Here is a 53,921-nt window from a genome sequence, read left to right as displayed (position 1 = left end):
AGGCCCCTTTTCTCAAGCCGAGGAGGGTTAATGCCTTAGAAAAATAGGCTGAGGCACAGCCTCCGCCCGCTGCTCCCTTTTGTGATGCGAAAAGAGGCCAAGGATATTTCTGGGGCCTCCTCTCCAATAGGAAGCAGCACATTGTATCTTCCCTGGGCCAGATAGGAAAGTGTGAGAATCAAAGGCAAGGCCACCATCGCAGAGACAGCGTGGTCCAGCAGTTTCCAAACCCTCCGGCTGCAGAAAACCTTTTTTTTTTTTTAACAAAAAACGGGCTTCCCTGCGGAAGAACCTCCTCTTGCACAGACCATTCTGGGAAACGTTCTGGTGCAGGCAGTTCAGAATAAACTATTCACAGTGGTGACAAGTCCATTTGTCCAATTATGTATAGAAGCACAATGGGGAAGGTGGTTTTTAAAAGCAAAACGACTCCCATCCCTACATGGTGCTTTGCTGTTCTGATGGGCTCCCTTCCCTGAGGCCAGGGCAAAAGGCACTTGCGGATTGGGGCTATGTGGGGGGAAGAAGCCTTCAGAGGGGATTTGACTCTCCTCAGCCATATGCCCCTTTTTCATGCCAAGTTCCGACCATTTCATCTCGATTGGCCCTCAGCTCATACAAGGTGGTGGTTCAGGACTGCTTGGACTCCTTCCTGCTCCATGTAAACTCCCCTCCAGTTCTCCATCTGAAGCATGATCAGCAATAGCAGACCACCTGTGTCCGGCAGTGGAAGCCTGTCAGCCATCTTTGAACGCCACTGGTCCATTCTTGTCTTCCCAGTTCTTTTTACATTAACCTGGCAGCGGTTACTAACAGCTGGATCTCTGCTACTTCCCAGGTCCTGCCCACCCTTTTCTTGAATTGTTATGTGCTCCCGATATTAAACATGTTCTTCCTTTGGGCTACACAGCACCCCTTTCATTCACTCTGAAGCAAAGCCACTTCCGGATTTCTGTGGCTCACGTGCATTAGAATCAAGTGGGGCTCACTAGGAGGCAAGTTGGCAGGAGGGGCATAATTTCAGTGCAGGAAGTGAAAACATGTCAGGAAACCAATGGATTTTTATTCCGACAAATATTCAGGGGGTAGGGAACCTGCAGCCCCCGCCGGTTGCCAGGCTACAGCTACTATTGTACCTCTGGCCATTGGGGGGTCACGATCGCTGGATAGATGGGGGTTGAAATCCAACAGCGTCTGATAGGCCACCCCCCCCCACTCTAGAAGCTTCTGTGTGTTGTCTTTTCTTTTTTAAAAGCAGAATGCAACACTATCTCCTCTTTTGAACTGTTTTTTAGACATCTTGTTTTTCAAGTGGAAATTCCGGCACACAATCTAGCATCCTTCCCATCCCACCTGTAAGGATAATGCGGTCTTTCTCCTACCAACAGCCTCTCTGTATGAGAGCTTATTCATTACCACATCAGAAGAAATGCTCATTTGCAGAATATTTTATCTGACATGGCAACTTCTGAGTTTCTCATACGGAAAGCTTTATCATCACGTGCAGACTTATCATTTCAATTAGAGACATGAGAAATCAGTCAGTTGTCTGTTACACTTAGCACTACCTATATCACTCTTGTGATGAATATATTTGGTCATAGTTATCTGTGTTACGTTAAAGGACTCTGCGTTGTTTAAGACACCTTCCGCGAATCACAGGGAAAAGGAAAAGTTAAATTCCTGGTATCTGAACGTAAGGATGCACATGGAGCATAACATACTTCTCAGAATTCCTGATCTACAGGCCCTTTCCTATAAATTCAAGTCTTTCTATACAGAAGTTAAATAGTGCCACCATTCCTTTTTTCCCCAGCTCCCAGAAGGTATTCGCCAAGGAGACAGAAAGAATGAATGTTCTAATTCAGGTTGCAATTTTTATCTCTACGGTGTTGCCCAGGCTGAGAGCCCATGCCAGGGTGGCATGGCAGCAGACAGAATAGCACACAAGACACAGGGACAAGCGGCGTTGAGTAGAATTTAATGACTCGGGACCCAAGACAAACACCAACTTTATACAAAGACAGAGCAAGACTGAGGCCTCCCTGGGAATGGGCCCAGGACAAGCCTCATTTGGTTACAGCAATTCCAAGCATGGATAAAAGGGAACAGGGAGCCAAACATTTAAATAGGAGATGGTACTGGCAGTGGTTCCTCACCCCAGGGGAAGTGTCACAAGGGGCCAAGAAATCCAAACCGACTCTGGGGCAGGCAGCCAAGTAGTAGGCCAAGCCGCAGTTCCATGCCTTCCACGTAGGAGGAGAAGGCATAGCAGCAGGTGCCTCCCGACAGCCTTCTTTACCCAAACTGCCAGACTAAGCAATGCTGGTGAAAGGGGGGTGGGTGGGTGTGGAAATCAAGGAAACTGGGAGATGCATACGTCTGTCATGAAGGCCCATTTTGCAGCCATGGTGTCCTGAGCTTGGGATACCAAGAAGGAGCAGATGGGAAAGTGAAAGGGCAGGCAAAAAAAAGGGGAGGGCGGGCTGTGGAATATTGTGAAGCAGGCACCCATGGTATGGCAAATCGGGAGAAGGCCCCTTAGGGGCAGACACCAATGACGCCCACCCCCACCCGCCACCCCCAGTAGAACAGGCTGGGTATGCAAGACAAGGAGCGCAGGGCTGGCCACAGCTCCCCTGCCTCTGTGCAAGGCGACCAAACCAGAACCTTTGGGGCAGGAGATGCAGGAGGAACTGCCGCACCGGGGGCACTCAGTGGGTCTCCCCCGGCACAGGGCAGCCTCTAGTAGGGGGACACGAAGGGAAACCTTTCCAGCTTGCAGGGGAGGAGGAAGGGGGTGGAGCAGAAAGTGCTTGTGTGCTTGAGAAAAGGTCACAGCAGCTCCTCCTCCTTCCCACTGCAGGGGGGACGCCGGGGCGGGGTAGGGCGGGAAGCCACAAAACAAAGCCTTCTTATGTACACCCCACCCGCCACCCACCCCCAGTGCAGAACGACTTAGTCAACTTCCTCCATGTTGCTGTAGGATGGAGCGGGGTGCTCTGCGACCCCCTCTGGTGCCAGTGCGGGAGCAACTTCAGGGGCCAGGCTGGTTCCAAAGGGTGGCGAGCTAATTCCCTGCAAACAGAACAAAGCGTTAGAGAGCAGCCGCAAAGGGTGCAAACGTCTCCCTGCCGTGGAAGAAGCTCAATGTCTGTTTCCAATATGAAATCTCTATATACACACACATTGTTTGAAGGTCCGGAAACAGATTTTGGGGAAAGAGTTCATATAAATATAAACTTTATTCACTGACTTCGTTCATGAGTTTTATAACCTGCTTGATTGCAACGAAAACCTCGGAGCAGTTAACAAAAGCAAAATGTTACAATTATGTTAAAAAAAAATGGTTACCAAACAGCTATTTAAAGCATTCAAAAATAAACAAAATATAAAATAAGGTAAAACCCAGATTAAAAAGCATGTCAGATTTCCACATGTCTGGATAGGCTTGCCTAAACAGAAATGTTTTCAGCTGGAACCAGAAAGAGTACGGTGAAGTACTGGCTGATGTCAATAGGCAGAGACTTCCAAGGTGTGGCTGCCACTGCACTACAAGATTGATTTCTTACAAATACGGAATGAGTGTTATGTGGCACCTGTTAACAGTGCCAGATCTGCAGATCAAAGCAGTCAAGTGGACACATATGAGATAAGGCAATCTTACAAGTAACCTGGTTAAGCGCTTTATATACTAGATAATGGTCCGATTATGACAAGGGAATGCATCATTGCCCACCTCCTTGGTCCATCCCTCTTATCATCACTTGGAGCAAAGACTACATCAAGAGTGTGCCCTGCCTGATGTGTTGGGCCAGTGACCATGTGAGAGAGCCATGGCTGTCAGAGGTCATGAAGTCTTGGGCCAGCTCAGCTGCAGCCTCTGCATGGATATTGTAGTCATTCCAACACCTCAACCAGCCTGATCAGGGACACTACTGGGAATCGGGGGGGGGGGGGCATTCTAGAGACCAGCAGCACCCCAATCTGTCTCTCTAGCCTAACACTGGGGGCAAACCCCCTAAGCCTTTCCCAACACCAGTAAGTTTTATGGCAAAGGAGATGGTGCTTTTATGGACAGTAAAACCACTACCACCCTCGATGCCCCCAGTCTGGCCTGGTGCAGTACTATTAACCAGAGGGACCCATCCAGCTCACTCACCCAAGTTTCAGTAATGCAAGCCAGATCAGTCCCTTCAGTGTGAGCAGTTATAGCTAAGTCTCATCAGTATATTGTTCAATTAAGTGGCACAATTAAACATGGTGTCTGGTAGGCAGGCACCCAAATACGAACTGGTGTTATTGAACGGTCAAATCTTAGGAAATTTTAGGAAGAAATCAGTATTTCTGAGTGTAACACATACAAAGCCTTACTCATAATTCTCTCCTGCTCCAGGCTTGAAGAGTCAGCTATCCGCCTAGAGCCGGGTCTATTTTACACAAAACTGCCCCACCACCCCAAGAATCGCGTGCCAAGGAAACCTACACTCTGTGACCCACATCATCATCATCATCATCATCATCATCATCATCATCATCATCAAATAGTTTGCAAGAGGGCATGTAGCTTGTGCATCCTGCTTCTGCAAATAATGAGGAAGGGCAAAAAAGCTACCCTAACCAGTGACTTGAAATCCCACTGAGCTCCTCTTCTACGGATTTCACTAGACATTGCCCATGCACTTCTGGAACTCTTCTTTGAAGATATCCAGGCTAATAACGTGTTTCTTATTTTGCACAAACACCGAAACTCTCAAACAGCCAAGTGAGCTTTGCACCAAACTACAGAACACACAGAGCTACAGAGTTATCACCACCAAAAGAATTTATCCAGTACTATTTCGCTACAATTCAACGAGCGGCCCAACCAATTCCTTGGTTCCCCTTGTGAACCAGTAGCAACAACAGCTAAGACTGGACAGGCTTGGGAGCCAGGGGGAAGATACATGTGTGGACGCGCAGAACCCCCGTTAAATTTAGAAAGCAGGTGCTGAAAGAAAGGAGCAGCTGGGGAAAGAAAGAAGCCCATCCATATCTCTTTAGAACAGCTTAGGTTTATTAAATACAATAAATAAATACACAGTGAAAGCTTTCCCACAGCACAATGCGATGCCTTTATCCACCCAGCTGGCAGAGGATGACTTCCTTAGGGTCGGGACGTCCTCACCAGAATTGCACATGGATCAGACTGTGCTCTTTGGCACTGGTGCGGCTAGAGACTGCCCGCTTCCTGGGGCACAGCAGGAGTACCACCACTAGACAGTCTGAAAACTGGGCACTGGAGACAAAGCCATATCCCTTTCCCTCCCTGCAACGAAAGGGACGGGGGTGGGTGGGTGGGGGAGCCTCTCTGAAAAGTGCTGGGAAGAATGTGCAAGATGATGTTGTTAGAGCTGCGTAATGTTTATGAGTATAATATTAACAACAAACAATAATGATACACAAACCAAGGAGGGGGTGTCGCGAAGAATAAGACCTGGGCTCTAGGATCACAAGCTCTCTCTTACTTATCTGGCCACAGCCAAGAGCCTAAATTGGAGTACTCAGGATTGAACCTGTAGTCAAAGAGGCACCAGAGGGATCCTGCAGTGCACTGGAAAAGCCACACAGCCTGCAGGGCCAGATTAAAAGAACACGAGGCCACACGACTCTGACGCCAGAGACACACTTCTGTTTCCTCGTGTGCACACAGACATTGCCTAAGCGTTCAGAAACAGGTACGGGAGCTGTGAGGCAAGTCGAAGTAGTGTCTTCTCTTTAGCTGGGGCCCTGTGCTAAAGCACATTTAGCTGAACTGCGGTATCACGTCTCGGTAAAAAGATTTGTAAGATGCCATAAAACAAAACAAAAAAAGATGATGATGCAGTTGGCTGAAAACCAACACTATCCTGGTGAGGGAACCTAATACATCAATATTCGGAAGAGTCAGCAATACATTCTCACTCCCTCAAACAAGGAGGGAACAGATGCCTGGGGACTTCTTTTCCACCCCGCCTCCAAGCACGGCGCTGATGCCCAACTGGGTAAGAGGTCACAACCTTCAACTACTAGGCACATAGGGCAGGGGGCAGCTGTCGACTCAATACAGAGGAGCAATCGCAAGGCAGCGAGCGGCCAAGACCAACAGATTCCCATCCAGTTAGACTAATGTCTGTAGCTCTGCAGCCTCTGCTGGAGTTCACGGATTTGATTCACGCGGGCCAAAGTCTTACAAGGCCGCAGCGCTTTAGAGGGCCTTTTCCCAGTTGCCAATCCATGTGGGACACGGGCCAAGCAGGAGAGAGCAGGTCCTAGACTTGAGGGCTTCTTGATGGGGAGGCATTGGCACTAGGGCTTCTTCTTGCACCCACCCTGGCAGGGAGCATCCAAGGCCTTCATCACAAAGGTGTAACTGGAGGAGAGCCAAGGCTGAGGCGAGTCAGCTACCCTCCTTCTGGGTGCCGTTTCTGCTGCGGCTGCTGCTACTACCTCCAGCGGGTCTGATAGATGAGTGGGTAGAAAACATTCAGTAAGAGTGCCACAATGGCTGCCATGGTGCCCAGGACAAAGTATCGGACACGGCCTTCATCGGGGCAGTCTGGGGCGAGGTGCCTTGTTCTTCGGCTGCAAGACCTCCAAGGGCTCCTCATCAGCCTCCTGGCAGCTTCCTCTTCAGCCTCCAGTTCCTGCCAGAGCAGAGAAGCCTGCGATGTGGAAACCTGCGTCAGCACTTGGTGAGAACACAGCGGCAAACCCCTCAGTCACCCACACGCTGCCCTGCCCCTGCCCGGAACAGCCTGCCTGCAAGCGCACCTTTCCCACGGCAGATCTCTCTGCCGCGGACCCACAGATTTTCTGCCCCCCCTCGCTATACAGCTCCAGCAGTTCAGATACGGGGGCCTCCCAGGGACAGAGTGAGCAGCACAAGCCACAGAAGGATGGAGGGCAAGCGAGCCCCAGCTTGTCAGAGTGAGGCATCCATGCTGGCTGGCTGGGGTCAGAGTTCTTCCCCCCCCCGTCTGCAAGCGTCAGCACCAGCTCAATCCTTTCAAAAGACCCAGTCACCAAAGTCATCACAGCCCAGACTTCCTTGTATGCGCAAATGCACTGGACCATTCAGCCACACTGGGTGAGAACACGAGGATCATTCATAAACAGCCAATCGCGGTTGAGCTTTTGCTGGTGACAACATGAGGATCTGATGGCAGGCAGTCACATCCAAGCGCTTGCAGGTGGGAACATGAGGATCTTTCGGAAGGATGACAGCTAATCAACAGCTCAGCTTTGGCAAGTGGAAAAACCATGAGGAACATTCAGAGATGGCAGCCAATCATAATCACTCTTGTTTCTCTTTTTTAAAAAAACCACAACAATAACGACACAGTTGCACAGGAGTTAGTTGCAGAGTAACCAGTCACAGATCAGCTCTTCCACGTACAGAAAGATCATTCAGACCAGTCAGCCAATCACTGTGATTTCCTAGACAGAGGTTTAAAGGCGGGCAGAATCTGTCTTATCTTCCCCACTCCATCCCTTGGGATCTGTGCACAGGGGGTTCCTGCTGCTTCCAGACCTCCCATATTCTAAAGCTGGTTGGGGAGGGTGATGTTTTATAGCTGGTTTGAGGCGCCAGTTCCGCTGCACGGGTCAGCTGCCAGAGTCCACAGGCACAAAGGGAATCTTGGCTTAAGGCACGCAGGCCCCTCTGGCAGCTTCTCTGAATGGATCTGTTTGCATCCTCTCCTCCTGAGTAGGCCATGTGGTTCCAATCGGTCTTGGCTTGCTGGGCAGGTGGCCAGGGGCAAAACACACCGCCCAGCTCCAGCAAGAAAGGGCAAGAACAATGCGGCTTGCCCCACAGCACGGCCTCGGAGCTTAACCCCTGCCCAGGAAGCTGTCCTGGGCAGGATGCCACCACACCACATGGCAGAACCCCAGGAGACGCCAGTGCCCCCAACCTAAGTGCACATTGGAGGCTCTTGTCCAAGGTGGCTGGCATTGCCTCAGAAAGCTAGCTTTCCGCCTCCCCGGTCCCTACCATGTTAATGGCTGGGAACAGAGTTGAGGGGAAAGAGAAAGGAGAGGCTCTCAAGCCAACAGCAGCGCCGAGAGCACAGCAGTCCACAGTGCTGGAATCAGACCCCTTAAAGTACGACACCTTGGCTGCTCAAGAACCATGGCATTGCAGTTTCTCTGGCACCATTCCCTCATCAGCTTATTTTGCTATTGTCACCCACAACTCTGAAGCCGGCACCCTCCATATTGAGGGGATCTTTCCCCTCCAGCCAATTCCCCACCCACCCGCAGGCGCCTTCGGCTCAGGGTAGCCTTCCTGTTCTTGAGAAGGGCCTCTCTGTTTCTATCAAGACCTTCCCCTGACAGCCTTGAATGCTTGTCATTTTTCCAGGACACAACTGTTGGAAGGAGGCCCACAGCTCAGCCAGAGCCGTGAGGGGCAGCCAGCAGTCCCTTGGCTCCTCTATCAGCAGTAGCGAGGCCCGTTAGCAGGCCTGTTGAGGCGGGGAAGACAGGCAGCTCCCCCTAAAGCCCTCACCTGATTGGCTGCTGCCTCGGCAGATGGGGCCATGTCGGCCCGAGGGTCTGAGGGATGCGGTGGCCCCCGTGGGGGTCTCTCCACTGGAGAGTTTCGTCGGCGGTAGAAGAGCACGTAGGCGTATCGCGTCACCACCTGGCTTTCATCCACTGTGGTGACGGTGCTGTCATCGAAGAGCCGCCATCCTGTGAAAGGGGACAAGCAAGGGATAAGCACACCTAGCTCTGTGACCCACTGATGAGGCAACACTGCCTGATCCTCACCTGTCCTTCACTCTTGCAGGAAGACAAGCACAGTCTCCAGGTCTCCCATGCATCAGGAATGAGCTACCCAGTGCACCCACCCGAATTTAACCCACAACCTACCAATGTGGTAGCTCCCACAACCTTGCCTTGCTGTCCAATGTGCATTCATGGGTCCTGCTTCCCTGGCACAGGTTAGCAGACTTGTGGGGGATTTTGCAAAGATGCCAGGACACCCCAGAATTAACTGAGAGCGATGAAGCCGGCAAGTGGGGTCCTGTCACTATGTGAACCTATGAAATGTTTCCCCACCTACATGGACACTCTCTAATACTACTGTCATATTCACAAGTCCTAAATCGACTATTTATTCTTCGGTGTATTTAATTGTCGAGGGGAGCATGTATTGGGGATTCATCAGATTCCCTTCCACCAAATCCCACTGTCAGCAAATTCCCAAGCAATGGGAAGAACAAACTGACTGGAAGTTAGGAGGGAGAAGGGAGTGCAGGGCATGGCAGCCCTATTCCCATGAATGACAAGGTCGTTGGCCCACAATGCCTACATGTCGACAAGCCATGAGTGCCAGAACGGTATCTCATTTCTTGAAGGAAAAAGTAACCAGCTACCAACCCGACTGGTCAAGATTGCTCACATGCAGAACATGTGAAGAAGAAAAAGATTCTGCTTAGAAAACACTTCTATATAATGTTACTCAAAATAAAATAAACAATACAGTCGTACCTTGGATCCCAAACGCCTTGCGAGTTGAATGTTTTGGCTCCTGAATGCCGCAAACCCAGAAGTGAGTGTTTTCGTTTGTGAACGTTCTTTGGAACCCGAATGTCCGACACGGCTTCTGATTGGCTGGAAGACCTTACTGCAACCAACTGGAAGCCGTGTCTTGGTTTCCCAATGTTTCGGAAGTCAAACGGGCTTCCGGAACGGATTCCGTTTGACTTCCAAGGTACCACTGTATATCCTTAAAACACTCAAACTAGACCTGCTTCCCAGAGTCTTCCAAAATCCTACCATGTGAGGACCTGGCTCTAAATTCAATCCTGAAAGGCTGAGGAAGCAATAACAAGAACAATCTCCCTGGAACTTACTAGTACAGAGGGGTCCAGCTCTTTTTGACTGTGCATGTGCACCACTGCATCAAGACCTCTCCCATCATAAAGGAGGAAGGGCAATGATTTTTCTTTGCAAAGGAGTGGTGGAGGCCAAGCTGTGCTGAGGAGAAAGCCTTTTCTTGCCCTAAATCCTACTTAAAATGTGAAGCCTTCTCCTCCCTTGCACCTGAAACATTCAGCACTGACTATGGAGGAAGACCCTGCTACTTCCTCATTGATGCCTTATCAAAGCAGCAATGAGTGCCCTGGCCAAGATCTTTCTCCTTGTGTAGGTCTCTGAGAAGATTCTACATCAATGGCCGGAACTTGGCTAGACAATCGATGGCTACCAGACCACACGAAGCCCGCCCCGGCAACTCACCCACATCACTGCGCTGGCTGTTCTTGTCACTGGGCAGCCGCGCATAGGCTGTGTAGTGTCCACCAATCATGCCCCCATAGTGGTTGATAACTGCATACAGGTCATACATGGGCAGCTGCTGCTCATCCTTCTGGCCAATGCAGAACTTGCTCAGGTCCAAGCTCCTGGGGACAGAGATAGGAATAAGGCACACAGCTGTCTTAACTTGTCCTAGCTATATGTGTTTCAAGCCAGGCAATAGAAGAAGTCTGCAGATTGCTTTGAGAAGTGGGCTGAGTTCCCTATCCCAACAAACTAAAGACTGGGAGCGAGGTGTTCCTGGCTTGCTCTGTTCCAAACCGGCAGCTTTTCAGAAGAGCAGCCACTGGAATTGGTTGCAGCATGGATCAAGTTTACTTAGCGGTAGCTTGAGCCTACTTTCAACAGACACATGGTGGATACACATGTACCACAACCGAGGACCTAAGGATGCATGTTTGACCACCACATGCATCCGATGAAGCAGGCTCTCACCTGTGAAAGAGGAATGTGCTGTGGCCTCAACATGAAGGCACCACCAGCCTATGCTTCCTGCCCCTCCCGAAAGATTTAGCCCAACTTCAGTTCCGCCCTCCCTTCCAAACAGCGGGGTGGCCAGTTAGGCTGCCTCCTTGCCACATGGGACGTAAATGCAGAGAAAAGGGTTGACAAGCATAGCCTGAGCATACAGAGTGCTAAACACCCTTGGTGCTAAGACAGGGCCCGGCACTGCAGCCACATCTGATCCAGGCCTGGAGTGGAGGGAGATGCTTTCCTTGGACTTTCCTGTGTGAAGTCCAAGTGGGAGCAAAGGAACACAAAGCGCAGCAGCATCTCCTCACCGCACTGGGAAATCCACCATGTCGTTGATCTTGTCTCTCCAAATGAAGCTGCGGAAGGAGAAGCGCTTGAGCTGTATGATGAGGACGTTGGGCAGGCGCCACAGCATGAGCTGCTTGGATGCCTCACGGTGCTGCTTACATTTTGGGCAGTACCTGCGCGGGGGAAAGGGGGGGGGTCTGTTAGCTTCCCTTGCTGCCATTTCTGCTCTTTACCAACCCCTGTTTTGCCGCACTACGGAAGACCAAGGCATCCTGTTTGTGTTTCCGAGATCAAAGGGTTTAGAAACAGGCTTTGATCACAGCTGCAGTATGCAGCATTCAGCTGATGGGAGAATGTGAGCTCTTTAATTGGAAGAAGGGGGCTTCCACTTGACGTGGTTTCAGAGAAGAACGTGGCTGTATGTGGGACATGCTGAAGCATGCCTGAGGAGCCCAGGAATTCAACAGAACTCTCAGTCCTCTTCAGGCCCTCCACAAACTCCCAACAGTCCCTACTGTGCAGCACTTGACGGCCATCTGTCTTGGATACTTTAGCTGAGATTCCTGCATTGCAGAGGGCTGGATCAGATGGCCCCTGGCCGTCTCCTCCCAATTCCATGAATCTATGATCCTATTAGGGACGCGGGTGGCGCTGTGGGTAAAAGCCTCAGCGCCTAGGGCTTGCCGATCGAAAGGTCGGCGGTTCGAATCCCCGCGGCGGGGTGCGCTCCCGTCGTTCGGTCCCAGCACCTGCCAACCTAGCAGTTCGAAAGCACCCTCGGGTGCAAGTAGATAAATAGGGACCGCTTACTAGCGGGAAGGTAAACGGCGTTTCCGTGTGCGGCTCTGGCTCGCCAGAGCAGCGATGTCACGCTGGCCACGTGACCCGGAAGTGTCTGCGGACAGCGCTGGCCCCCGGCCTCCTTGAGTGAGATGGGCACACAACCCTAGAGTCTGTCAAGACTGGCCCGTATGGGCAGGGGTACCTTTACCTTTACGATCCTATTATCACTTCAGTGTTTGGAAGCAGTAACCATTTCCCAGCCTACAAAAGCTAGACATCTGAACCCAAAAACTAGCTGCACAGTGTATACGTTTATGCATACACTTTGGGAGTTGTCCCTGCCCACAGAGAACCCTTTCTTACCAGGCCTCCTCTGGGGCTAACACCTCTGGCTTGGTGAAGAGGTTGAGGCACTGCTCCAGGGTGAAGTGTCCTGCCCTGGCTGCCTCACTCGCAGAGCCAGGATCCTCTACGCACTCCAGCTCCTTGGACTCTACCAGAACAAACTCCTTCATCCTCTCGTTGTTCTTCCAAACCAGGGCCAGAGAACAATCATCTGTCAGGTCAAGAGGGATATCTCCTGCAAGGATATGGAAGTTTACGGATGGTGCTACCCATCTAAACACACCAGGCCAAAAACAAACAGCCAAGAAATAAGAACCATAGCAGGGGTAGCCAATGTAGTGGGGCCTCCAGCAGTTGTGGACTGAAACCATAATCAGCTCCAGCCCAGCAAGGTCAATAGCCTGGAATTAGGGGAGCTGTACGCCATAACTTCTAGAGGGTGGTCATATTGGCCACCACCAAACTAGGCGCAGTCCACCTTTCTCCTGTTTAAGAACATAGAAAGGGTGTATGGAGCAAGAAACATGAGAGAAGAGGGAGGCAATTCCTTATCAAAGCTAGTTTCAATTCTTTGTGAGCAGGGAGATTTGCAAGCTTGTTCATAGCTCACCATGATCCTGCAAAGCAAGTTGCTACTAAGCCCAAATTTCACATGGATGGGACTGGGGTCAGGCCAAGGAGATTACTCCACTCTAAAGTCACCCAAGCGGAGCTTGCAGCCAAACATTCCACTAGATCACATGCTGGCCCTCCAAGTAACGGATGGGAAAGCCACCAAGGCCGCTTAAAATGAAAGACTGGGTGTAGGAGTGTGGGGACAGATACCCAAGACAAAGCAGAAAAGGAACAACTGCAGGCCCCATTGTCTGTTTCTGCAACTGTGTAGCATAGGTCAACGTCAGCTATGCTGGAGGAGGAAAAGCCAGGAATTCCAGCTCCAAGGACTGTACTTTCCTCCCCAGAACTTGTGCTCGTTTGGCACTCCTTCGGGTGGGTTGCTTGTATCCCACACAAATGTGGTAGTGGGAACCTTAAATCAGCATCCTGAGACCGACAAGGGCCGCTGAATTCTAAGAGAAGTCATCTATGGGACAAGACACCCAACTAAGATTTCCAACAGCCAGGTTCTTGGTGCCTTGCACAGCTTCTTATCCCTTCCCCATAGCTACCAGAAAGATGTGGAATAATAAATACAGGTCTGTATGATTCACACAGAAAGCAGACTTTGTGCAGAGTGTGCATAATTTTAGCCCAGGAGAGACAGCCCCAGCTAGAGCTGATCAGCAGCATACATGCAATCCTTTAGGGACTCAACAGCACCTTGCATTGGGTAAACAGATTAGATCGATCACCACAGAAGAGCTCCCCAAGCAAGGATGGGGCCCTCTCAAAACGCCGAGCCAAATGTTCCAAGATGGCACTGCTTTCAGAACCCTGAGATTTTAACCCTCACCTTTGTCCTCCAGCTTCTGCTCTTTGTTAGCGGCGTCAATTTTGTTGATGTAGAACTGGGTAGCGTGGGAACTCAGCCCCTCAGCCGGATGCTGGTAACCTGGGATGGCAGCTGTAGGCAAGCAAGGGAGGGATGGTGAGTGGCAGCAGCTCAGCCGGCAGCCCCTTCTTTCCTCTGCTCAGCCAACCTATCCCCCTTTCCACAGCTGGGACAGCATTTCATCTACAAAGCCATGGAGATGGCTGGGGTCTTCAGGAACCGCACAAAAGACAGGAAACGGCCCTGCTTCAGGGTATTCGTATTTGCTTCTTGTCATCTGTGTTATGTTCTGCTGCTTAGAAGCCACAGCATGAGGCATGTGGAATAAATTGTTTTCCTAATCCCACTTTTGGCTTTTGGGGAATATGGGGACAAAAACATTTAATAAAGTTGCTTGAATTTATTATTTTGATTCTCCTCCTTCTTATTATTTGGCTTCTGGTATCTGAGAGCACAGGCTGTTGGGAAATTGGCCTTCTGCCTACAGAGCTCCTTGTGCAACAAGCAGCCCTAAGGAACGCCGGCGTAACAGCCGTACCGGAAAGTGGTGAGAAACCCCTTGGGAATGCAGACGCCCCAAGTAGCAGCCCGTGTAGGGTGGAGGGCTTTAAATAAGGCCCATTCAGATTTGCCTACCTTCCGGCTTGGGGAGTCTCTCAAAGGGCCCCTCCCTTTCCACAAAGCTGTCAGCCCGTGTGTCCAGGGAGGGCTCGGAGAAGCCCGAATCCAAGCTCAGTCCCGAGCCTCTTCCTGCGGGGACCTTGCTTCTCACAGCGCTGGCGTCCCCCAGTTCCGGCTGCAGCTCAGGGGCCGAGAGAGACGGCTGGGGTTCCTGCGGCAGGTGTGGGGCCCTGGCCCCGTCTCCCGACTCCATGGCGGTGGAGGCCTCATCGGTGGCAGAAGCCGCGGCGGCAGAGGCAGACGCGACTGTGGCGCTGCTGCTGCTGCTCCGGGCCAGCGCCTCTGGCTTCTCAGGAGGCTGGTGCTGCAAGCCTTGCTCTGGCGACATCCTGCCCACCTGGAATGGCGGCTGGAACACGCTGACCGAGTACCTGAGCAGGGAGAGGAAAAGCCGTCCGCTAAGAGGTCACACAGCCCTCTGAAGAGGGAATGTGCTGCTGGCACTGAGGAAGGAAATGGAAGCTTCCTCGCTGCCTCGGCCAAAGCCTACAAAACGAGCCAAGCAGCGGCGGCTGGCCAAGCGCCCAAGAGCGCTGCCAATACTCCGGCTACCTTACCTCGCGTAACCTTCCAGAAGCTGGGCCAGCCGTGCATAGGTGAGGCGTGACTCCGGCACGCTGATGAGGAAGGGGAAGCCAATGTTCTCAGGGAGGCACAAAGCTTTGTGGTCGGGCCAGTGTGTTTTCTGGCACACTCTGAAACACACACAAAAACAGTCTCATGCAGAGGGCCGCAGGGGCTTGACGCAGCCACTCCGCCCAGCCTGGGGGCAAGAGACGGCTCTCGGCTATGGAGAGGGTGAAAAAAAGAAGGGGCGGCTTACACGTTGCAATAGCCGACACGGTAGCACCGAGTGCAGCGCTTCAGCTTCTCCTCTTCCGACTGCTGCTTCTTCTGACAGGCGGCACATTTGGTGATGGGAACGCTGGGCACCTGAGGACGCTTAGGGGAGAGAAATTGCCTGCTTAGGGTGATTGGGAAGCGGCGGGCACCTGTACTGGGAAGGTGGCAGGACAGAATGTGTAGGTTTCACCTTGAAAGCCTAAGAGCTTTCTTTCCATCACCTTCTCGTACACCTGTATGGAGGGTGTAATGGAAGCTCCTGGCACTTACCTGTTGGACCTGCAGCTCCACCACACGCTCCTTGGCCAGGTCTGGAGAAAGCACTTCGAAGCACAGCAGGAGGTCCGTGGGGGAGACCGTGTCCAACGAGTGCGAAGGCAAGAACATGCGGTGGAAGCGGTTCTTGATTACCTAACCAAAGGGGAAAAGGGAGGTGAAGTCCTGCCCAAAAGATGCCCTTTCCTCCCTCTAGTCTCACACATAAGGGCAAGCTTCAGGTTCAGGTACAATGCACTTCTGACCACCAGGTGCTTGGGTTGGGGTGTGGGGTAGAGAGCTAACCAGGGTAAAAGCAATTTGCTCTGCTTCTGAGCTTCCCGGGGCACGTGGACTGTCCAAGATGGAACGATAAGCTTGGCCTGGATCCAATAAATAAATCAAATACTGAACAAGCAGGGTATGCAACAAATGCTGCAACAAAATGTTGTGGTGAACGGTGCACCTGTTCTGGATTTCCAGCTGGCCCCATTCCAGGCCCCATTCCAGGATACTCAGTTTTCTCATCTTCCTCCAGTTTCCTTTTTTCCTCCAACAGCTGAACAGCTTTGCCATGCCCACCGGGAATGCCAAATCCTCAGAGCAGTTCTGAGCGCACACCCTAAAGTCTTGTCCTCCCCATTTCAGTAAAAATCCTCCAACTCTGCTGATACCATGTGCATGTTTCTATACACATACACACACACACACACACACACACACACACGGTGCTATTCTGGGTACAAAGATTCACCTGGAAAATGTTCATTATTACTATATAGGTTTGTGCTAGTGGCAGTAAAGCCTCATTAGAACAGCACTGTGTCAGGATGAGGACCGAGTGGGGTGGGGAGACAGACAGACAGACATAGAGCTGCAAAAAAGGAAGGTGGCGGGAGAGTAACCAGATCCTTTTATGTGTGAACGGAATAGGAGGGACTCTCTGGGTTGAGTCTTTAGAGTCCTAGCTTAGCCTGGAACAATAACACAGTTAGATTTGGGGAGTAGGGAGTATTGAGAACTTGCTGGTAGGAGGAAGAAGAGGAGGAAAAGTGAGATGAATTTGCAGCACTTTTCTAAGAAGCGGGAGGTATTTGCAACGAGATTCATGCAACAGTAGATACATATGCTGCAAGGAACTAGTTTAGTCTAATTCCCTAACTGTAAGCATATGGGAGAAATAGGGCGTGGATAGACCATCATTGTCTCCATATGCACCCTCCATATGCTCATGACAATTCCTGCCCCACCCCTTGCTCCATCCAACAAACAGGATTTTGGTCCAGGTCTTTTCCTTGGTAGACACTCCAGAGTTTATTCCTGGTGGGGCCTAGTACAGATTAAGTCTTGAGTGCAGCACCATTTGCTCTGTGGTCAGCCTTTTTTATTTTTAAGCAAGAAATATGTGTGTGTGTACAGTCCCAGTGTAATGCATGCCACAACTACTGAGGTGTGTGTGAGTGCGCACACACACACAATACATCACGCACAGCCTAGTGAGAGGTAGGGTTCTGTGTTGATGGCACTCAAATGAAATTCTGGAGGTTGCAGGTAAGGGATCCCAATGAAGTGGCCAGATGCAAGAGCTAAGGCAAGAAGAGGAGCCAAATTTTGCATATTGATTGGAAATTTTCTGCCAAAAACCTTGGCTGCCAGGTCACTAGACCTCCTGTATACATAATGGCTCTCTGGTACCTGGGCAGCCACAGCCAGGGGAGATCAGCCAAGCCTCGTGTTGTGAAAAGGACATGGCACCCACAGAAAGAAAAAGCTGCAGAGGTGATCTGAATGCCAAGACGCTTCCATGCAGTGAACAAGCCTCACTGCTGCTAAGAATCCTTAGAACCACAGCTTCAGCAGCATTCAGACACAAGAAATCAGCCAGACCATGCCTCACCTCAGCCAGGCGCAGGTTATCAGGAGTCACTCGCACGCTATGGGACACAGAGTCTAGCACCTCCATGGCAGTGGAATTCTCCTTGCTGATGCTCACCAGGAACTGTTGGAAGAGAGCATGTGCTGGGGTGGGTATATCAGGGTGTGTAACCCTGCCAGCCTTCCCTCCCACTCCCTGTTCTCATTAACATTTACTTCTTCGACAATGTAATTCCTGAACTGCACCCGGCTTACCTCACTGGATTAGCCAACCAATCAAAGCTGTACCCATGGTGCACCTACTTTCACATGCTGTCTACTGCAATTTAGACATATTTTGAGTTGAACCTGCCCCCGACACATATTGCTTTGCCTCTCAAAGCAGATGTTATTTCCGCTCGTATGTCCCACTGAGTTTCAGAAATCTCTAAAGCTCAAGGCCGCTCGTGACATAGACACTATTCTGAAGGCGCTTAGAGCACAAGATAAAGGGATTCTTCCTGGGCAGCTGGGATGCTGCTGCTCTTACCTTAACAGGTTTCTTGTGCGGTTCCTTGGCAAAGTAATAGACCGTCAGCACTTTCTGCTTTTGGGGTAGGGGGACTGGCAAATAGAGGAAGGGATCAAACGTGATGGACACCTGCAAGCAATAGGATTTGACAGTCAATCAGCACCCCCTGGACATAATGTATAGTGCTGGAGGCACTGGCAAAGCCCAGAGATACAGAAATGGTGAGTCTGGGGTCAGAGGGCAGCAACCAAAGGAAGGAGGCAGCCTGGTAAAGGTGTCAGTAGCAAAGGATCACCAAAGTCTTTGACGGCAGGACACAAGGACCGTGGAGTGGAGGATATGGTCCAAGCTAGTGAATAATCACTGTAAAATGAGTAAATACCACCTCCCGCCAAGCTAGCGGAGGAAAAGCAACTTTAGATGCAGGCCATGTTGCCCCGCAGCAGGCTCAGAGCTGCGAAGCAACCAGGAAACCCAACGAGTTGGCACACTACCTTTGAACACACAGGGCACACTAGCTTGGACTTGTACTGGCCCTGGAACAGGTCCACGATGAAGGAGTCGTTCCTCATCTTGTGCCGTTTCCAGGCCTCTTCAGCAACAATCTAGCGGTCAAAAACAAGTTAATAGCAGTGAGGGAACAAAAGCAGGGGTGAGCAAAGGTCCTTCAGGCTCAGCCTAGCCAAGGCCTCCCAACTTCCACTGGGCCATCGTATATATTCTATATGTGTATATAAAGACTTGCCTCATCAGGTCGTCCATCTGAATCTACCGTTTCAGTGTAGGGCTTGCTGTGAATGCGGTTCAGGTCCTCATGGAGCCCATCCAGCAGAAAAGCCATGAATTCCTGGGCATCGTGTTGAGCATAGCCTGTAAACTGGCTGGCCTTGCTGGCCACAATTGCCTGCAGGAAGAAAGGAGCGTCATAAGCAACCAGACACCTGTACAGCACGATCAGAACGAACGTTCTGCCAGATCAGAGCAAATGGCCATCTAGTCCAGCATCCTGGGTCGTATCCAGCTAAGCTCTGCTCAGAATAGACCCAGTAAAATTAATGAACCTAAGTCAGTCAGTCATGTCTATTGACTTCAATGGGTCTACTAGCATCAGATACAATCTCCTCTTCTCAGTAGCCAACCAGGTGCCCAAGGGAAGCCCACAAGCAAAACCTGAGGACGGCGGCACTCTCCCCACTTGCAGTTCTCAGCAAATGGTGCTCCCCTTGTCCTCTCGGGACTGGAAAGAGGGGCAAGTGCCAAGTGAGAGTTGAATGGGCTCAAGAGCTATATGGAAAAACAATAACTACCCGGACAAGTAGCTTCAGAAGTGTGGACAGTCCGGATTGAGCTTTCCTAAAGCCCAGAGGCTTCCTGCTTGAGAATCTAAATGGTTGCTGGTGGCATCCAGCGATCCAAAATCATTTCTAGCCAGAAGGCACAAAAATGGTTTGTGCTTGCATAATTTATCATTATTAATCTCCCAAGTAATAAAATGCCCTTTATTCCAACACACAGGTATGTGTGTGTGTAGTTTTTATACACTCCAACCCATGAAGGATCCCCCCCCTGCGGAGCGCTGGCCCACTCTGTAGCAGGGACAGCAGATAAATTTTGCTTTCGCTGCTAACAGTGCTCCCCAGAACAGCACTTTGCTTGGAGCATACAGTAACTATAAATACACATGGAAGAAAGCAAGTGACAGTCTTGTTGTTGTTGTTGTTTAGTCGTGTCCAACTCTTCGTTGTTTTTTTTAATAAATAATTTGTATTAATTTACAACAAAAACAAATCACACAATAATTTCACATCCAATTTTCACAAAATCTTTCTTTTCTGGACTTCCTTCAGCTTTTCCGTAAATCTTTCGTAGTCATTATTAATTTACGCATTTCATAAGCTTGTATTGTCATTATTTAAACCTTTCTTTTTCTATTCCCTTTTAACAATACTTCTCGCGTTTCACAGTGCTTTTTTAAATCCCTCTAGCGTTATTTGACCCTCATTTATACTCTCCAGATATTCCACAAATTTTCCCCAGTCTTCTGTGAACTTTTGGTCACAGATTAGATACCCCATGGACCCCATGGAACAGAGCACGTCAGGCACTCCTATCTTCCACTGCGTCCCGCAGTTTGGTCAAACTCATGCTAGTGACACTCTAGTGAAACTATTGCAAGGGGATTAAAGCTGTTCCCTGCCCCCTAATGCCCCCAGCGGCTCCCTGAGAATCAAGCTTGCTACAAACCGCACAGCCCAACCCTAAGCAACTTTTTGGTCACAAGCACTGGGAACCTGCCTCTGCACAGCAAAACTACATAGGCATGCGTGGACACACACAAACACACGGCCTCCAGCTGCCCACTTGGCCAGCTCATCCTCTCAGCCTATACAGTGGTGCCTCGCAAGACGAAAAGAATCCGTTCCGTGAGTCTCTTCGTCTAGCGTTTTTTTCGTCTTGCGAAGCAACCCCATTAGCGGATTAGCACTATTAGCGGTTTAGCGGATATTAGCAGCTATTAAAGGCTTAAGGGATTAGCGGATTAGCTGCTAAAAGGCTATTAGCAGCTTAGTGCCTTAGAAAAAGGGGGTGGGGAGCGAAAAAAAACCCCCAGGAATCGCAAGACATTTTCGTCTTGCGAAGCAAGCCCATAGCAAATTCGTCCTGCGAAGCACCTCCAAAACGGAAAACCCTTTCGTCTAGTGGGTTTTCCGTCTTGCAAGGCATTCGTCTTGCGGGGCACCACTGTATATGCTTCTGCAGGGATACCTCACCTTCAGCTTGGAGGGCTGGAAGGCGTGGTGTGTGCCTTTCCAAAGCGCCCTCAGCAGCACTGCAAAGCCGATAGCCAGGCGCCCCCCAGTTCCCAGGGGATTGTTGTAGTTGATTTCGGACTCGAAGGAGTGATCTACAGGGGTGTAAGTGAGAGAGAGAGAGAAAAGGTGATGGAAGGTGAAGGCCAACCATGTAACGCACAGACACAGGTCCAGCCCCGGTCCCACTTTGAGATACAGCTTACCATGAAAGAAGTCCCGCAACTCCCGGGTGTTGGAGAGAGACTGGATAACACTGTTCATGAAGCAGGTGTTGCCCAGGTTCACCAGCCCCGTGAAACCCGGCAGGCACACCTTCTTGTCCTCCTCCTCCTCCTCTTCCTCCACGCTTTCGCTGCTGACGGGGCTGTGAGTCATGGGTGGGACCATGCATGTTGGCTTGGGCTGGAGGGGAAGATGCTAACACAGTCAAGGAGGCAGCTTCCATTGGTTGCCAGGCTCCCTGTCTTGCCCACAGCTTCCAGGCTCTGCATGCTGGATTTCTATGATCACCACCCCACTTTCCCCCTCCTCTCTCAGGCACAGAAACCCAGGCCTTGCTCACATTGAACTTTTTAAAAAACCATTTATTATTCATACACAGAGCAGTTCCCCCAAAATGGCTAATCCACCCTAATTAGAAGATCGCATATATGCTCTTTGTTCGCTGGCATGGACAGCAAGAATCACACCCGTACATGGAGGGTTCAGCCTTATCAGTTGCATACCCCCAATTACCTGCTGCTGGAGGTACCGCCCTCTGTTGTTTTTCTGTAGAAACTACCCCAATGGACTTTACCTGCCCACTGTCAAAACACAACTGCTGAGATAAAATGCTGGACCCAGCCCAGCAATTCTTAAGTGCATATTCTGCATTACTTTTGACTTTCCTTTAACTAACATCACCCAGTGCACTTCCCACATGCTAAAAGCAAACGCATTCTATGAATGCCGATCCTTACGTATCCAAAACAGCAACAACCATGCAAAGCATGAGGGCACCCTGAGATTTAGGGGAACCCTGAGATTTGCAGAAGCGCAGAAGTGCTTTTAACGTGATGGCAACGTTCCTTCCACCCCTGTTATCCCCCCCCCCACGACTGCTCACATGTGCATTCACATGTCCAAGGAAGTTATTAACAGCCTTAGTTCCAGCACTGCCTCCATCTTCAGAAGTTTGACTTCTCCCATATCCCTCCTGGCTAGGAAGGGGAAGAGGTAGGCAGGCAGAGGGTGGGTGTGTGTGTGTGTGTAGTAGTAGTAGTAGTAGTAGTAGTAGTAGAGTGTCCTTTGGTGGTGACAAGCTCCCTGCCTCAACTTGATGCAAGGTCAGGATATTTCCTCGCACTCCCCCTGGTTCAGAGGCAGTGCAGGAAATGGTCCTTCGCTGAATGGCTCCCCTTATGCTGGAAAGGAGGTGGTCTGGAAGGTGCAGATTCAGCTGGCTAATAGCCAGCCAGATCTCCACCTTCAGGCACCAAACAGAAAAAAACAGCCATAGGGCTATTTCCATCCAAACAGCAGGAACACATTGTCCCACCCACAAGCAACATTTTGTTGCAACTCCTCAGTCCTAACTCACTGGCCGTTGTAATAATCCGCGCCAGGTTCAAACCTGTTGTAATCCAAGCAGCTCCTGCCTTCAGCCCACCACCTCCCCTGATGGCGTGTCTGCCTGAGCCCTAGAGACCGGGGTTCGAAACTCCCAGCGCCGGCCAGGAGTTCTCACCGAGGGGACGAGTGGTTCCTGCTTCACTGGCACATGCTCCGTCACCGTCCGAGCGGCTACGCCGTCCAGGCTGCTCTCCTCTGCTCGCGGCTTCTCCTTCTCTCCCACTCGTGCCTCCTCCTTGGTGGACAGCGGGTGCTGGTTACTTCCAGGCTGGCTTTTATCCAGGGGAGTAGGGCCTGTTGGCATGGCAACCTTCGCACCACCCACTGCACCTTAAAAAGGGGGAAAAGTGGGCTTGTGGTTAGCAGCACATGTGCACAGAGAGGTGAGCGGCGTGCTCTTCACTGCGCCAGCGCCGGGACGGTTGCTGTGCAGTGAGCCCTGCTGCCCTTCCTTGCTTAAAAAGAAACGGTGGGGAGCCTGTTCTGGATTCCATGCAGACATCAGAGCATCCATCCTCTTTCACACCCTCCATCTAGAGCTGGTCCTCTCCCCAAGTATTTGCTGATCTCAACATCCCCAGCCAACAACAGCATTCATTTCATACCATTTCTATAACTCCCTTCATCAGAGGATCATAGAGGGTGGTTTACGATCACACGGCAGTTCACAAATAGTAACACTAATAAGAAGATCTGACGCTGAAGCCCCAGCATCCTTGCCAAACCTCAAGAATCCCAACAAGGCGAGCTCACAAAAGTCAAGGTGCAGACCTCGTGCGGCAGGAGCCTCGAGGCCCCCCCAGCGCTGGCTGTGCCGCTTCTTCAAGCAGATGTCGATGCGAGCGGGGGTGAAGTTGTACGTACACTGGTCTGGCTCTATGAGGTTCCTGAAAAACAAGGCAACCCAACCAGGGATCAGAGAACAGGAGGCGTAGACCAAACTAAGGGTGTCTCGGCATCACAGAAGAGCGTAACTCCCAAAGTACAGTGGTGCCTCGCAAGACGAAATTAATTCGTTCCGCGAGTCTCTTCGTCTAGCGGTTTTTTCATCTTGCGAAGCAACCCTATTAGCGGCTTAGCACTATTAGCGGTTTAGCGGCTATTAGCGGCTATTAAAGGCTTAAGGGATTAGCGGATTAGCTGCTAAAAGGCTATTAGCAGTTTAGCGGCATAGAAAAAGGGGGTGGGGAGCGAAAAAAAAATCTCAAGACTCGCAAGACATTTTCGTCTTGCGAAGCAAGCCCATAGGGAAATTCGCCCTGCGAAGCGCATTGAAAAACGGAAAACCCTTTCGTCTAGCGGGTTTTCCGTCTTGCGAGGCATTCGTCTTGCGGGGCACCACTGTACTGTGCTAATCCCATTACATAGGAAGGTGGGAGGAGGGGGGGGAAACCTTCTCCAAAAGGGAACCCATGCTAAAGGCTGCCCACCTTATTACAATTTCTGGCAAATTGGGCTCAGGCTACTGGCACTGTTGTGTCCACGTGGCACAGTAAGGAAAGAGGGGACAGGAGAGTGTACCCACTTCTCCAGCGCAGAAGTAAAAGCGGGAAGTAGCAATCCAACTTGCGCAAGTTCACACGCTTTAGACGGGGCTGCCCGGCAGTGTGTGATCAATACGAAGGTTGCTTCTTGTGCCACAGAACAGAAAAGTGGGTAGGCGGCTTATTTAGATTATGATGCAGGGACAGCTAGGCTTTGTTATGTCTGACTGCTGGTATGCATTAGCAAAACAAAGCCATAGTAACAGACGACAAAGAACCCCTTTTTTTAAAAATCTACAATATCATCAAAGAGATACCTGAGCGCCTCTTCTGTCCAGTGTCCCAGGCCTGGGGCCCCAGTGTAAAGTAATGTACATTGATTTCTAATATACTAATTCATAGACCTTATTTCAGAAGGGAGATGAGCTGTGTCAGATTGGTGCTGGGTGTGCAGGTGGGGGAGGAGCAACAGAAACACTGCCTATACCATTAGTGCAGAGAAGGAAAGTCTTGTACCTGAGTTTCACTTGCCACCTGAATACTGTCTGAGAGCCACAATCTGGATGCAGTCGCAAGAAGTTGACATCCCTGCAAAGAGAGAAAGAAGCTCAGGCAAAAGAGACAGACAGGAGCCATCCCTTCCCCGCTGTCGATCCCAGCTAACTGGCAAAGTCCAGTTCTGGGAAGGAAAAGCACTTGGCCTCTGAACCAGGAGTCGCCATACCTCGTCTGGAACAGCAGCGTGAAGTCCTGCTCCCGAAAGAGCACCCTAGACATCTCCTTGTGAATCTCCTTCACATAAACGTGCACCACCATAGAATCGTTCCCTTTCTCATACGAGTCGTTCTTCACGAACGTCAGGTTCACTGTGGGCTCTGGTTCTGGGAGGGGGGGGGAAGCAAAGGCAATGACAGTAATGACAGTAATAGAGATGCTCTGAGTACCGCCTCTGCACCATCCTCAGCAACAGCAAGCCAGAGAAATGTGACCAGGGAGCTAGAGAGCCCAGCATGTGACCTAAATTCTCAAATAGGGTTTGTCTCTTGGGGTCAGGTAGGAGGAGTTGGAAATAGATCAACCAGACATTAGTCTGCAGGATGCACCGGAGGCAGCGTGCACTTGAAATGTTAAAATTCATTTATGCAACTTAATATACCTTCTGCAAATTTACATAAATTGTTTAGGCTTCTGCCAATCACAAAGAGCAGCAAAGAGCTATGCAGAGCACAAGACCCACGTCTCCCTTGCCTTTGCGAACAATTACACTGTTCCACTCCTCTATCAGTTTCTGAGATTGGCTACACAATGCCCGGTGGACAGATCATATACCAAGCTGAGTTACAAGTCCATCTAGGCTGGTACTATCCACTGTGACCAACAGTAAATCTCAGGCAGAGGCATTCCCAGCCATGGCCTTTCTTGCTGCCTGAACAATTTCAAGCCTAGGCTAACACCTTGTTTTTAAAATAAAAGAAGAGCTTTTCAGGATGCTGAATTCTCCACCCAATTTTGATGTGGTACTTCTTGTGAACAGCTCAAAACATAGCCCTTGTCGAATGTTACTGACATTGCATATTTGTTATGGGGGGGGGAATCAATAAAAATATTATATATATATTACATACATATATATAAACATAGCCCTTGTCCACAACCAGTTCTTGCCTAGTAATAACAACAACAATTTTATTATTTTTACTCTGCCCATCTGGCAGCCACTCTACAGAAGGTAGACCAATTCAAACTATTTCTTAAATGGGTGAGCATGCAGGAGCCCCATCCCCTCCCTCACCATTAGCAACAGCCTCAAGGGCATCGTTGTCCTCGGACCAGCCTCTTTTCTCAGTGTCCCTGGATGGCGGAGAGGAGGAGAGGCCTTCGCTGAAGGCAGAAGCAACTTCTGGCCCCTGTGGAGTCTCAGAGGAACTTGCTGGCTGTGGAGCCCTCTTCTCTGGGCAGGGCCGAAGCTGGCAGGGCAAGGAGTCTGCAGAGACTGCAGGCAGCTGCGTTTCCACAGGCACCGACACCCTCTCCAAGTTGTCAGCCTAGCAACGTAGGGAGAAGAGAAGGCACAATCAGATGTAGCGATAGCCACTGCAAAACATGTAACCCGAGGCATGCCACAGGGACCTTCTCCTATAAAATTATGTGACGTATGACTAATAGAAAAGAACAAAGATGCAAGCTGTAGTCCATGGAGCCTCTATGGGTGAATATCACCAGTGTGCAACAGGCACCTGAGGGGTGGACTGCAATGCTTAAGGGAGGGGCCAAGGACAACTTTGCAACATGCTAAGGAACACAAAATACAGTTGAACTGGGAGACTCTTAATACCACCAAAAGCAGCGATGAGGCAAGTAGCATAGAAGAACTGAACAAATTCAAGGAAATGGACACTGCCTTTATTGAAGACTGCCATTCCTGGGGCATAGCCATACCTTAACTCTCATGTGAATCCTGTCATGGATATAAAATAGTACCGTATTGGCCCGAATATAAGACACACCCGCAAATAAACTGCACCTTTAAATTCAAGGCTTATTTATGGGTGTGGCCCACCTCCTGGCTCTACCACCCTGAACGAGGGGCGGGGGGTGCCCAGTTCTGAGCACGTTGCACACTTGCATCCAAGACTACTGCCTCCCAGCACTAACTTACCAAGCTGACACCAGGGGAGGCTTGGGAGCGGCAGGCAGGCTGCACGCCATTGCCCGACACTTCCAGCCTGCTTCGGGGGGGGGGGGGAGTAGCTGCACCGCTTTGCCGGCAGCCTTCCCCCCTTCCCCCTTCATTTTCACAGCTTGGGGAGGCTTGGGAGTCATAGGTGTGCGGCATGCCATTGTCCTGCACTCCCAATGGCCCTCCTGGGCAGCTGTTTCAGCAGCGATATCATAAGGCCATGAATATAAACCGCACTTTCACTTTTCCAGATCGGAATTTGGAAAAAAATGCTGCTTATATTTGGGCCATTACAGTAATAATAATAATAATAATAATAATAATAATAATAATAATAATAGTAATAATAGTAATAATAGTAATAATAATATGATGCTAGGAACGAATGCATTTATTCATTTTCTGCCCTTTTGCTTCATTAAACACATGGAAAAGACTTTCTGCAAAGTAGGATGCAGTTCAGTACTCGTAACCATTGCTGCACCACAGCTCTTGCACCACAACAAGGGAATACTGCATCTTAATCTAGTTAATTGTAGCAATCAGAAAGGGTGAGAAAGCACCAGCTCAGTTTACCTACAGGCAAACTTGGTCATTTCAAGCCCCTCCAGCAACAGGACAAGTGAGCCTCTTGGGTGGGAAAGCTGTTAAAACTTGGAAGGCTCAAGTGAAATCCCTGTTCTCAAAAGTGAGGAGGATAGCAAGCCACAAAACAAGGGCCAAGTGTCACAGACTCCATGGAGACATCTTGGCAGGACTGGTCTAAGGGGGAGGAAGAATGAGGAGAGGGTTTGGAGCCTGACGCTGCAGAGGGGCCAAGCAGTCTTGAGAGTATTCAGCTGCATGGCAGGGAGAGGGGCCAAGTGGTTTGCTGGGAAGAAGCACCACCCCAATGCCATTGGATGGCCCATCTGATTCGGCCTCCGCTCTGCCTTCAGCTAGGGCTTCCCTACTCCAGGGAGGCGGGTGTCTGAACCTAGGTCGGACAGTTGAGCAGGCCGCGCCGACCTGTTTGCCAGGGACACGGCATTGGCCACACAAACAGTGCCCACAAAGGAAGAGCCAAGGGGATGTATGACATGTTGGCAAAACGCCTTAGCGTGTGCCCAGCCTTGTATCTTGGGAGTTCTATGTTCTGAACTCCAGGCATGTGTACCTGCACCTATTGTTTAGACCATGCAGTGAATTTCAGAACAAGGCCTTTGGCAATAATCGAGGAAGAATTCCAGTAAGTGGAAGCAAGGATGGCACACCTGCATTTCTGATAAGCATCCCAGAGTCTCCTCTCCACAGGGACAGACCACAGAGCCAAGTCTGCCCTTTCTTTGACTGACAGTCATTTGATGGGAGGAAGGAGGCAGCCTGTTCCCTTTGCCATAGGGCTCAACGACAAAAAAGCAGCAGCTCCCAGGCTTGAGCCACGCACACCCCTCTCACCTTTACGTCTGGCGGGGCATCGCCTTGGGCTCCCTTGTCGTTTCTCGGGTTGCCGGCTTTCCCACCGAGTCCTGTGCTCCCCAAGCTGCAGCTGTTTCCTTCCTCCTCGGACAGGCTAGTTTTGACACCCACTGCCCTTTTGGCACTAGGGCCAGCTGGCAGTCCTGGACTGGCTGGGCTCTTCCCTCCTGCAGCCTCGTTCCTCCCAGAGCCTCGCTTTGGGTTGGAGGGCTCCCGTTTGCCCCTGGGTGGCTCCGCTGTGCTATCAGGCTGGGGCTCCTCAGGCACCTCCACCACAGAAGGGGATTTTTCCTTGCCATTCTCCTTACACGCAGGCCTCTTCGTCTGCTCCCTTGAGCCATCCTTGCAGCGTTTCTGGAACATTTTTTTTAAAGGCTAAAAATTACTATATTGAGTTAGGGAGAGGAGCAGGCTCCTTTCAGACTGAGCTTAATGGATACAGCCAGACATACACTTGATCTTCTTTCTGCATGCTGGATCAATTCCATTAATGGGGGGCCTGTAGTTGTTTGAGTTATTGGAAGCCTGCTGTGACATTTTTGAAAAGGCGCTCTGAGGATAACATCACTCAGAACAGAACAGGACACCACAGAGCAAATCCTGAGGTGGTGTCCTGAGCTTTGCCTGGTCCAATTGTATCGGATCAATTTCAATTACAGCAACCCAATGATGGGGGCAGGGTGCTTGTAAGGGTTTGAGTGATCTGCTATTCTCTCCACCTTCCCTGTAATGGCTTATAAAAGATAGCCAGGGAGGAATGCATGGATGCGTCCGTTACCCTTAAGGAGGAGGTATACCACTGCCACTTTAAGAGGAGCTCCCCAGTTCCTTAAGTATTGAATAGCTATTGCCCAGTTGAAAATATCCCCTTTGGGGGCCAGTTGCTCAAAAGGGGTGGGGAGATTCAACTGCAGGCATGCTTGGGAGAAATGGGTTACCTAGAGCCATTTCGATCTGGTTTCAGGCCTGGGATTGGGACTGAAACAGCATTAGTCACTCTGGTTGTTAGAAAAGTGTTGAGGGTGCGGGTGCAACTCTGTTAATTTTTCTTTACCACTTGGTCTCTTTTGACCATGGTATTCTTCAGGACTCCAAGGAGTCAGGAGCTGGAGGCACTGTGTTGCAGTGGTTCCATCTCTACCTACAGAGGCATGTCCAGGGGGTGGCAATGAGGATCCCCTGCTTGGTGCCACGGGAACTGACATGTGACTGTGGAACTCCCTGCCTCTGGATGTGCACCTAGCCCCAGCTTGGCAGGTATTAAGAAGACACACCAAGGCGCAAGGTTTTGGCCACACTTTTGGAAATGTTTGATTACTGTTAAGGATTTTACCAGCTGTACTGTTTTAGTGATACATTATTTATGTATGTATCTTACTGTTGTATTATGAGGTAGGCCACCTAGAACCTTTGGTAAAGGGCAGGTGATAAATGTGTTTAGTAAGTAATAAAAATAATAATAAATGTGGCCCCTTTGCTTACAGGAAACAGATTTAGGCTGGCCATGGGTAACAGGTTGGGGACTGTTTGCCCAGAGTCACAGCAGCTGTTTTGGCTCCCTGCAGTGTATCACTGCCGAGCCAACCCTCCGGGGTCCCTTCCAACTCTTAAGATTCTATGAAAAGGTAGTCCGGCTCTCATTCTACCTATCCTTGCTGGTTTCAGAAAAGGCTGAGCTACGGAACAAAACCCCACCTGCATGTTCAGAATAAGGCGGAATCTTACCAAAAGTGAAGCCCAAGTGTGCAACGGGATCTTCTTTTGTAGCACCAGCTGTAGGATATTGCCCTTCTTGTACTGGACTTTGCTGCAGGAGCTCTCAATCTCTGCAAATAACTGGCAGCTCCACTCACGGCCATCTAAGGGTGGGGGTGGAGATACGGCACATACAACAGTCTTTCGGCTGCATTTCACTCCCCACTCCCCCACTCCCGCCAATAAGACAACAGAGAGGCAACAGAAAATAGTGCATTGAAGGCAGAAGGTCCTAGGTGCAACCTCTGACTTCTCTAGTGAACGCCCTTCAAGAGATCAGGAATAGCCTCTGTCCAAACCCTTGGGAAGCCACTGCTAGTCATCACAAGATAGTATTGGGCGAGATCAGGCATAGGCAAACTCCGGCCCTCCAGCTGCTTGGGACTACAATTCCCATCATCCCTGACCACTGGTCCTGTTAGCTAGGGATGATGGGAGTTGTAGTCCCAAAACATCCGGAGGGCAGGGGTTTGCCTATGCCTGGGCTAGATGGTCTCATATAGTGCAAGGCAACTTCGTATGTTCACAATGTTTTTCCCAAGCCACAACTGGATGAAAACAGAAGCACACCTGTGCTGACTTAACCAGGATAGTGCTGCGCTAGTCTCAAGAGAAAAGGTTTCTTTGTTTTTGTTTTTAAAAAATTTACAGTTCTACAACATTTTGCATTGGGGTGAATAATGTTTCACACAGTAACTTTTAAAAAAAGACTTATGTTGTCCTTTTCCCCCCCCAAGGAATTGAAAAAGAAGGGCTGGGACTCATGGTCAAGCCTGAAGAAGCGAGCTGAGAGCCATAGAGAATAGCAAATAACTATGCCAAGTGAAATCTATTCCCTGAGAGCTGGCATCTCTTGACCCAGACGTTTACTGCTTGCTGTGTCTTGAGCATTTACAAAACACACACAACAAAAAATACTTAACAACATGTTCTCAGGCCTGTTTCTGCAGCTCTGGGACATAAGATTTTTTAAAATGAAAACATAAGTCTCTCAAGGTCCTATACAAACTGCTGGATCCAACAATAAATGCCACGTTTTGATCTCCACTGCACAATTGGTTCATGTGGGAACCAATGACACTGCAAGCAATAGCCTTCAGAAGATCAAAAGAGACTACGAGGCTCTGGGCAGGAAATTGAAGCAATTAAATGCACAAATCGTCATCTCATCTGTCCTCCCAGTTGAACGACGTGGCCCAGGGAGAGAGAGGAAAATAGTGGAAGTAAACAGCTGGCTTCGCAAATGGTGTAAACAGGAACGGTTTGGATTCTTAGATCACGGACTGCAGTTTCTTGAGGATGGACTTCTGGCAAGCGATGGGCTGCACCTCACAACGGTTGGGAGGAATGTTTTTGCCAAAAAACTAAGAAACCTCATCAGGAGGGCTTTAAACTGACTAATGTGGGGGAGGGAGACAGTGCTCCTGAAGGAAGGAGTCTATTAATTGATGAAGATGATCATCCAAATGTCATAGACCAAATGGAGCAAACAGCAAGCAGACCTAGTGGTGGGAGGAAAAAATCCTTAAATAAGAGACACGGGGGAATGACTAATGGACTTCAATGTCTGTACACTAATGCACAAAGCATGGGAAATAAACAAGATGAGCTTGAGCTCTTGGTACAGCAAACTAAATATGACATAATAGGCATCACTGAAACCTGGTGGGATAAGTCCCACGATTGGAAGGTAAAAATGGAGGGATACAATCTATTTCAGAGAAACAGACCAGACAAGAAAGGAGGAGGAGTGGCGTTATATGTCAGGGATGTGTATACCTGTGAAGAGATCCAAGATTTAGAACCTCAAAGCCAAAGTGAGAGCATTTGGGTCAAAATTAAGGGAGAGAAGAATAATAGTGACCTCATTGTGGGAGTTTACTATAGATCCCCAAGCCAAACGGAGGACATAGATGATGCCTTCCTGGAACAGATGGCCAAGCATGCAAAAGGAAGGGAGTTTACTATACAACGGAAAGGAGCAGCCAAGCATACTAGGACTCAATTTCTTGACTTTAAGAAAGCCGACTTCATAAAACTTAGGGAAGTGCTGGGTGAGATCCCATGGACAGTAATACTAAATGGAAAGGGAGTTCATGATGGCTGGGAGTTTGTTAAGAGGGAGATAGTAAAAGCACAACTTCAGGCAATACCAATGAGACGGAAACATGGAAGGTGCCTAAAGAAGCCAGGGTGGCTATCTAAAGAACTTTTAACTGAGTTAAGATTAAAAAAGGATGTGTACAAAAAATGGAAAAGGGGGGAAACCACCAAAGAGGAATTCAAACAAATAGCCAGCACGTGTAGACACAAAGTCAGAAAAGCTAAAGCACAGAATGAACTCAGGCTTGCTAGAGAGGTTAAAAGCAACAAAAAAGGCTTCTATGGGTATGTTCGTAGCAAAAGGAAGAACAAAGAAACAGTGGGGTCACTCAGAGGAGAAGATGGTGAAGTGCAAACAGGGGACACAGAAAGGGCTGAACTCCTCAATGCCTTCTTTGCCTCAGTCTTCTCCGATAAAGAAAACAATGCCCGACCTGAAGAATTTGGAGGAAATGATTCAGCAGAGGAAACACAGCCCAGAATAACTAAGGAGATAGTACAAGAATACTTGGCTAGTTTAGATGTATTCAAGTCTCCAGGGCCAGATGAACTGCATCCAAGAGTATTAAAAGAACTGGCAGATGTGATCTCAGAACCACTGGCAGTCATCTTTGAGAATTCCTGGAGAACAGGCGAAGTCCCGGCAGACTGGAGGAGGGCAAATGTTGTCCCTATTTTCAAAAAGGGGAAAAGAGAGGACCCAAATAATTACCGCCCAGTCAGTCTAACATCAATACCAGGGAAGATTCTGGAGCAGATCATTAAGCAAACAATCTGTGAGCACCTAGAAAGGAATGCTGTGATCACCAATAGTCAGCATGGATTTCTGAAAAATAAGTCATGTCAGACTAACCTGATCTCATTTTTTGACAGAATTACAAGCCTGGTAGATGAAGGGAACGCAGTGGATGTAGTCTACCTTGATTTCAGCAAGGCATTTGACAAGGTGCCCCATGATATTCTTGTAAAGAAGCTGGTAAAATGCGGTCTTGACTATACTACCACTCAGTGGATTTGTAACTGGCTGACTGACCGGACCCAAAGGGTGCTCATCAATGGTTCCTCTTCATCCTGGAGAAGAGTGACTAGTGGGGTGCCACAGGGTTCTGTCTTGGGCCCGGTCTTATTCAACATCTTTATCAACGACTTGGATGATGGACTCAAGGGCATCCTGATCAAATTTGCAGATGACACCAAACTGGGAGGGGTGGCTAACACCCCAGAAGACAGGATCACACTTCAAAACGACCTTGACAGATTAGAGAACTGGGCCAAAACAAACAAGATGAATTTTAACAGGGAGAAATGTAAAGTATTGCACTTGGGCAAAAAAAATGAGAGGCACAAATACAAGATGGGTGACACCTGGCTTGAGAGCAGTACATGTGAAAAGGATCTAGGAGTCTTGGTTGACCACAAACTTAACATGAGCCAACAGTGTGACGCGGCAGCTAAAAAAGCCAATGCAATTCTGGGCTGCATCAATAGGAGTATAGCATCTAGATCAAGGGAAGTTATAGTGCCACTGTATTCTGCTCTGGTCAGACCTCACCTGGAGTACTGTGTCCAGTTCTGGGCACCACAGTTCAAGAAGGACACTGACAAACTAGAACGTGTACAGAGGAGGGCAACCAAAATGGTCAAAGGCCTGGAAACAATGCCTTATGAGGATCGGCTAAGGGAGCTGGGCATGTTTAGCCTGGAGAAGAGGAGGTTAAGGGGTGATATGATAGCCATGTTCAAATATATAAAAGGATGTCACATAGAGGAGGGAGAAAGGTTGTTTTCTGCTGCTCCAGAGAAGCGGACACGGAGCAATGGATCCAAACTACAAGAAAGAAGATTCCACCTAAACATTAGGAAGAACTTCCTGACAGTAAGAGCTGTTCGACAGTGGAATTTGCTGCCAAGGAGTGTGGTGGAGTCTCCTTCTTTGGAGGTCTTTAAGCAGAGGCTTGACAACCATATGTCAGGAGTGCTCTGATGGTGTTTCCTGCTTGGCAGGGGGTTGGACTCGATGACCCTTGTGGTCTCTTCCAACTCTATGATTCTATGATTCTATCAGAACAACGTAAGTTCCCTGTTGACTCTTTATCTGCAACTTCTTGGGCCTCTGAGGGAAGAAGACTCATTCCCCTTAATTTGCTATCATTCCACTAAGAAGCCCTCAAGCTTGGGAGTTAGGGGTTTTAAAGACTGTGGCATTCAGTGCTGAAGCAGATGCTAAATGAAGCCCAAAGCGTTACAAAACAAAAACAAAAAAATCCCTAAACTGTTCCCATTGACCCCACCCTGCAAAGAAGCAGTTCTTCTAGCCACATGCAGGGTTCCTTCCTCAGTTCCGTCATCATGAACTACCCTGCAGGAAGGATACATTACTCTAGGCATCAGTTACCTTCACTCACCATCGAGCTATGAACCAGATAATGTCCCCCGAGAGGAGGACTCAATGTCCCTTCCTGGAGGTGCTCAAATGGTTCTCTTAGCAGATTGCTTGCTTGTTAAACTCAAGATTCCTCAGAGAATACACATGCCCAGTCACTCTTTACCCATAAACAGAGGCTATGGTCTTCTGACTCCTGGTAGGGCTGAAGCCTGAAGTCCCTGCATGTATAGACTAAGGACAAGTAGGCTGCTATTCTTGTTCACTGATTCTTCCCTTCCCAGTTTGGCCCTGCTTGGAGTTTTGCTTTAGAGAGGGCAACTGCTGCTACTGTTCACCAAGAGCAAAAGAAAAGGAGCAAACAGAAAGAGGGAGAGAGAGATGCCCAGCCAACTAAGAGCTACAGGAAAAAGAAAGAATGTCTGCATCACACACCAGGTAACTTGACAACACAACTGGTGTCTGTGAAAGATGTATCCGCTTCCTCTCCCTTCAGGACTCCGCCGCCCAAGTTCAGCTTCACAATGATTTCATGAGCGTTCTGCTTCCAGTCCAGCAGCAGGTCTAGGAAACAAAAGGGTTAGTGGAGATGTCAGTCTCTCACTTGCTGATCCAGAAGTGCAAATGTCAGAGTGACCTGTTAGCTCATGAATGTGAGAGTCCGGGACTTGAAGCAGAGTTAGTAACAGAGTGTAAGTTTGCAGCACTCCTACGGCATCATAACCAACGCAGAAATCGTGGCCACGCAGGATGGTAGGAAGACGGCTACCAAAACTCTTCTTAAACAGACCACATGAAAATGTGGAGGATATTCAACAGGGGCAACAAGCCATCGCAGCCAAAGGTACATTCTCAGTACTGAAAAACAGTGTGTTACAGCATTGTATTAGGAGCTGGTGGAATACAGTAACTTAAGCATAAGCTGCGAGTCCATTAAGCTGTTCACAGTTCACCTCAGCCATGAAGTGACCAGGTGGTCCTAGGTAAGCCATTATCTCTCAACCTCAGGTATGTAGCACAGGAAAAGCTAACACTGTGCAGGACACTTATGAGGGTTATGGAAAACATGTATGTGAATCACTATGAACACTCTATAAAGTGCTATATATATTTCACATACGTGAGGATGAGATGCTGGAAATTAATGAGACGGATGCCCCATTTGTAATCTGCCCTGGCTGCAACCTACCCTATGGCAGCTGTCAGTTATTATTTATTTATACCAAACAAAAAGTTCTCAGGGTGGTTCACATAGGGAGAGGTGGCTTATAAATGAGTTTCAATAAAGTTGTCTCAGCAGGGATGGGCTTCCACACACAGGCCTTGAACTAAGGACCAGACTCCCTCCCCTTAGGCCTGATTATCCATGCTGGTTCTGGGTGTCTTGAGGAGCAACACCTTCCTTGGAGGAGAGTCTGTTCTCTTCCAAGAATCCTCACTTGGGGCATGTTGTGAGATGCAGGTGCCCTCCTCCCTTGCGAATGTCCATGGTGGTTCTCAGGATGACAGGGTGCTGAGCTGGCAGGCTCACTGGCATGACCCTGTCTGGCAATTCTTGAGCTCTCCTGCACTCCCCACTCAAAAGCGGAGAGGAATGTGGCCGAACACCCACCACTTCCATGGGAACAGAAGGACAGAGACATGCTTGAGGCAGCTGATGCTCTCCTGTGACATAACTGCCATGCCCTCTGCTGGCGAAGGGCTGATCTTACCATCTGCTTCTCATGCCTCAAATGGGCCAGCGTCAAGGTCATTCCCTCCTTTTGTTCTTTACAGCAGTCAAGGTCCCTCTACTTTTGTCGCGCTACCTTGGCAGCTTGTTAGGCTGTTAGATTGACACAGCTTTGTTAAGATCGCTTGTTAAAGAAGCAACCCTCAGGTCTGAAAAGGAGTGGGGCAGCCACACAGTGCAGACAGGCGCATCAAGGATAAATAAGGTGGCTCAGTACTTTTGCACCCTGAAGTCATGCACCCCTGCGACTTACCCTCCTCCGACTCCCTCTGCCAATTGGGCTCTACCAGCGCCAGGCCGGGGAAAGGCTCTAGTGATCAAAGAAACATAGAAGAGGTGTGTTGCTTTGCCAATGAGCAGCTGCTCACTGCACCTGCACAATGTACCTCTCTGCTCCTCCTCACTTTGGAATAGATCCTCCACAGGTTAAAGCTTACGTCTTGTTTTTTAATCACCACAGTCCTGCTGCCTGGATAAGGAACTTGCACACAACCAAGAGGAAGGCAACGGCAGCAACACGCAGAGGAAGGTAACAAGCCAAATAAGGCTTATGAAATTGTCAATTGCTGAGGTTGCCTGGCCTGCAGCAACAGGTGCCATGTCGCCTCTTTATCAATGCATGCAGGAAAGAGGTCTGTGTAACATTTGCACAGGGATCTGAGGGCTGGCATCCCCTGAAACCCTCCCCTTTGGCTCAGGTCAGGTCTTCACCTGCCCCACACCTGACGTGCTGTATGAAATCGGATGTAGCGCAGGGGGGGTGTGGGTTGACTGAAGTGGACCTGCGGACCAAATGGGGAGGTTTGGCAGGCCCAATTAGTTCTGTGGATCAGGTTCCCAACCCCAGCTCTCTACAGACAAATAGCAAGGCTTCCCTCACCAGCAACTGCTGCATTAAATTATTGAGAATCCCAGCTTTCACTGTCAAAAGGATATTCTGAGCTTCAAAACTGCAGGTATAAGCTTTAAAAAATGCATTTTCTACCAAAAAAACAACAACCAACAATAGACCACCCCCTCTGGAACTCCACGGATTGGGTGCACCCACTCTCCCACCAGAAATTTCATAAAGGCCCCCATTCCTTCCCCACAAGTCCCTTTCATTATATACTATTTTAATAGTTTGCAAATTAAAAAAATGCCTCATTATGGTCTCAGCCTGACTCACTGTGGAGACTTCTTTTGAGACTAAACAATGTCGTTGGCCTAGATTCCATTGGCCTAATGATTTTATTCCAAGGACATGACCTTGCAGAATTTAGTGCTTCAGGTTGTGTGGAATTTTGGAAGGTGAAAGTGAAGTGCAACACGCCCATGACATTCGGCAAATGATAAATACACGGGGAATAGTCCTCATTTTTAACCCTATAGAACGAGGGGAGAGGTTGACTGGAGGTGGATCCTTCTGTCAAAGCATGAGCCTGTGACAAGGGGCACATATCTACAGAGGCAGAGTTTAGACGCTTGGGACATGCCTCTGTGTGTGGAAATTTCCTGGCAATTTCAGCAATCCAGGAAAGTGGAAGTGGCGAAAACAGGGAAAGGTTCCCTATTTACTCCTGGCTGACAACCAAATCTGCATAGCTGGAGAAGGCTTGAAACATGAGAGGGAGGTTGCTAAGTAAGTGGGGAAGATAGATGAACGTGCTTGATATATTGCCTAATTAAAGAGACAGGCAATTCTTAGGCCTTTCTTCACAGCAAGTTGGCCATTGTGCCTTCCACCTTAAGTTCAGCCTTGATTCACTGAATTAGGTATTGTAGGATTCTGTGCAGAGAGGAAAGGTATTTAGAGGCCAAAAAAGTCTGAACTCAGCCACTAAAGACAAACCCTTGCAAGTTTTATCATAGGAAGCTTTCTAAACTATGTCACTTTCTACAGAACTAATTTGCAGGTGGAGGTTAGAGTGGGAATAAGGGGCAAATATCACTGCAAAAAGCCACTGCTGGTGAAATAAATGTGCCAGCTTTCAAGCTCTTCAATTCTTCCGTTTGGTAATTTGCAATTGTATATTCTACCTTGTGAAAAATTCTGTGTAAGTTAAGAAGAAGAAGAGTTTGGATTTGATATCCCGCTTTATCACTACCCGAAGGAGTCTCAAAGCGGCTAACATTCTCCTTTCCCTTCCTCCCCCCACAACAAACACTCTGTGAGGTGAGTGGGGCTGAGAGACTTCAGAGAAGTGTGACTAGCCCAAGGTCACCCAGCAGCTGCATGTGGAGGAGCGGGGAAGCGAACCCGGTTCACCAGATTACGAGACTACTGCTCTTAACCACTACATTACACTGGCTCTTAAGAGTCTGCTCTGCACGCTTCAACACAAGTTGGCTCAATGAAGGATTTCACTGCACCAAATATATTTTTCACACTCATCCAAAACCAGCATTGGTACTATTATCTATATTCTAAAGACTTAATTTTTAATCACTTATCATGGCTTGTTTCTTTATGGAAGAGAGAGCTACATATAAACAGCGATGCAAACTGAACTAATAATTTAAGATGGAAGTCACTAAACCAGCCTAAGCTGGCTGAACATCCAATTGCCGTAATAACCCAGTAAGAAGATTTACAGCAAGAGGAGTTGATGAATCATTGCTATGAGTTCTAATCTGCTCTTCCCCTAACTGAACTTATTATTAGAACAGTGGTGCTGTAAGGTAGCTTTTATCTAGACCAAAGAAAGGCAACTGTTGAGCCTCAAGACCTGTTCTTTCCACCACAGAAGGACAATAATTAGCAGCAGTAATAGGTTGGTGCGCTGCTGCATGTTGCCACACGAGAGATAAGAGAATAATGTCAGACACAATCAACCACAATTAGTGGCAAGCTGCCTCTCCTTTAAGGGAGAGCCTCCTCAAAAACAGCACCTCCAAGTATCACCAGCAGTATTACTTGAAATGTAACTGTTGTACAATTATTCCCTAACTAAATTTACTGAAATCGTATACATCATGGGTAGGCAAACTAAGGCCCGGGGGCCGGATTCAGCCCAATCGCCTTCTAAATCCGGCCCGCAGACAGTCTGGGAATCAGAATGTGTCCTTTAACTTAAAATGCATCTCTGGGTTATTTGTGGGGCAAGCCTGGTGTTTTTACATGAGTAGAATGTGTGCTTTTATTTAAAATGCATCTCTGGGTTGTTTGTGGGGCATAGGAATTTGTTCATCCCCCCCCCCCCCAAATATAGTCCAGCCACCCACAAGGTCTGACGGACAGTGGACCGGCCCCCTGCTGAAGAAGTCTGCTGACCCCTGGTGTACATGGTCACTGGAGACACCTGTCCATGATCACAAGGATAGGAACAAAGATGGAGCAGGGGGGGAGAGAGAGTCCTTTCTCTTGTAAATATTTGGAGAGAGTGGAGGAGATAGTGAACGGAAAGGTGTGTACTCGTTTTGCAAGCTGCCAGTGTCCAAGACTTCCACAATTTGCAAAACATTTGGGTATGCAAGAGAGCATTAAGCAAGAAAAACAGCCCTTAAGGCTGCAACTTTGCACTGAGCTCAGGGCACAGAAGCAGGCAGCTGGTTTTGGAACAGCGCATGGCAAAGCCTGAGTCATATATATCCTTCAAAAGAAACTGCCTTGAGCAACACTGTTAAGAGCTTGACTTTCTCTCTCTGCATTGGCTCCCTGCCCCTTTCTAGCTTAATTTATAGCAGCTGACCATAGCACAAGGCTCTTCATCGTTTCTTCTCCTTCATCTCCCAGACATACGCATCTTTTACGCATCATCTTTAATCTTTGCTCCCTTCATCTACTGGCACCACAAGTGGGCAACTAGTGATGTGGATTTCCCATAACATTTTGAATCGGAAACCTCAGACTTGCATAAGGTGATTTTGCATCAGAAATTATTCTGATCCCCTAGAGAGTGATTCAATCTAGCATGTTTATTTGTATTTAGTAAACAAAATATATCCAATTTTTTTTTTTTGTCCCAATGAAAAAGTATTCAACCTAAATTAACTGGAAGTGGAAATTGAAGCATTGAACATGCTTTACATGTATACTGTGTAGAAAACATAGATTTTTAAATTGGAATATTTCTTTAAAAAATAAAGTCATTAGCAGGCACATTTCCCTTATGCTGTTTAAATTTAAGAAAAAACAAAGATACTGAAAACGGTTGACTCACAACACAGTCTAGCAACCCGAACAACTGAGCATGACTTGCATCGTTTGCTAGGGATAATGTCCCAAAAAAACATAAAAGTACAATTTAAAAACTGACAAGCTTGGCTAATATTGCCTTTGAAACTGGCACCCATACATTCTTGGTAATGAACTTATGAAATGGATACTTTCCCATAGAAAAAACAAGCAATGGACAATTTCTGCCTTAAAAAAAAAATCCACCTCACATTGCTGTGAGCAACTTGCAAGTTGCTTAGATGCCTTACAAGCTGGATTCACACTCATTTCAGCACACCAATCAAATTTGGCAGGCTGCACAGAGCATGATTTGCATGAGAAAGGTGCACTGGGATGGCTCTCTAGGTGTGCCTTCTTCCTCATTGCAGCTGTGCTCCCTTCAGTCCACCAAACAGATTGTCAGCCCCTGTCAGCTGGGGTGTAAGGAGTGGCCCAATGGAATCACTGCCCACTACATGCCTGTCCCTCCTCCACCCCCAGCAGCTGATTGCTGTTGGTAAAAGCCAAAGAGCTTTTCCTGGACAAAAGAAATGGGAGAACTACAATGGCATCACTGTGATCCTCTTGCTTGCCTCCTTTGGCGCTCTGTGTGCATTTGTGTGTGTGCATGTGAAAGTGTATGCCCCCTCATCCATTGCCCATCCCCAATGAATTATTATTATTATTATTATTATTATTATTATTATTATTTGTTTGTCTGTACCCCACCCATCTGACTGGATTGCCCCAAATGTAGCAGTTGGAAGCAAACAGTTTGCCTACTCCTGATTTACACCCATGTCTCTTGTGCTGTGATCCTTTCTATTCCTGGAGCAATTTTCCCTTCTGCATTTGCCAAACCCACTGAGCCCACCTTCTAGAGCTCTCTTTCATTCTCACCTTTTCAGGAAGGTCTTTCTTGGACAATATCAACACGCATACACCACACCTCCATGCCATCTGTTTGCTCTGCTTCCACATTTAGTGCAGCCTATCGTACTTGGGCTGTATATTCAAAAATCACACAACATGGAACACTTTGTCCTTCTCACTTCTTTAAGCAACTCTTAAAATTATGCTTGTTACGAGTGGTTGAAGGGTGACTTAATTCCCTCAATGTGAGTTGTAGGTAGAGTGGGGATTCAAATTTATTACAACCAGGGCCATGACATCCACAACACACCTTTAAAGCACATTCTTCCCCCAAGGAATCCTGGGAACTGTACTTACCCTGTACAGAGCTATAACAACTACAACTACTGCTAACTTCATTAAATTTATATACCATCCACTACCCTTAATAAATAATAGTTCCCATGATTATTTGAGGAAAGCCATGTGTTTTAAATGTATGGTGTGGGTGTGAGTTTGGCAAATGGCAGGCGGCAATTACTCCTGATTAACTGATGGAGAGTAAAGTTATGGTCTTGCGAGCATAATTTGACTGTAAACATTTTGCGCAGAGACAGTGTCACAGCCAGGTTCTGTGTAGCACTTTCTGGAAAGTTTCGCATACTTTCTGCACTGAACAAAAAGTATGTACCAGTGATACAGAGGAACTTTACAAGTATTTTTCCAGCCCTGGTCACTAGATGTCTCAAGTCCTTTTGAGCCTTAACTTAAGGTACTCCTTCCATTTGCTCTACAGTAATCAGCCTTATGCACGTAGTTTCAACCTTTCAATTGATCCAGCATACTTATACAAACATAGTATTTATACTGGATTTAAACGTAGAGTAATAGGTACCTATAGCACAAAACCATACCTTTCTTTGAGTCACTGCCAACTGGTCTCTCGCCTTCCTTATTCTCCTGATTGGCTCGGTCCTTCTGCTTCTTCTTACTGGTTGCATCTTCCACGCCCCGCGCTGCTCTTCTCTGGCCAGGGATGCTGGCACTGTTGGACATTTTCAGCCGTTTGGATGAGACAAACGGCCCGCCGGGGTCGGTGACAGAGTCTGGGTCAGGGGTGCGACGTTTTCTTCCCGAGCCAGCTATCTTGGCGATTCTTTGTGGTCAATCTCTCTGGCAAGGAACAAATGCCTGGGGGGCACATGGAGGAACACAATGGGTAAGGGTGGTAGCAGAGGAAAGGCAAATACCTGTGCTGTCAGAAGCCTTACTGAAGTGCTGTGTATATGTGTACACACAAACACAAACACACACACACGTAAGACAGGGAAAGCCAGCACAAATGTCTTTGCTTTGAAAATTGAATACAGTACTACTGATCAGAATGGGAAGCACTGCCCATTCAAGGAAGTGCCATTCAAGGCACGATCTTATCTACACGCATTTTGAGATCAGGATTTTATTTTACACTGCATGACCACAGTCAAAATGTACAGGCAATATTTCTGTAAGACAAAAAGTCATCCTGGTGAGGATCTAGTTCTACCAGAACAAATGGGTGGCTCAGTAGTCTGTCAAATCCAGAGTGCTGTTATCTGATCCCTTTCCATTACTGGGTGCAATAGAAACAGCTGAGCACAAGACTGTTGATTTCCATGCGGGTTGTTGCTGCTTCAGAAACGATTATGATTCTCTGAATGGGCGCAAAAGCCAGTAAAATTTCCTTTAAGTTACGGAATTCCTGGGGCTTTCCAAAATCTACCAACACCCCTCCATTTGCTTGTCCATTTGAGTGCCTTGCATCTAAGAGGCCAGTTACAACTGAAATATTCATCACATCGTTACAGCAATACAGAAAAAGCAGCTCTCTGAAGAGGTAATCAGAGACACCCCTGCTTGTTACTGCCAGCCAGGGTGAGCAATACAGGCTCCCCACTGCACTCCATGCAGCTACTGGGCCAATTCCCCTTCCCTGCTAGCCTGCCTGACACTAACAGGTTAGCCATCTCAAAGACATACGGTAAGCTGTTAAATACCAGTTTCACTCTCCAGCAACTGCCATAAACAAACAGGAAAAGCTTAGGCCGGGGGTGAGCAAACTTTTTCAGCAGGGGGCCAGTCCACTGTCCCTCAGACCTTATGGGGGGCTGGACTATATTTTGAAAAAAAATAAAAAATAATGAATTCCTATGACCCACAAATAACCCAGAGATGCATTTTAAATAATTCTACTCATGTAAAAACAAGCCGATTCCCGGACCGTACATGGGCCGGATTTAGAAGGCGATTGGGCTGGATCTGGCCCCCAGGCCTTAGTTTGCCTACCCCTGGCTTAGGCTGTCAGAAGGAAGCCAAAATTGAATGCTTTACTTTTTCAGATTCGTCACCTGTCAATTCAGTTATAGAGAGCCTTAACAGGGTCTTCCCCACTTATTGCCTCCTGGGCACAGTACAGTGAAAGTGAAACCTAGGAACTCTTACTTGGAAATACCACCTAGTTCAAGAAGTTAAATTTCAAGGATAACTGCCTGCACAAAGGCCAGATTATGTATGTACCTCAGGAGAAGCATGACCTGAGCATCAAATATGACAGGACTTTCCCTGCAAGAAGCACACAAATTCCCACCCAGGAAACAACATTTTTGAAAATGCAACCAGGCAATTACTTCAAATACCCTGGAGCACAAAGGGACAACAAATAGTCCACAACTGGCAGCCTTTATACGCAACACCAGGTCCCCTGAATCTCCAATGAGCTCACCGAGCCACTACTTTGCCCTTCCGTCACCAGTATAATCATGCTATATTTTGTTGCTCCTGGTGAGCTTAGTACTCCCCACCATTCACGGGCCTCAGCAAATTGGATTACACTCTGAATGTGAATTATTACTAGGAAACATAGCAGTCAGGACTGAGGTACGCAATAACAGTGACAGTCCCAAGTGGCAGACTTTAGAGATGGGTAGGAACATGGACACCTCCAGATTTAGGGGGCCCTGGGCAAAGTGGTCCTCTGGTGGCACTCCTCCTCCATGGATGGGTCTGCTTGATCTACAACTGAGTTGCTGGATCTAGAGACCATTTTGATTTCCTATAACATCCCCAATTCTGGTCAGTGTGAGAAATTAAAATAGTCTCTAGACCCAGCTGCCCAAATAAGCCAGTGTGTGTGTGTGTGTGTGTGTGTGTGTGTGTGTTTAAAGGAGGGTCCAGGGCACACATCAATGTACGCCTGGCAAATGGCCCAAGACACCAGGTGAAAACTGGCACACAACTTAGATGGAAAACTACTACTCCAAAACTTTTCTACCAATTACAAAAGACCCCTGCTTTTCCATGTGTTTTCTGCCAGACAGTATACTACTGCCCATGATTAACCTTATATAAACTTTATATAAAAATATAGGCTCATAGCCTTTCAGAAATGCTTGAGAATTTCAAAGGGCTCTTCCTCACTAAGAATTCTAAACTATCAACTCTAAGCCCAATTAAATCCTACCAATAGCCAAGTATGAACAAGACGGAACACTCCATGAGCCAGAGCTCCCTTCCCATTAAGCTTAAAGACACCCAAACCACTCCCAGCCAGGAGTCCATGACTCAGGTGTAAGCCTGAGATAAAATAATAGCCTCTAAGGCAATAGCTATGATGAAGAAGAATAGAAGTGTGAAAAGCTCTCCAAGTCTGAGCAACAAAGGGCACTACATGCCAAACTGCGATGCCTTCCTGAAAACACACTGCACAGGGCTGCATCACTACAAAAGGAACTAAGAACTAGCATCTGGCTCTTAAATGTTAATTCCTGTCTGTTCTGAGTGTAAGGAACAGCAACTGCTTTGGAATGGGTGGAGGGGGAAGAAGGCCTGGAGCTTCATCCAGGATTTATCTCTTCTACTGGGAGAGCCAGTCATCAGCAGGCACAGTACATTCTAACCTGTAGAAGCTGCACCCATGGGATCCAGTTGTTACAAAGTCAGTGCAGCTGGATCCTGGTTTCCACCCCGCAGGGGACATAGCCTTTAGACCAGTGGTTCCCAAACTCTTTGCCCACCCAAAGAGACTATTTAAAAATTGCTGAGATTCCTGGCAGACCACTGTTAAAAGTCCAAATTGTCAGCCATCACTACATCTTGTGGTGGCAAGTTCCAGTGAATAATTCTTCCTTCTCAGAAACGTCCAGCTTCTGGAATACACTAGAACATAACCAATAAACTCCCATTTCATCTTCCATACCCATTTCCCTCTCCACATAAAATCATGTTTACATAATATGAAAATCTTTTGCAGTTAAGCCTGCCACAAAGCAGGACTGCCCCATAGATCCAGACCACAGTGCCTAGACTGTGAACAAAGCTCAGCTACTGAGTCTTTCAAAAGCAAATTTTATTAGGAACAAACAGCACTATTCACATGCACACACAAACCAGAAACAAATTTGGAAAGCAGCAAAGAAGGAACTGCAGAAGAACAAGCCTTCTTAACTGAGCCATCCCCAAAGCAGTAGAACAAAATTTAGAGCCTTCATAAATGTATCCCATGCTGCCTAAAAACAAGGATAGTCATATATGTTGATTTTGTATTCTTTCCATTCCTCATGTTTCCAACCTTAAATTCACTTATCCACATTACCATATCCATTTGCAAATTTATTTTTAAAAATCTTCATGAAAATTCATCAGCATTTTGGTTCAAATTTCTCATGTTTGTTTGCAATTTTGCTCAGACCAGTGGCAGATAAAACATTTTTATAGCCCACGGAAGAAAGGATTTCTCAAGGCCCATGTTACCCATAGAAGGCTAGATTCAGGTAGGTAGCCATGTTGGTCTGACACAGAAGGCTAGATCGCTTTACAGTTTTGTTGTATTTTTATTCTAGGTCTTCAGCTAAAAAGGCTCTCAGAGTACTTTACAAATATCAATGAGAAGACGGCTCCTGTTCTCAGGCTCACAATCTAGTAGATGTAAAGTGTTTTAAGCACCCAGAAAATACATTAAACACCAGTTAATTGCTACTACATGGTTAACTTTGGCACCAATAAACCTTATATTTATGATGGTACCCCCCCCAGAAAAACCCCTGAAAGGGCTAATGTACTCCTAAAATAACTATCTTTTTTGAGCCCCTAAGCTCACCAGCTGAGGTTGAGGTCTCATCTAAGTTGTTGTGGCACAGTTGGTTGCTATAACATTGCCTCTGGGCATCTGGTTGGCTGCGAGAGCTGTTCATCTCATGACACCAGCAACAAAGCAGCTACGCTATTTTCACTGCACTGACCTAACCAAGCCACTTTCTTTCCCACACTTTCGGACCTCTCCTTACTTCTCGCCAGTTGGCACGAACCACATGCCGCAATAATCTCCACCGCCTGCTTCTAGGAGCCTTTATTTGGAAAGAAGAGCAAAGGCAACTCCTCGGGTTTTGTAGCGCGAAACACTACCCCCCCCCCCGCAGCTTCTTTCACAGTCGGCCCATGGCCTAGAAAGCCATATCCTCCAGCCCCACAATACAATACACCCCTTATTCCCACGTGTCTGGAAAAGTCTCCTGGGTGGGTGGGGGTGCAACTTGCGCACTTGGGGACCCTGCCTAACCCAGGTGCCTCCGCCCACCTGCTTTTTGGCACCTGACAGCTTCCTACACGACAGGAAACAGGGGCTGCCACAAGCTCCTCAGCCTCTGAGGTTACACACACACACAGCGCACCTGCAACAGCATGCAACGCACGGAAACAAGGCTGCAGTCAGGCCCAAGACCACGGGCCCTTTTTCCCAGCCACTTCTTCGGTCCCTGTTGTAGGAGAAAGACCATGAGGGTCAAAAGCGGGCCCACCTGCACAGTGACAGCTCCTGGATCACACCTGAGGGAGGCCAAGGTGGGGGGGGGCTCTCCCCGCGACCAAGAGACGCGACACGACCCAGTCCCTCAACACACTTATAAACCCCCCCTTACACAGACACACAAATACACGGATACACCCCCTCCCTCCTCAGTGACTCCCCCCCTCCGCACCTCGACAAAGGGCCCTCCCCCTCCCTCAGGGCTCACCACTCCGCCCCCCCCCCGCCGCGCACCCTCCCGCTGACGGGCCCCGCCCTTGCGCACCTTCGCCCGCCGCCGCCGCCGCCGCGGCTTCGCCTCCTCCGCCCCAACAGTCACTCGCCGGCACCCCTCCCCCACCCCGCCCGCAGCACGCACGCACGCACGCGCGCGCGCGCACACACACGAAGGACCGCGGCAGCGACTCTCCCCCACCCCCGCGGTTTGTTTTTGTTTCGAGCCGAAGTTCCGAGCTGCGTGGGGGTGGGGGTTGGGAAAGGGGAGAACTCAGGAGGAGCCAGGCCCGAGCTCTCGTGACGTACTTCCGGAAAGCCGGCGTCGCTCGGGGCCACGTGACGAGGCGGAGGAGGCGGCGCCGCGCGGGGCACGACAAGGCTGCTCGGGTGAAGAGGGAGGGAGGGAGGCGTGGGGAGAGAGAGAGAGAGAGTGAGCCGATAAATAAATAAATAAATAAGTGGGCGGCGTCACGTGGCGAGGGGGAAACGTTCTCTCCGCGCACGCGCGCTCTGGTGGAATGGGGGGTGGCGGCGCGGAGGAATCTGCCCCGGTTCGCGTGGCGTCACAGGACGAGCCCATGGCAACCGGGCTATAAGTAGACCGGGTAGCAACGGCGGGGCCGTCAGGCGCTGCTAGGCGAGCTCCGGGCTGGCTATTCCGGGGGTGAAGCGTGGGCATATGCGACAAACTCCGTTGTTTCCGAAGCTGCAGTCGTGTTTCACGTCAAATTTCATACTTCCACCCCTTGCTTTCTGATTTCAGCGCTTTGTAAGGGTTTTGTTTTCATTCCTGCCTTAAGACGACTTTTCCTCAGTTGGCTTCGTAAACAGCAAGGCTGACATAAAAGCAAGACTTCGCTGCACACACCCCCCTCATTGTTGTGGTTGGTTTTTTTCGCCCGGAGGAACAGACCTGGAACCGATTTTTTTGCATCTTGCCAGTGTTGATATTTGGGGCCATAACCCCCTTTTTTTGTCTTAATGACCGGGGGGGGGGGACATTTACAGGTTTGCAAGTATGTTCCCAAACGGTGCAAAAAAAAAATTGCTCGTGAATAAAACAGATCCCAAGGTTTTGCCCCATCTACTGACTGGGTTAGGGTTAGCTTCCCTTTGCTGCACTATGTATTGAAACACCGTTTGCATATTTTGCCTGCTAACTGACACTGAATAATAATCAGTAATGCTTACCACTACCCCTCTGCTTTGCCTATTAGGACTAATATGGTTCCTTGCAGATACAAGCACCCCAATTTTATTCTATGCACAGAAGACGGTGTGGAAATGCATGTGTATTTACAATAATATATTTTCAGATAATGTCTGTGTGTGCTTTCATCATGAGCAAAATTTATTTATGTGAGTGACAACATTACTTACAAACAGCATTAACAAATGCAATCCGTGCAAAAATCATATTTTGATGTTATCGGCAAAAGCTTAATTTCTAACAAAATAAGGCTAGGTAGGGAAAAAATGGATGAAAATGTAGCATCTGTATGGTATGATGATGTTTAATATTAATAGGATCATATTATTGTAAGTCTCAGAGCTATCAAACAAGGAGAAAAAGCTATTTACCGTAAATACAGGCAACTGTTTTAACACTGAATCAGACCACCAACTACATCGTCTACAGTGACTCTCCAGGAGTATTCAGACAGGAGTTTCCCCCAACCTTACTTGGAGACAGGGTGGCGGGATGCAAAAGAGGACAGAGCCCCTCCTCCCCCCCCCCAGATGAAAGCATTTCAGTGGATGTCGTTTGCATGATAAGCTACACCTGCTGAAATTCCCTCTGCATTAAAGGTACAGGAGCTTTGACCTCTTTTGGATTTGGCTGCACTACCTGCTCACTGGAAGGACAGATCGTGAAGCTGAGGCTCCAGTACTTTGGCCACCTCATGAGAAGAGAAGACTCCCTGGAAAAGACCGTGATGTTGGGGGCAAGGAGAAGGGGACGACAGAGGACAAGATGGTTGGACAGTGTTCTCGAAGCTACCAGCATGAGTTTGACCTAACTGCGGGAGGCAGTGGAAGACAGGAGTGCCTGGCATGCTCTGGTCCAGGGGGTCACAAAGAGTCAGACACGACTAAACGACTAAACAACAACACTACCTGAGTACAGAGCTAGGGCCTGCTTACCTGCCTACCATGTACTTTACCTCTGTTCCTGGATGACAAGGTTTTACATGTTAACAGTGATAAGCAGCTTTATTTCCACTTGAGGATAAAGCCTTAGCCTCTCTTGCCTCTAGCAAATGCCAGTTCCCACTCCTTCCCTAGATAAAAGGCAGGATGTGTTGTGCACGGGAGGCTAATATGAAGGGCTGGTTAGCAGTGAGGGTGGGGTGTGTGAAGCCCATTACAAGATAGTGCTGAACTTGGGTGTCATGTGGACCCAACTTACAAGGGGTCAGGGAAGCTTCGTATCTGGAAAGTAGTTTGTTGTCTGAATTCATCCTCATCACACTATCTGTTGCACCCAATTACTAAGCAATACAGTAGTTGCATATTGATAGGAAGCTGTAGTACAGTGGTACCTCTGGTTATGCACTTAATTCGTTCCAGAGGTCCATTCTTAACCTGAAACACCACTTTAGCTAATGGGGCCTCCCGCTGCTGCTGTGCTGCCAGAGCATGATTTCTGTTCTCATCCTGAAGCAAAGTTCTTAACCTGAAGCACTATTTCTGGGTTAGCAGAGTCTCTAACCTGAAGCGTCTGTAACCCGAGGTACCACTGTACTCACCTTCGATAATTATGATTTCCCCTATATTTCAGCCTGTTCCTGTTTGCTGAAAATAAAAACAAACTTCCCCCTAGGTAATAAACATAGCTTGTAAGCCTATTGATCATATGTACCGTATTTTTCGCCCTATAGGACGCACTTTTTCCCCTCCAAAAATGAAGGGGAAATCTGGGTGCGTCCTATGGGGCGAATGCAGGCTTCGCGGACATCTCCGCAAACAGCAGGAGCGCTCCCGCTGCTGGCGGAGAGGTGCCTGCATGCGGAAGCCTGCGCGCGCTAAGCTCAGCGCGTCCAGGCTTCCCGGACCTCTCCGCTAGCAGCGGGAGCGCTCCCGCTGCTGGCGGAGAGGTGCCTGCATGCCGAAGCCTGCGCGCGCTGAGCTCAGCGCGTCCAGGCTTCGCGGACCTCTCCGCTAGCAGCGGGAGCGCTCCCGCTGCTGGCGGGGAGGTGCCTGCATGCGGAAGCCTGCGCGCGCTGAGCTCAGCGCGTCCAGGCTTCGCGGACATCTCCGCTAGCAGCGGGAGCGCTCCCGCTGCTGGCGGAGAGGTGCCTGCATGCCGAAGCCTGCGCGCGCTGAGCTCAGCGCGTCCAGGCTTCGCGGACCTCTCCGCTAGCAGTGGGAGCGCTCCCGCTGCTGGCGGAGAGGTGCCTGCATGCCGAAGCCTGCGCGCGCTGAGCTCAGCGCGTCCAGGCTTCGCGGACCTCTCCGCTAGCAGCGGGAGCGCTCCCGCTGCTGGCGGAGAGCTGCCTGTTTGGGGGCTGGGGTCGGGGGAAGCTCGGGCTTCCCCAACCCCGCGCCTGGGGGGGAAATAATTTTTTTCCTTTATTTCCCCCCCCAAAAAACTAGGTGCACCTTATGGGACGGTGCGTCCTATAGGGCGAAAAATACGGTACCGTTTTAGATTGTACTAGCTTTTGCATTTTTTCTCTGTACAGGTAACTTGCAACTTGCACACATTTAACCTGCACACATTCAGCTTTATGCACTTGGCTACTACTACTACTACTACTACTACTAACAATAATAATAATAGGTGGTGAAGGGGATGGGTGTCCATGAAAATAGACTATGGTAATCCCACCTGCAATTGAACCTAGTGTGTTTTGACTATATGTGAATCTGGCTTTATGCATTAGTCCCTGGAATGCAGCATTATCCCTAGAATGTAACCTGGGGATAAGTTGAGAGTCACCTGTAGTTGTCACTAATAATATTGTTTTCCTATGTAGTTTGCATCATGCTAAAATTATTATAGATACTCATGGATTTGCACCTCATCTACCTTGTGTGAAGTTAAATGGGTACATACATCTTCATGTAGCCACATACAGTATTGCTGAAAGGCCAGTTTGTCGGTGGCGGTCAGAAACATTACCGGAAGAGAGAGATGGCCAATTATGATGTAGTACCTGACAGCAGGTGAGAAGAAAGAAATGCTGGTACATAATACACAGCAGATGGACTAAAGTTTTGGGGTTCATAAATGGTTTTTTATCTAAGCAATATTTGAAAAACAAGTTTCCCCTCACACACATTTTGCACTGTCAATTCTACTCCTGCTGCTCCATTTTGCTTCCACCAATTATTTCATTATATGTGGAATTCTTCCAGGCATTGTGAACTTTCTTGGTTCCAAACAAGGCATAGTCTCTAGTACATTTTAAACTGGTGCAAAAACTGATTCTAGGCCTGTGTGCTCACTGCATCCTGTTCAAAAAAGGGGGAAAGTTTAGGAAAATGTTCAGAGAATGTCTTGTCTAAGGATTATTGTGTTACTGGCTACCTAAATAAACTTGAGAAAAATTAGTACTCAGTAAAATGAAAACCACTTTCTGTACACATTTTCCTGCTTACCTCATAACTTGCGTGAAAAAAAGTCCTACTTTTATAAATCACCATGATTGTGGGATCAACAGATTAGCCAGTGGTGGTTATAGACAGAACTAGTCCATGTTCTCGATCTTGCATCTGCTCCTATCACAACAGTCTCTACATTCTTAAGGCAGTGGCAAAATAGCTAGGATGCTGACACCTAGATCGGCACCATAGCAACCACGGTGCTGCCATGGCAACCAAATAGATGCCAGTCACTGACAGTCCTGGTATTATGTGCCATTAGCACTATGGCAACGGGACTGAAATGAGCTGGTACTGTACCATTAGCACCAATGCCCTGTCAACCATGAAGAAACTTGAGAAGTGACACTGAGACCGAAACACTGCCAAAAATGCCATGGGAGACTTTGAGACTGTTTTACCTCGAATATTAGAAGTCCAGGGATAGTCAAGATGGTTCCCCAGATACTGAACTACATCACCCCTCATCATCCCTGACCATCAGCCATGCTGGCTGGGGCTAATTACAACCCTCATAAGCACTATTTTATTATTAACTGGTGATAACCTTGCCCAACACCACAGCAACACTACTGCCAGCCTGCCAGCGCATACTAGTTATATATCCTATCTGTGACTGACAGCATTCCTATTCTTTTCAAATTGTTAAATTGTGTTGCTTCGAGCGAGGCACCAAATTGGTTCACACCCGAATGGACCCAGTGCCTACAAAGGGAAAGAGGAATTGACAGCCACATTCTCTGTGGCTGCTCTGCTGCTTTTTCTGTTGGGCTAGACAACTGATGTTCTGTGGCTCCTAATCTGTATGGGTGTTCAATATTTTTTTTCTTCTGTACCGTGTCATCTGACCTGACTGTTAAGTCAGCAGCTCAAAAGATTCCTAGTTTCTCCTTAGCATGAGAGATGAAGAGCTGTGATGAACAACAACTTCAAATTTAAATACCTGAGCACCAGAACTGTTGCGTAAGAAGAGTTTGGATTTGATATCCCGCTTTACCACTACCCTAAGGAGTCTCATGTTGGGAAATGTTGGGAAAGATGGAGGGCACAAGGAGAAGGGGATGACAGAGGATGAGATGGTTGGATAGTGTTCTCGAAGCTACCAGCATGAATTTGACTAAACTGCAGGAGGCAGTGGAAGACAGAAGTGCCTGGCGTGCTCTGGTCCATGGGGTCACGAAGAGCTGGACACGACTAAACGACTAAACAACAACAAGGAGTCTCAAAGCGGCTAACATTCTCCTTTCCCTTCCTCCCCCACAACAAACACTCTGTGAAGTGAGTGAGGCTGAGAGAAGTGTGACTAGCCCAAGGTCACATACAGCAGCTGTATGTGGAGGAGCGGAGACGCGAACCCGGTTCACCAGATTATGAGTCCACCACTCTTAACCACTACACCACACTGGCTCCACATACTATACCTTTGTATATCCGGTAGCAGAGGGGAAAACAGCTGAATTAGGGCTTTTAACACCAGCATGGGATGGTAATGGTTGGCAGTCTTGCAGTACCACTTCCTTTTTTCAAAGGAGGTGTTGTTGCTCTTTGCAAAGCCCCAATGTTCACATGAAGCTCCTGTTTAGGCAGGCTTCTCTATGCCCTTCAATGTGAGGGTCAATGAAATGAACACATGGAATGGCTCCATCTATTATGAAATTACAGGTGAAGTATTATGAACACCATCACTCAAAACACCATTTTAGCCGGCCACATATCCCGAGGGTGTGGTAGTAGTGGATTTTGTGCATCGGCAGGGTATTGAACTGGGTCAAAGTTTGTTTTTCTTTTTAATGTTTATATTATTAACTTGTAAGATATGGATTTGGGTTTTTTGGTTTTTGAATGTTGATTTTTGTGTTTAGCGTATTGTTGTTTTTCGATATTTTTCATCGTGTTGTGTGGAAAAATACTAATAAAATTTATTTTTTTTAAAAAAAGAATTGGGTTACCTTTGAGGTTCCTTCCACCTCTATGATTCTGTGGGGTTTTTTTTGGTTTTTTTTTGATAGACAGCATTTTTAGTGAGTGCTGGTGATAAGTGCAGCAAAGTTCTAGTGTGTATGTGTGACCTGTAGCCTTTCAGATGCGAATGAACTACAACCCATAGTCAATGCTGCGAGTTAAGAGTCCAAACCGCATCTATGAGCCACCCATTCCTCACCCATTCTAATGGCTCAAATGACATGGATTAACACATCATCACCATCATAGTTTTATTATTTATACCCTGCCCATCTGGCTGTTTCCCCAGCCACTCTGGGCGGCTTACATTGCAAACGGCAAGGCAGAAGAGGTAACTGAGGGCAATTCATCTTTGGTAACAAAGACATTTCAGCCGCCACAGAGCAAATCTAT

The 53,921-nt window shown here is 48.4% G+C and overlaps 1 protein-coding gene and 1 long non-coding RNA gene across 25 annotated transcripts; both read right to left on the bottom strand.

Moving 5' to 3' along the window:
* Positions 1-1,964: 1,964 nt before the first annotated feature.
* USP19 (ubiquitin specific peptidase 19) lies at positions 1,965-47,476 on the bottom strand. Of its 24 annotated transcripts, none has more exons than XM_083424628.1 (27): positions 47,008-47,282; positions 41,818-42,094; positions 36,167-36,223; positions 34,617-34,745; positions 29,666-29,799; positions 27,920-28,294; positions 25,595-25,847; positions 24,527-24,683; positions 24,319-24,390; positions 23,090-23,205; positions 22,434-22,648; positions 20,911-21,109; positions 20,666-20,799; positions 18,640-18,798; positions 18,389-18,499; positions 17,913-18,023; positions 17,406-17,507; positions 15,524-15,664; positions 15,234-15,352; positions 14,968-15,105; positions 14,366-14,781; positions 13,691-13,801; positions 12,256-12,472; positions 11,130-11,282; positions 10,270-10,433; positions 8,534-8,718; positions 1,965-3,078 (listed from the first exon to the last, which is right to left on the bottom strand). In XM_083424628.1, exons 2-27 carry the CDS (start codon positions 41,957-41,959, stop codon positions 2,959-2,961), a joined length of 4,230 nt encoding a protein of 1,409 aa, XP_083280754.1. In that variant the 5' UTR covers positions 41,960-42,094; positions 47,008-47,282; the 3' UTR covers positions 1,965-2,958. The 24 variants fall into 24 exon arrangements, with proteins under 24 accessions (XP_083280754.1, XP_083280755.1, XP_083280753.1 ...); XM_083424629.1 differs by having other exon boundaries at positions 22,434-22,642; XM_083424627.1 differs by having other exon boundaries at positions 22,434-22,642; positions 23,072-23,205; positions 47,008-47,266.
* Positions 47,477-50,711: 3,235 nt separating this feature from the next.
* Positions 50,712-52,576, bottom strand: LOC310671079. The gene is made up of 3 exons (XR_014507756.1): positions 51,564-52,576; positions 51,162-51,416; positions 50,712-50,987 (listed from the first exon to the last, which is right to left on the bottom strand). It is a non-coding gene; the product is annotated as an uncharacterized lncRNA (long non-coding RNA).
* Positions 52,577-53,921: the final 1,345 nt, after the last annotated feature.

This window comes from Podarcis tiliguerta (assembly GCF_965153285.1).
Source record: "Podarcis tiliguerta genome assembly, chromosome: 2".
Lineage (NCBI taxonomy): Eukaryota > Metazoa > Chordata > Lepidosauria > Squamata > Lacertidae > Podarcis > Podarcis tiliguerta.
The sequence above is the reverse complement of the archived record's forward strand: the minus strand, read 5'-3'. Positions and strand labels throughout refer to the sequence as shown.

Bases quoted from the DNA above. Each gene is read 5' to 3' on its own strand.
- USP19 (XM_083424631.1), bottom strand. From the start codon at position 41,959: ATGTCCAACAGTGCCAGCATCCCTGGCCAGAGAAGAGCAGCGCGGGGC. The intron at 25,848-27,919 runs GTGAGAGGGGTG...CTACGTTGCTAG, and splicing joins ATGCCCCGCCAGACGTAAAG to GCTGACAACTTGGAGAGGGT. The intron at 22,649-23,071 runs GTGAGCTCGCCT...CCCCTTTTTAAG, and splicing joins AGGTCTGCACCTTGACTTTT to GTGCAGTGGGTGGTGCGAAG.